The sequence below is a fragment of the Gorilla gorilla genome, chromosome 1 (genome assembly GCF_029281585.2).
Source record: "Gorilla gorilla gorilla isolate KB3781 chromosome 1, NHGRI_mGorGor1-v2.1_pri, whole genome shotgun sequence".
Lineage (NCBI taxonomy): Eukaryota > Metazoa > Chordata > Mammalia > Primates > Hominidae > Gorilla > Gorilla gorilla.
In genome coordinates, this window is record NC_073224.2 from 121399458 (window position 1) to 121456033 (window position 56576).

At 41.8% G+C, this 56576-nt stretch overlaps 1 protein-coding gene across 2 annotated transcripts; it reads left to right on the forward strand.

The window, feature by feature from the left end:
• The first annotated feature begins 2699 nt into the window (after positions 1-2699).
• CD101 (CD101 molecule) lies at positions 2700-37563 on the forward strand. Of its 2 annotated transcripts, none has more exons than XM_019020835.4 (10): positions 2700-2867; positions 10841-11221; positions 12541-12957; positions 14392-14778; positions 18006-18389; positions 19068-19472; positions 22479-22889; positions 26408-26803; positions 34656-34930; positions 36961-37563. In XM_019020835.4, the coding sequence occupies exons 1-9, from the start codon at positions 2780-2782 to the stop codon at positions 34895-34897; spliced, it is 3111 nt and encodes a 1036-aa protein (XP_018876380.2). In that variant the 5' UTR covers positions 2700-2779; the 3' UTR covers positions 34898-34930; positions 36961-37563. The 2 variants fall into 2 exon arrangements, with proteins under 2 accessions (XP_018876380.2, XP_004026471.2); XM_004026422.5 differs by having other exon boundaries at positions 36973-37563.
• Positions 37564-56576: the final 19013 nt, after the last annotated feature.

The window sequence follows — 56576 nt, forward strand, 5'->3', positions numbered from 1 at the left end:
TGCTTACTGCACAGGGAGTACTCAGTAACTGTTTGATTATTTTATCTATCCCACCTCTGTATTTATTTATTTATTTATTTATTTTGAGATGGAGTCTCGCCCTGTCGCCCAGGCTGGAGTGCAGTGGCATGATCTTGGCTCACTGCAAGCTCCGCCTCCTGGGTTCATGTCATTCTCCTGCCTCAGTCTCCCCAGTAGCTGGGACTACAGGCACCCACCACCACACCCAGCTAATTTTTTGTATTTTTAGTAGAGATGGGGCTTCACCGTGTTAGCCAGGATGGTCTCGATCTCCTGACCTCGTGATCCGCCCGCTTCTGCCACCCAAAGTGCTGGGATTACAGGCATGAGCCACTGCGCCCGGACTCTGTCTTTATTTTAAATGCCCTACTTCAGGCCCTTATTATTGCTCATAGAGACAACTACAAAAACCTTGTAACTGACCTTCTTGTTTCTAGCCTTGTCTCCCTTCTTCACCTTTCAACCTGTTAGCAATGCACACATACAGAATTCAACTTAAAAGGAAAAATGGAAAATCCAACCAGGCTATACTACCACTAAAAATCTTCATAGCTTCCCTCTTCTTTGAGGTATTAATAAAAGTCAAGCTCTTAGGCTTGGCACACGAAGCCCACTAAGATCTGCCCATCCTACCTGTATAGATCCTTCTTTCACAACAACCTCAAACTTCATTCCAACAAGATAGTACAGCCTGTGTGTTACTATTCATGCCACACGGTTTCTCCCCAACTGTACCTTGGCCCCCTGCCTCTCTAGATGACTCATTGACTCACCTGGCCCAGCCCAATCCATCTTGACCTTTCCTCCTGCCTACCAATTTTCCCCACCCCCTATAGGTGCCCCACTGATTGTTGAGACATTGCATTGTGATTATCTGATTTAAGTGGAAGCTTCCTGAGAACTCTAGCACTAGCGTAGTATTAAATTAGTCTAGGTTCAGGGCCAACTGTTGCATTTAGATACTCCTCTGCCATCCTTGATACCTGGGTTCACATCGGTGTAACTGCCCATTAGCGTAGCTGCCCAACGGGTTTCTCCTTGCCTGCTGCCCAGATAGAACAGATTTATCAAGACAGGAGAATTGCAATAGAGAAAGAGTTTAATTCACACAGAACCAGCTACATGGGAAACCAGAGTTTTATTACTCAAATCAATCTCCCCGAAAATTCAGAGACTGGAGTTAGTTAGGATAATTTGGCAGGCCAGGGAGTGGGGAGTGCTGATTGGTCAGGTAGGAGATGAAATCACAGGGGATCAAAGGGGGTTCTTGCAGTCTTCTGTTCCTAAGTGGGATCAAAGAACTGGTGGAGCCCGATCACCAGCCTGGATGGTGTCAGCTGGTGCATCAGGATGCAGGGTCTGAAAAATACCTTGAGCACCCATTTAGGTTTTACAATAGTGATGTTATCCCTAGGAACAGTTGGGGAGGTTGGAATTGTGTGGCCTCTGGCTGCATGACTCCTAAACCATAATTTCTAATGTTGTGGCTAATTTGTTAGTCTTACTAGGGAAGTCTGCTCCCCAGGCAAGAAGGGGGTTTGTTTCCAGAAAGGGCTGTTATCCTCTTTGTTTCAAAATTAAACTGTAAGCTAAATTCCTCCCAAAGTTAGTTTGGCCTACAACCAGGAATTAACAAGGGCAGCTTGGAAGTTAGAAGCAAGATGGAGATGGTTAGGTCAGATCCCTTTCACCGTCATAACTTTCTCACTGTTACAATTTTTGCAAAGGCAGCTTCACAGGGCAGATGAAGATTTACTTAAATGTCTCATGATGGTGATGATGGTAGCTAATATTCATTGAGCAGTTACTATGTACCAGATATTGTTCTAAGTGCTTTAAATAAATTAGCTTGAAACTATCATTCTCAGCAAACTATCTCAAGAACAAAAAACCAAACACTGCATGTTCTCACTCATAGGTGGGAATTGAACAGTGAGAACACTTGGACACAGGAAGGGGAACATCACACACCGGGGCCTGTCGTAGGGTGGGGGGAAGGGGGAGGGAAAGCATTAGGAGATATACCTAATGTAAATGATGAGTTAATGGGTGCAGCACACCAACATGGCACATGTATACATATGTAACAAATTTGCACGTTGTGCACATGTACCCTAGAACTTAAAGTATAATAATAATAAAAAACAGTAAAATACAAAAAAAAAGAAATAAAAAATAATAAAAAAATTAGCTTATTTGGCATTCACAGTAATCTTATAGGGTACCTACTATTAGTATCTTCATTTTAGCAATGAAGGTTAGTAAATGTTAATTAAGTTTTCTAAGATTGCACAGTTACTAAAACTAGAATCTGCATGCAAACCCAGGCAGCCTGACTCTAGAGCCTGTAACCTTCAGCACCACCTCATGTCGCCCCACGTTCATGTTTTTCAGGGGCCTTCTCCCATTTCTCAGTCATTTCCTCTCCCAAGAGAGGAGGAGAAGGAAGGGCCAAGAAGACAACATTGCTGGTGGCTTTTTTATTTATTCAGTTTACCTAAATTCTCTCATCATTACCAAATGACACATACTGTGACCCAGGTTGAGGCCCATCTTTTCTTAGTTTTATCGATATCTGTTTACTTAACCACAAGGATAACTTTTTTACTCCCAAATTTGAGTGATTAGTAAAGAGCTACATAATGTAACCAGTTTTGCTTTTCACAAGACATCTCTATTTCTCAGTGGGCTGAAAACCACACTTTTGCTTCCTCTTTACTTTGCAGTGAGAGCACAGCATTTGTCACTCAACCTCTGAATGTTAGTGACACTATTGGGACGAGAAAGGACTGTGCTGGCCCAAATGGCAGGCATCTCATATGTGGCATCTTTCTTTCTCTTTCTGAGTAAGTTTCATAATCCTTTATGTTTCTCTTGTCACAGGAGGTCATCAACTCAGGGTGCTGGGTGATGGAACAGGACAATTTGGTCTCTACAGGAACAACTATGCCATATATTTCTGATGTTAGCAATAATTTTTGACTTACTAATGACAGTTCTTGGCTTACCTAGACATCCTTGAGTTCCAGGGAGGCGCAATGCTTGGTTGAGTCCCATGCACATGATTCCATTGGTTTTTACATTTGTGTGTGTTGCCAGATCTGTCAGTTTTGCTTAGCCCTGGCTTTAACTCATCTTCCTGGGCCGATCATCCCAAGAGACAGTAAAAAAGTTTTGTGTCCCAAACAGAGGAGACCTTAAGGTTTGCCTGATATTAAGGCTTGATGGGAAAACTATGCCTTGCAGATATGACTGGATGGGAAAGAAAGGTTATGAAAGTACTTAGTAGTTTTAGACTGTGCTAAAAGAAGGTTCTAGATTTCACCTGTGAGTGGAAGTGGAAATTGACTACCGAGAGACTGAGAAATGAACAGGAAGATTCACTTGGCTCTGCTGAGGGCCATGCAGAGGGGCTTGCCTGATCTAGGGGCATTTATCTATGTTTGAATAGGATGGAAGAAGAGAAAATTTGGAGGTAGAAGGGAGAATCAGATGAGTTGAGCAGGTAATGGAATAGTTTCAAACCAGATAGCAGGTACTTTTTATGCTACAGTTTTCATTAACATCTGGTAAAGAGAATAGACTCCATCTCAGAATAATGTTTAAAATGCATAAAATAAAATGCATAGAATTATAGAGGAAATCAGTCACATTGAAATACAGGTATCAAAATATTTTAAATAAATTATAATGCAGTAATTTATTTGCTTCTTATTTATGCATTACATAACAAAATCTACAGGTAGGTCTTTTAACCACCAAACTTCAAAGTAATGATGAGTATAAATAACATTTCAATATATCTTAAGTAGTTGTAATGTGATATGAAGATATGTGTGGTTGTCTACATACATAACTGAAGAAAATACTAAATTTCCATTAGAGGCAAAAATGAAAATAAAGATGTAAGATTATTTTTCACCCTAGTTTATGGACCCTTTAATCCTACATGTGGAACCAGTTAAGAACTCTTGCTTTATAGCTGGGCATGGTGGCACATACCTGTGGCCCTAGCTGCTTGGGAGGCTGAGGTGGGAGAATCGCTTGAACCTGGGAGGTGGAGGTTGCAGTGAGCCAAGATTGAGCCACTGCACTCCAGCCTGGGTGACAGAGTGAGATTCCATCTAAACAAACAAACAAACAAACAAAACTCTTGCTTTAGAGAGACTGGATGGAGCCAGTGCAGGGACCCGAATGGCTGGGATGATTGGGGAACTAAACCAAGCTGTATTTGGTGTGACCAGGACTATGGCTGAAGAATTAAAAGAAAAGAATACAGCATTCAGCACAAAGAGGTTACTTAATAAACATTGATTGAGTTGAATTGTGCTCATGTCTCTAGGTACATATGATAGTGTGAGGTTAAGAGTCAGACCTAGGGCCTGCAGGGGAAGTTACTGGGACCACTTGCTGGGTGATGGATGCCTGCCAGACTGGCTTGGCGGGTGTTGATGGATAGGTGCACTGGTGGGATCCTTTGGGGGCTGGTGTGTTTCTGTTGTTTGGTTAAGTTGTCTGAGTGTGATTCTCAAGTGTATGTGCTTTGTGTATTTGAATTCTATGTTTGCTATGTATATAGGAGGAAACTGGGTTTACATTGTGCAATAATTCATAGAATTGCAAATTCTGTCTCTTTTTTTGGTAAGCAGGCTAGAAGCCCTGGGGGAAGGAAAGTAGTAATCAAGGCTCAAAAAGGGGAAGCTGGAAGCTTTTCCTTAACCCATTTAAACAATTACCTAAACTGGGTTATACATTTACTTCTTCTAAATTCTGACTCATCTGAAGTACTAATTTTGTGTAGAAGCACAGTTTTTATGTGAAGAATACATAAATCAGGAAGTTACTGGAAAAAGCTTTAGAAGTCTGCTGTTTGTCCTTACAAATATAGAGGGGAAATGAAATAAATTATTTAAATAATGATCTATTGATCAATTACATTGGTTAGCAAATGTATACTTTGTCCCAATTTTTTTTTCAATAAATATAAGGACTGAACAATCCTGATAGAAAATGGTGCCATATGAGATTAATGTCATGGGTAAATGAGTTCTCGGACTTAGCAGTTAGCTTTGTCTGCTTGATCTATTTCCCCCACCCAAACTAGCTGCCCTACAAATAATGGCCATTAATATGGCAGGGTTTGGGGGAAGGGCTATTGTCTGTCTTACTGAGTTTGCATTCATGAAAAATAAAAAAGATTCCACTTAGTATGGATGGAAGCTATCTCAGCCTCCAAGCATACAGGGTTTTTGAATGTGAAAAGAGAAAGAAGCTGCTTGTTATGTTGGCTATTCCTGAGGTAGGTTTTGTATAAGGTAGCATTATTTGAAACTGCTGTTTTTTTTGGTATAAAAAATGGTCAAGTATGGATCATTTTATACAGTTCAACCTAATCGTTTTCATTCAAATAATACTGCAGTGGTAAATTTGAAAATTCCAGTGATATTTTTAAAGAAAGTCAATACCATCGAGGAATTTTTGGTGTTTTGAAAGCATGATTCCAATGTTAGTATGTCAGTGCCAAGCTTTGTACTCATCAGCCAACAAGAATATGAGCTACTATTCAAAAGTAGCTAACCCTCTACCCATTAAAAGAGAGAGCAAGAGGGCAGTCCTCACAGGTGTTTTTCAGAGGGTGGATGATATGTACTTGAAAAAACCCAGAGAGAATATATTTATAGTAAGATGCTTAAGCTTATGGCCCCAGTGCATAGCCATTTGAGTTGATCTCTGCCAGTCATGCCTTCTACCTGAAAAATACCTTTGAAATCTCCACACTATTTCTTTCACCTTTCTCAGAAAGTAGTATGTCTTAGACTGTTTGGCGTGTTGTAGCAAAAGTACCATAAACTGGGGGGGCTTATAAACAACAGAAATTTAGTTTTGGAGGCTGGGAAGTCTAAGATCAAGGCACTGGCAGTTTGGTGTCAGTGAGGGCCTGTTCCTCATAGCACCTTCTAACTGTGTCCTCACGTGGCAGAAGGGGCTAGCGAGCTTCCTGGACTCTTTTACAAGGGCACTAATCCCATTCATGAGAGCACAGCCCTCATGACCTAATCGCTTCCTAAATGCCCCATCTCCTAATACCATCACCTTGGGAATTAGGTTTCTGCATGTGAGTTTTAGGAAGACACAGACATTGAGACTATAACACAGCACCCTCCCTGTCATCCCTCTACTAGGACATTACTTCATTCATCCTCCTTGCTGGCTTCACCCATTCTCCATCCCACCCCTTCCTACCGCTCCTCACCTAGCTACTCTTTCTAGCTGCCATCCTAATCTTCATTTTTCCTTCTCCATGAAACTCCCGGAAGTAGGTTACACTTCCTGCAGTCACTTCTTACCCTGAAAACTGCTGCTTCCACTCTATTGAAATCCCTTTTACAAAGATCTTCATGGACATCCTCCTCATCGAGCTAACAGGAGTCTCCTCTGCCTTCAGAGTCCCCAACCTCTAGGCAGCCTTTGGCAGTGCTGACAAGCCCTTTCCTCTTAGAATGTTCTTCCCTTGATTTCCAGCCGCTGTGTCCTAGTTGCCCTCCATCTAACTCTTCCCTCTGTAAGTTTTGTTCCTTATCCCATCCCCTAAAGAGAGAGATTCCCTAGTAATCTCTCCTTAGTCCTCTTCCTTCTGTTCCCCAATACTTCCCAACGCTTGTATGTAACTGACCTAATCTACATCTAACAGCTCAGAACTCTCCCTAGTTACAAACAGACATTTACAGGAGCCAACAAGAAATAATGGGGACAGCCATGGATTTGGCATTTGCAGATCTATTAATATGTTCAAGTCTGGCTCAAATCCTAGGAGTTTTTACATAACTAAGTATGGGAATATCACAGGGTTTTTGAAAGGATTCGATTACAAATATTTTCAAAGGGTTAAGGTCTATTTAACCCTTTGAACATATGTATAATTTATATGTAAATATAAATATCTATATTTAAATATTTCAAAATGTTTGCTGGATATCCTTCCTGTCTATTCCATGGTCTTCAAATTTAGTATTTCTAAAATTAAATGCATTATATTTTCACTCACCCTTATACACACAACAGTAACTCTTCCTGATATCTGTATTTCTAGTCAGAGAATCAATATTCTCCCAGACAGCCTTATCAAACCTATGATCTTTGATTTCTTCCTACCTCTCATCTCGCCATTTAACCCTGCTACTCCCAAGCATCCAACCCACTGAAAACTACAGATTTTGTCTCCACAGTAGCTCAGTTATAGTACCTTTATTTTTATCCCTATCGCTTTTGTCACCTCTGTCCTGAGCTCCTACAATTACCTGATGTCTATTTCTAACTTCCATCATCCTACACACAAACTGTGAGGTTCATTTTCCTAAAACCTCTTAAACACTTTCATGTGGATTCCCCATTGCCTAATGAATCAAGTCCAAACTTTTAAATGTGATAGTCAAGTCCTTTCTGCTCTGGACCCAAAAATTGCTGTCCAGTTTTACCTCTTTCTATTAATCTTCATGCAGCCCTCCCCCATCCAGTTGATTACTCTTTAATTTTGAGTAAGTCTTTTGATTCCTACTCAGAGTCTTGCCATGAAATCTCCTTCACCTAAAATGCTCTGTCTCCCCACTTACCTTGTCGTAATCTTCCCAATTCTCCAAAATCCATTTCTAATGCCATCTCTTATGCCATCTCCGTAAACCTATTTCCCTCCCCTCAAAATGTAGTCCCTCTTCAAAATTTTTGGAGCACTTTTATTATATGTTTTCCATAGAGAGGTGACTACTATCCACTTGATTGGATTATGAAATCCAGAAGTCAGAATCTAGCCTAAATTCATCTTCATATCTTAGTCCCTCAATCATGAGAAATACTATAAGTGGTTGAATAAATATTTATTGAATTGGCAAATAAAGCAGTAGAAAAAGAAGTGCGTGTTTTCACAATAAAAATTTTCAAACGTGGTACCCATCTTGCTGAGAAGTGATGGGAAATGTTGGAGAAGTGTTGCCTAGCCACTAAAAATAACATCGTTTGTAGAAACATGCCTTGATATATGTGGGTTAGTGGTATCTCAAAAGCCACATTAAGAAAACATTTTTATTGTGAAATACAACATAAGAAAATTTTTATTTGTTTAAAATAATTTTAAAATAAATTTAAAATTTGTTAAACAAATTTTCAGTTTAACAAATAAGCACAAAGTAAAATCTATATAATATCTACCCAGGTCAAGAAATAGAATATCGCCAAGACCCTAGAAGCACCCACCCAGCCCGCAGTGTGCCCCATCAGATCACAAACACCATGCAATCACTTTCCTGACTTTCATGATAACCACTTCCTAGTTTGCTTTTTTTTTTTCCTTTTGAGACGGAGTTGCCCGGGCTGGAGTACAGTGACGCAATCTCGGCTCACTGCAACCTCCGCCTCCTGAGTTCAAGCGATTCTCTTGCCTCAGCCTCTGGGATAGCTAGGATTACAGGCACCTGCCACCATGCCTGGCTAATTTTGTATTTTTAGTAGAGACAGGGTTTCACCATGTTGGCCAGGCTGGTCTTAAACTCCTGGCCTCAAGTGATCTGCCCACCTTGGCCTCCCAAAGTGCTGGGATTACAGGCATGAGCCACCTCGCCTGGTCGTTTCCTGCCTTTTTGCTAATGATTTCAGCCCTTTATGTATGCATCACTAAATAATACAGTGTGGTTTTACCTGTTTTTAAAGTTTATAAACAGTATGATCATTCTGTATATGGTCACAAGGATTCAGAAGTGTTTCTGTATCTTTCTTTGAACATAGTCATTCATGTTATTGCAAATAGTTGTAATTGTTGATTTTTGTTTCTATATAACATTCCACTTTATGACTGTACCACAGTTTATCCAGCCTACTGTTGATGGACATATGGGTTGTCTCTTGTTTGAAGCTTTAATGAGCAGTGTAGCTGTGCATATTCTTTCACACATAGCTTGGTGCACACATTTCTCTAAGACGGCATTGCTGAAAAGTGTCTTAAACTGCCACTGTAGTATAACTTGTTGGTAAGTAATAATTTACATTTTTCTAAGGTGGTCTAACTTCTATTCCTAGATTCTTATTACAAAAAAAGCATGATATAAATATGTCACATTAATTTGGACTTATGAATAAATTAGTGTATTCTAAATTATTACAGAGGCTGAGCGCAGTGGCTCACACCTGTAATTCCAGCACTTTGGGAGGCTGAGGCAAGCTGATCACTTGAGGTCAGGAGTTCGAGACCAGCCTGGCCAACATGGTGAAACCCCGTCTCTACTAAAAATACAAAACTTACCCAGGCATGGTGGCCCATGCCTGTAATCCTAGCTATTCAGGAGGCTGAGGAAAGAGAATCACTTGAACCTGGGAGGCAGAGGTTGCAGTGAGCCAAGATTGCACCACAACACTCCAGCCTGGGTGACAGAGCAAGACCGTGTTAAAAAAAAAAAAATATTACTAGAAATGTGTGTGGTTGGCTGACTAGTTGGTTGGGCATTGGTTGGTTTCCCAGTTTTAGACTGAACATACATATATGAAATATATGCACTTGACTGCATCAGGTGACTACTTACCTTTTCTGTGCTTTTGCCCTTTTTTTGTAGTTCCCTCCTATCCCTTAGAATTATTTTCATTTCATCCCAGATTCCTATACTCAGCCTTATCATGTTCTCTGTAATGTCCTTTTTCCTTTCCCTCACTTTTTTTTTCCACTCTGGTCTCGTTACTCTTTGTCCCTGTGGAGTCACAAAATGCAGCAGAGGCTCTGCTTCTTACTCATCTTCATATGAACTCTGTTCGGTTAACTCCATAAGGCCAGCAATCTCTCCCTGTCTGGCCCTTCTGGTGTCTTCCAACCCTGTCTTCCCTTTTACTGCACCCTGGGCCCCTAGTGGAAGAACTGACCACTCTTGTGGCATGTCTTTGTTCTTTCTGCAACACAAAATGAACTAGTCTTTAATATCAATCATAGTAAGTAAAGATATGCTTTTTGATTTCTGAAAAACGCTTGATTTAAAAAATTTGTCAACTGAAATATTACCATTTAATCATGCGTTTTCCTTTAGACCTAATACTTCAGATTTGTTCTAATAGAAAACATTCCCTAGTGGTCCCAATGGAAAACTTTTGGTAAGAAAAAAGCTAAAATAAATTCTAATCCCAGAACCTGCTGGATTTTCTAGCCGTCTATTAGGAGGTTTTTTAGTAAAGCTATAGTGGCTCTTTAAGAAATGACAAAACAAAACCAAAAAAACCTCCACAGAATAGAAAGGAAGTGCTGCTGCCTCGTCAGATGCTAATTTTGGCTAGTCTTGCAACAGACCTGGCTAGGAGCTACAAATAGTTCCAACCAACCAGCTAGAAAAATCATGGCACCAAGGGCAGAGCCCTAGACTTTGCGTCTCCAGCAACTACTTCTCTGGGAACTGCCCGATGGCAGGCACACTGGAATTTGAGGCTTGAGGAAGTATATGCCAAATTTTCTCAGAAAATAATGTAAAATTACCATACATTTATTTGCTTTAAAATAAGTACACTTCGATAAGCAGATGTTTTATAGAAGTGGTCATGTTACATTGATGAAGCTAAATTTTTTTAAGAGACTGAAGATTACTATGGAAGTTAAAGTTATAAAAGAACAATTAACTCATCAAGCAATTCCACTGCTGCTCAGCCTGAAGAAGATGTTGAACATTTGAGTTGATTATAGCTAATAACTTGCGATCTCATTTACCAGAATTGTAATACAGGGAAATACATAACGTGGTACACTGGGAACTGGAACACTAATCTCTTTTTATTCCCCTTTCTTTCTCCTACTTACAAGCTAAGCTCAGCATTGGCCAGAGAGAAGTAACAGTTCAGAAAGGACCACTGTTTAGAGCTGAAGGTTACCCAGTCAGCATTGGCTGCAATGTAACTGGCCACCAGGGACCTTCTGAGCAGCATTTCCAGTGGTCTGTTTACCTGCCGACAAACCCGACCCAGGAAGTCCAGATCATTAGCACCAAGGATGCTGCCTTCTCTTACGCAGTATATACGCAGCGGGTGCGAAGTGGAGACATCTACGTGGAGAGGGTCCAGGGCAACTCAGTCTTGTTGCACATCTCAAAACTCCAGATGAAGGATGCTGGCGAGTATGAGTGTCACACACCGAACACTGATGAGAAATACTATGGGAGTTACAGTGCAAAGACTAATCTAATTGGTAAGTTGCTTGTCCACTTCTGCTAGCCAGCCCCTGAAAAGCCAGAGTCTCCACCATGACAATATCTTGCAATATGACATGGCTTTATATTGTTCCATTTTCTTTGGGAAAAGAGCCCATGTACCCCTGTGGATATTTTGGAGATATGTCACAAGTGGGTACCTCATATTCTCTAAAATTATCTGTTTCTTTTTCTCAATTATCTTTGCCATAAAGATTTAGGTGGTGTGTGGTTTTCCCAAGGCCTTGTCCACAGCTATCCATAGGTTGCTAGTAGCAACAGCATTCAACAAAGCTATGAGAGTTCTCCCTGTGTTGTCTCTGCTTGCAGGCAGAACAGTAATTTGACAAGAAAGCTGGTACCATAGGTGATAAGTCATTAACTTAGAAATGATTATTCTCAAACTACCGTTCTCTAGCATATTTACACATTGGGAAAGGGTCATAGTCCTTGCAATTGTCACTTTGTCCCTTTGTCTGGAATATCTATCACCCCTTTTTCAGCTTAACAAACTCCTACATATACTTCAGGACCCAGTTTAGATATTACCTCTTCTGTGGAACTCATCTTGACTGCTTGGGCAGAATTCCCACTTTTGTTTCCTTTAGATTGTTCATACCACTACTATCAGCATGTATCCAGTTACATGGTAATTGGCTATTTGTATGCCTCTTTCCCACCACATCCTCAGCTTCTACTCAGTGGCTAGCACTGAGTAGATGCTCAGTCACATTCATTGATTAAATCTAAGTGTTGCTTTCATATAAGCTTATGCTGTGTGATTTCATTTTAGGAAAACAAGAATGGTAGGGTAGTAAGATGGTTACCAACACTTTAGTAAAGATTGCATTTGGGCTCTAAATGATACATTTTAACAGACATTATTACATTATTAGATTATTACACAGCCTTATAGAGGAGCAGGTTAAGGCCCAGGGAGGTGAAGTGACATGCCCAAGTCCATGTAGTAGGGATGGATTTAGGATCAGAATCTAAGGTTTCTCTGTCCCAGTGCTTTCTCCCTTTAAGTACATGCTTTGTGTCTGAGTAGCTAAATTGGTTATAGCCTATGCTAATAAAGCAAAGTGAGGGTCAACACATTGATGAGACATTTACTTTGCCCAGTTCTGTAGACTGTACCTAGATGCCAATGTTCCCATTGGCAATAGAGAAAGCATATGGTTAGGAAAGCATATAGCAAGTGGAAAACCAACTCAAAGTCTGTGTGCTTTACATAGGGTAGCTCGGGGCACCATCTAAGGAGGCCGACTGGACAAGCACTGGGCCAGTCACATTATTATCATTCCTTTGTTTCCAGTTATTCCAGATACCCTCTCTGCCACCATGAGTTCTCAGACTCTCGGTAAGGAGGAAGGTGAGCCATTAGCTCTCACCTGCGAGGCATCCAAAGCCACAGCCCAACATACTCACCTCTCTGTCACCTGGTACCTAACACAGGATGGAGGAGGAAGCCAAGCCACCGAGATTATTTCTCTCTCCAAAGATTTTATATTGGTCCCTGGGCCCTTGTACACAGAGCGTTTTGTAGCCAGTGATGTACAGCTCAACAAACTGGGGCCCACTACGTTCAGGCTGTCCATAGAGAGGCTCCAGTCCTCAGATCAGGGTCAGCTGTTCTGTGAGGCAACGGAATGGATTCAGGATCCAGATGAAACTTGGATGTTCATCACCAAAAAGCAGACCGATCAAACCACTCTGAGGATCCAGCCAGCAGGTAATTATCTTCCTACGAAATTCATTAATACACTAGTATTAGGTAGTGGGTATTTATGAGGTATGTTTTAATTTTTGTTCTAATCTTTTGTTGGCTCTAAAAAATTGGCTAGAAAGTTTGATTTAATTTTGTATTTTTGTCATCTGAGAAGCATAACTAAGAGGGAGGACATTCAGTTTTGGCTCTGCCCATGGATTCTTTATGGGATAAGGTCTACTGAGTGGCTAGATCGATTCCACAAGCCAGTCATGGAAGTAGTTTTGTTACCATTTTTGCCAGTCTCTGTTCACACATTATCTACATTATTTAATTTAGTCGTAACCACCACCCTATGAGGCAAGTAGTTGAGTCTCCATTTTAAAAATGAGGACTCCGAACTTCAGACATGCTAGATGCACTGCCTAAGCCCACCCAGCTGGTGAGAGTGGGGCTGGCATTCAAAGGGAGGCCTGTCTCTCTCCAAAGCCCACTCAGCACAGAGAGCTGGGCCTCAAAGTAGCTCCAGTTTCCAACATGAAGCCTTGTCTTCGTCAGTGCTGGGGTTTCCTTCCACCTGCCCCCTTTCCAACTTGGAATGCAGTGACTTTGCTTTTTTATTATTTTTTCAATTTTTAAATTTTTTTAAGGACAGGATCTTGCTATGTTCCCCAGGCTGGCCTTGAACTCCGGGGCTCAAGCAATCCTCCTGCCTTGGCCTCCCAAAGGGCTGGGATTTCAGGCATGAGCCATCACACCCAGCCTGCTGTTACTTTTCATAATCTTTTGGCATTTTTGTCAAAGCAAGTATAAAGGCCTTATCTGTGAGTCCTGGTCTCTATAGGCTTTTGTCCAACAGGAAGGGGTTGCTAAACCATATACTGTATACCCATTGCTAAAAGCAATGATCCAATAGTGGATCATTAAAGTTTTTTCTTTATTAAAAACAGTATTATTGTGTTCCACTAAAAATTGTCCTGTTGGCCTCAAGTATCCAAGTTACACTCATGAGTCCTATGGAGCAATATCACACGTGTTTTTTAACTTCAGAAAATTCTGCTGGATATTCTTAGCCAAAAAAGAGAGTAAGAAATCACAGTTTACAGCAATTTAGTGTAAAATATTTAATATATATTTAATTCAGTATGCAATATTTTATTTTTTAATTTAAAAAGCATACATTACTATATGTGTCATACATTTGTGCATACATCTTGCTTACTAAGAGTGCATTCAGAAAACCATGTGTACTGTCCTTTCTAGGTGATTTAAGGAAGAGTCATGAGCGTTTTTTACTCTAAGGATTTTTTTTGGGGGGGTTTACCTACCATATGGAATTGAACTCCCACATAAAATGTGATCCCTGTGGCATCCTTACAGAGGGTGTCATCTCTCTCTGGTACTGAAAGGACAGAGGCTGTGGGCTCTCTAAATATCTGCCTTGCTTTTGTTTCCCAGTGAAAGATTTTCAAGTCAACATTACAGCTGACAGCTTGTTTGCTGAAGGGAAACCCTTAGAACTGGTTTGCCTGGTTGTAGGCAGTAGCCGTGACCCACAGCTTCAAGGCATTTGGTTCTTCAATGGGACTGAAATTGCTCACATTGATGCTGGTGGAGTCCTGGGCCTGAAGAATGACTACAAAGAGAGAGCAAGTCAAGGAGAGCTCCAGGTTTCAAAGTTAGGCCCCAAGGCTTTCTCTCTCAAGATCTTCTCTCTGGGCCCAGAGGATGAAGGCGCCTACAGATGTGTGGTAGCAGAGGTCATGAAAACACGCACAGGTTCCTGGCAGGTGCTTCAGAGAAAGCAGTCACCAGACAGCCACGTGCACCTGAGGAAGCCAGCAGGTACGTAAAGTCAAGACCAGGCATGCGTTGGGCTGCTTTCAGATGCCCCCTTGTCAGTAGAAGACCCCTTCGTGGATACAGTGGGGATCTTCATGAAGAGCAGGTTTCAATCAGATCACATTGGAGGTGGAGTGGAGTGGAGTAAAGGAAGGCACCCAAACTAGCTGAAGACCCGAGTCCTATTCCTGAGTCATTAAGTAGGCTGTGACCATGAACACACCACTTTACGTCTCTAAGTCTCAGCTCCTTCATCTGTAAAATGATGGCACACAACTAGATGGTCTTTAAGTTCCTTCTTGCTATCTTAGAGTCTATTTATTTTGTTCTAATTTTTATGTATTAGATATTTCTTAAAGCAGAGAACATCTGTATTAATGAAGCCCTCTGCCTTTGTGTGTGTGTGTGTGTGTGTGATATGAATAGGTTACGAGTAAAAAGCTACACTTGGTCCTCCTTCCTGAGGAATGAACACCCGTGTTATCCTACCTTGAGACCCTGCTGGCATTTTTCAGTTGCCTTCTGTTAGTCTCCTACTATGTTGACCTGGTGTGGGAAATAGTACTTAGTCATAATTCTGACTCACAGTAAGAAATGAAGAGGTAATTGATAGTGGGCAGACTCCATCCTCTGCACTTTGCTGTGATGTGGTGAGATGTCGGTCCAAATGGTTCTGAATGTCTGCATGCACGGAACTGAGGAAGCCACTCAGCTCACCTTTACTTTATGAAGGTTGGGTGACCTTAAACATGTTTGAATAATCAGTGCCTTTTGTGAAGAAAAACAGACAAATCTACAACTAATATAAGGATTCACTAGGCTGGGTTTAAATTCAAAGTCCAGAAAGATTAATTGCCCAAAAAAAATTTTTTTAATGTTTTAAATTTTTAAAAACTGAGCTAAAAATAAAGGTGTCCTTGTTGCACTGGCTTATTGGAGACATCTCCAAAGATAGATAAATTTTCCTTTCATGTTCTCCAATATGCCATTTACTAGGAATGAAGATGCGCCGATTTGGCCTTGAGTGGCAGGCCAGGAAGTGTGTTGGTGTTCGTTTTCACACTAAACATTTGGTCTGACTTTCTAGAATTAAGGAAAAACAATATAGGTGAGTTTACATATTTATGCAGAGATAAGTTTCTGCTTTATGCATCTCAGCCTTCTCTGGAACATATCTGCAGGCTTTTGTAAACCTGGTATGTGGGAATTTCACCTGAAGGGGAACTTCAGGGTACACAGCTGATAATCCTATCAATAGGGTCATCTTCTAAAACTAAAAATAGTTCTTTGTATAGGCTGGAGTCTACACTGGCCTTACTATGTAGACACAGAAAAAGTTATTAGCAAATTTATTAAGGATCCTGTTTAGCATTCTGTTTTGAAAGTCAAACGTTACTTGAAGTATTAGCAACATTTTATCATTTATGAATATTTTAATCACTCATTACCATTGTGAATGTGTAACTTGCACACATTTCATAAGTTTATTACTTCTTACCAAAAGGCAGTAATGGCCACAATGAACTAAGGAAACATCATTTAAAAAAAAATCATTAGTTTAAACTAATCATCATGGTTATGTTAAAGCGGTGAGACTATGAGTAATAATTTCCCCTCCAATTTTGAAACTTCAGTTATGAGTCTATTTTTAACTTGAAAAAAACTAAATTTGAAAGCAGATTTGCTCTTTTTTAAAACATATTTATGGACATTAACCTTCATTCTCTCTTTGTTACTTATGTATATGTATGCATAAAACAGTCAAAGATTGAACTCCTTCCTCCGCAGGGAAGAACAATTTGCAAATTCATTTAGATCCTATTTAGATTTCTAATGCCAGTTCTATTTTATTTTCCTGTTTTGCTTTGAATTACCTCTGCTTTTGCCAGAGCCTATCATTAAATACTAATGCTAGCAGCTAACCTTTACTAAGTACTTTCCCTAGCCATCCAGGCTAAGCTCTTTGCATGTGCCATTTGTTCAGTCTTCTCAACAATGCAGCAAGGTGAGCACTATTATTATCTTCATTTTTACAGAAAAGAAAACTGTGGTCAGATATGTTGCCCAGGGCAATTCTGACTCCAGGAGCCGTGGCCTTAAATTAGTGTTGGGCTGCCTAGAATGTACAATCTCCTGCTGTATCTGTACATTGCTCACAAAGCAACCAGGAAAGACCTTGCAGAATTCATGTTTGTTGAATAAATGCATTTGTTGAATGATGACTTGAATTTCCCATCTGGGAGCCAGATTTACATTTATGGTTTTACACTGTAGTTTAGATATAAGAAGCCTCTCTGTTTACAACAACGTGTGTTGTAAACAGACACACATTTATATATATATATATATTTATATATATATAAAAAATGTATATGTATATATACACGTATTTTCCCACCAAGTAATTGTTTTTTATGGTAATATTGTGAACAGAGATATAATTAACAATGTTTCTTCCTCATTCAAAACACTTACTAAACCAATCAGATTGATTAGGGAAAGATAAGAAAGAGGAAGATCGTCTTGAACTCTGAAGGTCCGAATTCTAAAAAACTAAAAATTTAAATAAACACAGCTTTATTAGTTTCAGGCTCTTATATCTACCCTAATTAATATACTAAAACATTACCAGATGTTTTGCCAACTAGATATTCTTAAGGAAGAGTTGATTTAACAAACTAATAAGAAATATGTGCAAGTGATAAATTGTTTAAGTAAGCTGGGTGCAGTGGCTCATGCCTGTAATCCCAGCCCTTTGGGAGGCTGAGACAGGAGGATCGCTTGAGGCCAGAAGTTCAACACCAGCCTAGGTAACAAAGAGAGACCCTATCTCTACAAAAAATTTAAAAATTAGCCAGCATGTTGGCACGTGCCTGTAGTCCCAGCTACTGAGGCACGAGGCAGGAGAATCGCTTGAGCCAAGGAGTTTGAGGTTGCAGTGAGTTAAGATCACAGTGCTGTGTTCCAGCCTGCACAACAGAGCAAGACCCAGTCTTTAGAAATAAATAAATTGTTTAAGGGTAAATACATCCTCCGATATTCTTTCTGCTATCTTGTTTCCACTATTTAAGGTTTGGCAAATCTTTTGCCTGAGGGTGGTGCAAGAGGAAACAGCCCAATTTGACTTGTCACAAACTAGTCAAGTCCTAATTAATGAAATTTCACTGTATTTTAGAACATTTCTTATTTACCTAAAACAGTTTTGTTCTTCTATAATCTGTAACTCACAGCAAGAAGTGTGGTCGTGTCTACCAAGAACAAGCAGCAAGTTGTGTGGGAAGGAGAGACACTCGCCTTTCTCTGTAAGGCTGGTGGAGCTGAAAGTCCCCTGTCTGTGAGCTGGTGGCACATCCCACGGGACCAGACACAGCCCAAGTTTGTGGCTGGCATGGGGCAGGATGGCATTGTGCAGCTGGGTGCCTCCTATGGGGGACCCAGTTACCATGGCAACACAAGGCTGGAGAAAATGGACTGGGCCACCTTCCAGCTGGAGATCACCTTCACTGCCATCACAGACAGTGGCACATATGAGTGCAGAGTATCTGAGAAGTCCCGGAACCAGGCCAGAGATCTGAGCTGGACTCAGAAGATTTCAGTTACTGTAAAGTCTCTGGGTAAGTGTCAAAGGAAGTCCTTTTCTGCACCTGTATATCACTCAATTCATTCTGCAGTGGAATTGGATTGCGTGTTACCCTGAATCCCCCAGTGATGGTATGTGTACCCTAGGACACAGAGCTAGTCTCTGGCTACCCTCTCTATTAATCTTTAAAGTTTCTTCATTTTTGTAAAGATCATCTTTAGAGTACAACTTGTAAATTGTTGTTCAAGGTTAAAAACAAAACCCTATGAATCAGCTTATAGACGAGTATAGCTGAGCCTCCTACCTTCTGGCTTTTGACAGCTGTGGCCCTGGGATTGCAGAGCCCATTGGAGCATGTGCAAAAGGGTTCTGATACTGAACCCACGCATGGGGGTAAGGGAAGGAGGCCAGACGACTAGGGTGGGGAGTGCTCCACCCACTCAGCAGCAGCTGTCTAAGTAGCAGATTGGAGAAACACTGCCTATTTGTTGTGGCTGCTGGGAACAGTCTTAGAAAAGGATCAACTTTGTAAAATTGAGGTCACAGTTCAGGACAGACTGTACTGGGAATCAATTTCTACTCTATAAAATATGAAACTCCAAATGTACAAATGCATGGTCCTAGTCAAAGAGGTGGCAACTAGAAAAACTTGAAAGTGCTATATTTTAATCTGGTAAATATATTAGAAATTCTGTTTCATTTTTCTGTCTAGAGTCAAGTTTACAAGTTAGTCTGATGAGCCGTCAGCCGCAAGTGATGTTAACCAACACCTTTGACCTGTCCTGTGTCGTGAGGGCCGGTTACTCTGACCTCAAGGTGCCACTCACTGTGACGTGGCAGTTCCAGCCAGCTAGCTCTCACATCTTCCACCAGCTTATTCGAATCACCCACAATGGCACTATTGAATGGGGGAATTTCCTATCCCAGTTCCAAAAGAAGACGAAAGTGTCGCAGTCTTTATTTCGTTCACAACTCCTAGTCCATGATGCCACTGAGGAAGAGACAGGAGTGTATCAGTGTGAAGTAGAAGTTTATGACAGAAATTCCCTATACAACAACCGCCCCCCGAGGGCTTCTGCCATCTCTCACCCACTGAGGATAGCCGTCACTTTACCAGGTAAGTGTGACTTGAAATTAATCCCTGTTTTAAAAACAAACAAGTAGCAATCCTCCCATTTTGGGTAAGTTATAACAATAAAACATAAAATACTTTCTCCCATATTTGTTCTATCTAAGTAAGCACCACATGATGAATGATACCCAGGTTAACATTGAGTTAGTATGCATGGGTTGGCCATACTGGTTGTTAAAACATTGAAATACCTTCCTTGCTGGCTAATTGCTGCTCTCTACCCATTCCCCATTTTCCCCTAAGTTCCCACCACCCAGCAACTAAAGGGTACCACGTGGCACAGCAGGGGGCCTCTAGGATCTGGCTAGAGGGGAGAAGAAATGTTTTGGATTAGTCACTGTCCAGGCCTTACCAGTTAGTAAACATTTGCAGTGTCTCTGCTAGTGGTAGGGATAAGGTAAATTCCACTGGAATACATCCACCTACTTATTTGTAAGGTGTTAATGTATAAGAGTCAGAGAATTTATTATTACAATCAAATATAATCCATCTCATCAACTGATAATAGAGCATAGGAGTTAAAAGTGAGATACTACCTAGGCAAAGTTCTGCTGTGTCATGTATCTTCTCTCTTATAGTTTGCATTCTCTTAGGAAGAGTGATGGAGAGACATTGAAGTCATTTAGATCTGACAATCACTGGATAGCAGAACAGCTTTGGATGAGCCACTTAATCTGCTGAAGCCTTAGTTACCTGATCTGTAAATTGTTAATGTGCAATTTAAATATGGTGACATATATAACATGCCGAGTACCTGACACACCAAGATGATGCTCAAACGTGGTCACTGTCATTATTCTCTCTGCTGCTGTGCAACATTTTTGGTAGTAGTAATGATCCCCTTGTTCATGAATTCATGCTTAATTAATTTGTCCTCTCTGTGGTATTTGCAATTGCTGCCCCAATCTGTCTTCTTGAAACTTCTTTTTTCCTTGGCACCATGACACAAGATTTTCTCCTCCACTGATTTATTCTTTAAAGAAAACAGTTTCTCTGGATTTTATTCTTAGCTTTGTTCTCTTTTCATTCTATACACTCTCCTGCAGTGGACTCGTCCCTACCCATGGATACAAGCTGTATATTCACAACTCCCAAATTCATTATCTTGACCAATTTCTCTTCTGATCTCCAGACTCGTATATCCAGCTGTCTCCAAGACATGCCTGCACTCATTATGTCAAAACATAAACCCACCATTATCATCCAAAGCTCTTTCTTCTACATTGCCCCTTATGTCCCCACTCCCCACCAGTGACCCAAGTTGAAAACCTGAGTCATCACAACTCTTATGTTCACCTTGTATCTAAACTCCCATAGTGTGATATGCAAGGTCCTTTATCATCTGGTACATTTGTGTCTTTCCAGCATCATCTCCTTCAACTTTCCATTGTGAATTTGAGCTTCAGCCACACTGAATTACTGGCAACTCCTCAATAGTCCATGTTCCCTCTCACTTTCAAAGTCTTTGATCTAGTTATATCTTTTGTGTGGCAATTCTTAACCTCTTCTCCATCAGAATAATTCCTATAAACCCTTAAAACTCAGCTCAGAATTATCTCCTCCAGGAAGTCTCCCCTCACTCCTGTATTTGGGCTAGGAGACCCTGCTGTGTGCTCAGATAGGCACTTCTATATACCTCTGTCTTACATGAGGGACATGAGGAACAAAAATTTTACACTGAGGCCAGGCGTGGTGGCTCACGCCTGTAATCCCACATTTTGGGAGGCCAAGGCGGGCAGATCACCTGAAGTCAGGAGTTTGAGACCAGCCTGGCCAACATAGTGAAACCCCGTCTCTACTGAAAATGCACAGATTAGCCAGGCATGGTGGCGTGCACCTGTAGTCCCAGCTACTCAGGAGGCTGAGGCACAAGGATCGCTTGAGCACAGGAAGTGGAGGTTGCAGCGAGCCAAGATCATGCCACTGCACTCCAGCCTGGGCGACAGAGCAAGACTCCATCTCAAATGAAACAAAACAACCAAAAATCTCACACTTGAGAAAGGTTTCTCAAGAGTTATTTCAGCTGCACATTCTAAATGTGGAAGACAGTGATCAGGGCAAATATCACTGTGCTGTGGTAGAATGGCTCTTTGTCTACAAATGGCACTTGGCACCATCTCTAAGCCTCTGTCCCTGCACTTGTCTCCCTCTAGAGTGTGAGCCACTGAGGGAAGATATCCACAGGGCCTGGAATTGTCTGGCACATAATATAGTGTGTGCTTCATAAATATTTGTTGAAGGAAGAGTAAAGGGACCTATGGGCAACATCAATAAGCAGTTAAAAAAGTAGAGTGGGTGATGTGAGCAAGGCGCTAGAAGAAGATTTGGGAACAAGGATTGTCACTCATCTTTCTGACAAAGCAGAAAAGCTGCTGGGGTCAAAGATTAGTTGGCTCCATATCTATACAATGTTCCCACAGTTAAGTGACTGCAAAGACACACACAGTTTTAATCACTCATGTACAACTTCCTTTTGTTTACCCACGTTTGAAGGCAGATACAACTAGAGTTTGGAAACTGTGAATCCAGAAGTACTCTGCATAGTAAACACACAAACACAGCATTAATAGGGCCACTTTCTCCCAATGTGATACATGAAATATGACAGAAGAGATGCTTGTGCTTAAATACCGAAGCAGTATCATGTGGAAGAGAGATACTGGGCTTGTCTGTGTGACACTCCCTCTGCCACACCACTCCTACCAAGCACAGGTAGCACTAGGACTAGTGGATGGAAGTTATGAAGAGATAAAGTTCAACTTGATATCAGAAAGCATTCTGGAGGGGCAGAGCTGTCCAGAGATGAAATGGGCTGCCTTGTCAGCTAGTGATGCTGTTCAAAAGCTGGATGAGCAGTGAGTGGGGCTACTGTAGAGGGAGTTCACCCATATGATGGCGGGAGGATGCAGTGTCATACTTGACCTCTAATGTCTCTACTACCTTAACTTTCTATTTCATAGCAAAGTAACTGTTTCATTTTTTTAAATTTAGAGAGCAAGCTAAAAGTGAATTCAAGGAGTCAAGTCCAAGAGCTCTCCATCAACTCCAACACTGATATAGAATGTAGCATCTTGTCCCGGTCCAATGGAAACCTTCAGTTAGCCATTATTTGGTATTTTTCTCCTGTTTCCACTAATGCCTCCTGGCTAAAGATCCTGGAGATGGACCAAACCAATGTTATAAAAACTGGGGATGAGTTTCACACCCCACAGAGAAAACAAAAATTTCATACTGAGAAGATTTCCCAAGACTTATTTCAGCTGCACATTCTGAATGTGGAAGACAGCGATCGGGGCAAATATCACTGTGCTGTGGAGGAATGGCTCCTGTCTACAAATGGCACTTGGCACAAGCTTGGAGAAAAGAAGTCAGGACTAACAGAATTGAAACTCAAGCCCACAGGTAAACCTTGCAAGTGTATCCTCACAATGTCTGTCTGTCTGACGGCTGTTTTCTCTTGGGCAGCTGTTCTATGGAGTGATTATGTGGAAGTAAAAATATGACCTAAAGTCATAGGAACAGCATCTACCTACACATGACTGCAAGACCGGGCAGTCCACCAAAGGAGGGGAGGTCACTTAAGGCGATCCAATCTGAGGTTTTGGGGAGCTGAGTTAGGAGCAATATCCCTTTGATTGGTTTGCTTCTCAGCCTGGCAGCCTGGTCTGTGCAGCTACCCAGGGTATCGTATCTCCAGATCTCTATAATAACAAGCTGTGTCATTCCAGTGGGGCTCTACTGTAATTTGGCAGAGAAAGAGTAATACGAAGCATATTTCTCCCACTGTGAACAGAAACTGTACAACTCTATGGGGATGTGTGGAGAAATTGCTTCTCAACATTTAGCTGCCTAAACATAAGGCAAATAAGAGTAGTTAACTGTTGGAATGGCTTACTGAGGGAGTCTCCTCTTCCTCAGGAGATCTTTAAAAATGTAATGGAAGTTCCGCACTGGTCTAAGAGTGCCGCTGTCTAAATGTGGGCAGGGTTGATTAGGTCTCTCAGCATAAGTTAGGTCACCTCCAGTGTTGATTAAAATTAAATGAATGTCACAGCCAAGGTTCGGGAACTGGCCAAGATCCAACAGCACAATGCAGAGAAGTTGATCTAATTTGGTGCTTGAAATACTATTTTCAAGGTAACATTAAAAAAAATTAGATGATAATTGAGCATTACTATGTATTAGGCAATGGAATACAAAGATAAAGAAGGCACAGCCCTGGCCCTTAAGGAGCTCCTAGTCTAGTGGGACAACAAGGGCAAAACAGCAGCTTGGTTTGGGGTCTCTTCCTGCCCTCTGGCTTCCCTTCTGTATATTCTTCAAGCCCCTTCTTCTCCCTGCTAAATGTGTGTGTTCCTCAGGGATAGATCCTGGGCCTGTTTTGCTTCTTATTCTCTGCTTTCCTCAGAATTTCTTAAACACCGCCCTGGTTTCAGCTACCACCTTCTAGATGATAACTCTGAGATTTTGTGCTTAGCCCTGATCTCCTGAGCTCCAAGCCTTCATACCCAGCTGCCTGCTGTACATTTCTACTTGGATGCCCCCATACTCAGCATGCCCTAAATTGCACTTAGCATCTCTGCCATCTCACCATGCTCATTTGTACTTCTGCATTTCCCATCTGTGTGATTGGCATCCTGTCTCCCAGTCATCCACGCCAAACTCTTGACCACATGTGCATGGCCCTCTTCAGGAGGCAGCCACTGCTTAGCTCAAGTGCTTCCCATGTAGAAATGTGGGCTCCGTGTTGTCAGATCTTTTTGCATATCTAGAGATGCCTAAAATCTTTTTTGGTGACATCTCCCAGTTTGAGAATGTCCACAACTAATTCACTTCTTTTTTTTTTTTTTTTTTTTTAGACGGAGTCTTGCTCTGATGCTCAGGCTGGAGTCAGTGGTATGATCTTAGCTCACTGCAACCTCCTCCTCCTGGGTTCAAGCAATTCTCCTGCCTCAGCCTCCAGAGTAGCTGGGACTACAGGCATGTGCCACCATGCCTGGCTAATTTTTGTAATTTTAGTGGAGACAGAGTGTCACCATGTTGGCCAGGCTGGCCTCGAACTCCTGACCTCAGGTGATCCACCTGCCTTGACCTCCCAAAGTGTGGGATTACAGGCGTGAGCCACTGCGCCCAGCCCAGTTCTCTTAAAATACTGCAAGTGTCAAGCAGAACATACCTGTGGGCTTGGTGTGGCTGTGGACTTCCGGTTGTGCACGTCATTTAGGGAACAAGTTAACCAAGAGGCCCCAGAAAGATGCTGAGAATGACTGGTCAGAGTTGTAAGGGGAATATTTTCTCTGAGGTTGGAAGAAAAGAAGTCAATTTGAAGGAGAAATTGGACTCCAGTAACAAAAACCACATAGAGGACAGAAAAGGACTAGAGGGTCCCTTGAACTGGGAAATTGGGCCCTGGCCAAGTAAAGTGATGGGATTGGAAGCCAGATCACAATAAAGTAGGAAGTAATTTGAGGCAAGGAAACAGCAACAGTATTCCATGTGCTAATATTCCACGTGCTACTCCATGAAGGAAAGGGGAGAGTAAAAATGGTAACTAAGAAAGAGTCCAAGATCAGACAGAATTATTCTCTTAAAGACAGATTAATAAATGTGTTTGAGTCAGGCACAGTGCCTCATGCCTATAATCCCAGCACTTTGGGAGGCCAAGGCGGGCGGGTCACCTGAGGTCAGGAGTTCGAGACCAGCCTGGCCAACATGGTGAAACCCTGTCTCTACTAAAAATACAAAAATTAGCCAGGCATGGTGGCCCATGCCTGTAATCCCAACTGCTCGGGAGGCTGAGGCAGGATAAGCGCTTGAACCCGGGAGGCAGAGGTTGTGGTGAGCTGAGATCGTGCCACTGCACTCTAGCCTGGGTGACAGAGCGAGACTCTGTCTCAAAAAAAATAAATACATAAAATAAAAATAAATAAATAAATAAATGTGTTTGTAGTGGAATTGAAAATGTAATGCACACTATAATTTCTTTATTTTGTTTGTAACTACTTTGGCTGTCATTCTGAATCCTCACCTGCTGGTTAGCAAGGGGAAAAAAAGTGAATGTCAAAATCTCTTTAAAACTCAGTCTAATCCAATCATCTAATAGCTCCCACGGATGGCTTTCTAACACTTGCATCAAAACGTTCAGTCTCTTGGATGGCGTCCTCTCTCTCTGTGTTTACACCCAAGATAATATCTGGGTGTATGGGAGGAGAGTAATTTGCTAAGAATGAGGGGTACTGCTGGAATACATGGCTTGAGGGAGCTGCTAAAAGTTGTGAACGACCACTTTGGGAAGTAGAGGAGGAGCGAATGAAGGATAAGTAAAACTGGCAGGCAGAGGGCCCTGCAGAAGCTGTGTAGTTTTCAATGGCAGGGTCCAGCAGGCAAGCAGTTGGGCTAAAGAAGGAAAGAGGCTGGTTTGATTCCTGGCAGAGAATGTCCTGGCAAATGTGAGAGAAAAACAGGGACCGAGGACAAGAATTAAAATGAATGTGGCTGGACGTGGTGGCTCATGCCTGTAATCCCAACACTTTGGGAGGCTGAGGTGGGCAGATCGCTTGAAGCCAGGAGCTCAAGAGCAATCTGGCCAACATGGTGAAACCCTGTCTCTACTAAAAATACAAAAATCAGCTGGGCATGGTGGCACACGCCTGTAATCCCAGCCACTTGGGAGGCTGAGGCAGGAGAAGTGCTTGAACCCAGGAGGCAGTGGTTGCAGTGAGCTGAGATCATGCCACTGCACTCTGGCCTGGGTGACAGAGCAAGACTCTGTCTCAAAAAATAAAAATAATAAAAAAAATAAAATGAGTGCACTGATGTCTAAAGAATATAAGATCTTCCCAGTGAGAACTAGATTTTTCAGAGGTGGTATCCAATCTGAAAGTCTGCATTCTCTAATTTACTGCCATTTTATTTTCTAGGAAGTAAGGTACGTGTCTCCAAAGTGTACTGGACCGAAAATGTGACTGAGCACAGAGAAGTGGCCATCCGCTGCAGCCTGGAGAGTGTAGGCAGCTCAGCCACTCTGTACTCTGTGATGTGGTACTGGAACAGAGAAAACTCTGGAAGTAAATTGCTGGTGCACTTGCAACATGATGGCTTGCTGGAGTATGGGGAAGAGGGGCTCAGGAGGCACCTGCACTGTTACCGTTCATCCTCTACAGACTTTGTCCTGAAGCTTCATCAGGTGGAGATGGAGGATGCAGGAATGTACTGGTGTAGGGTGGCAGAGTGGCAGCTCCATGGACACCCAAGCAAGTGGATTAATCAAGCATCCGATGAGTCACAGCGGATGGCGCTCACGGTGCTGCCTTCAGGTAACCAGGGGTTTATCTACCGCGAGCTCATGGTCAGGAGAATACATGGCTCTCCTCTTATGCTCTCCCTCTCACCTATCTTTTGCTCCTTCTTCTGAAGACAATTTTCAGATTGAAGACAATTTTCAGGTTCCCTAAAGAAGATGACTTTGCTGTCTCTCTCAATAGTAACTCATTTGAACAAACAAGGTCCACATGAGATTTTGGCATAGACACTTAAATATCGGGAGCATCTGACAGGTCCATGTCTTTCTGCTGAGGTTCAGGCAGAAGGTGGGAGGTGAGCAATAAGCTAAGCTTACTGAGGGAAAGGGCCATTGGAGAAGTAGGGGTGTGGTCTTGGTGCCAGACACCAGGAAGCATAAAGGGAAAATCATCAATAAAGGTAAAAATCCTAAGAGACCAGCTAGCTTTAGTGACACTCCTTAGGAGGGACAGAATGCTGTTGAGAACATATGGGAACATCTAAGAAGTAGGGATAGGTGCATCCCAGCGCAGCAGGGCTTCCAGAGGGGAAGTCGAAGCTATCCGATTTGTTCCTTGAGGTGGTCCATCATTGTTTTTCCCTGTTCATTCCTCAGCAGAAGTTTTCTCCTGAGTGCCAGGCCAAAATGTTTTTTCTATCAGCCTTTTTCTTCTTTCCAACAATTACAGGAAGTCCCATACTCATGAGCACATTCCGTACACGTTTTCCCAGTGGAATTAATAGGCTCTGTAGAATCGGCAGTTTTTGCAGTAGAATAAATAGATAAGAACTGTAAAAAGTATACAGTCTGTGATGAAAAGCGTATCTTCTCTGAGGCAGATGGGATCCTTCATAGCATACATATTGTTAATCTTTGTGAGATCCTTGTAAAACAGGTATATGGTTTTTAAAAGATAAACCTGGAAAGAAAACATTAAAAATTGAGTGGCCTTGGTATTCTTCAGAAAACCTTTGTCATGACAAACTGAGGGTTTTGAGGGTAATTAATGTTGAGGATTTCCAAGGAAATCCCTGTAATGTACCATCTGGGCTCCTCCACCTGGCTGTTCCTTCCTGGTAGTCAGGGAGGCAGTGTAGGGTGATAAAAAATCCCAGGGGCTGGAATCACACCAGCCTAGGCTCAAATCACAGCTCTACTACCAATACCAGCTATGAAATCATACTCTGGTTACTTGCTGTGAGCCTCAGCTTTCTATAAAATGAAGATCACAATATAAATATGTATAAAGTATCCAGTACAGTGCCTGGCACATTGTCAGTGCTCAGCAAATGTAATCTCCTTTTCCCCTTATGCCTCCAAACCCGCTGCACATACATATACACACAGGTACACACATACCTACATGTGTACATCTATGTGACAAAATAATGACACTTGTTTAATAAATAACTATATCAGGTTCTGAGGCCACAAAAGTGTACATGACAGAGTCTGTTCCCACCGAGCTTGGAATCCAGTGGGAGAAATCAAGTCCAACATAACAGATGTCATCAAAGAAGTATTTCCAGTAGACTAGGGGAACAACAGAGGCAGGGCTGGGGTGAAGGGCTAGGTAGGGAGATGATCTGGGAAGGTTCCCCAGAGTCTGGGGCTCATGAAAAGGAAGAAACATATTTTAGGAACATGAAAGAGTATGCAAGATGATAATAAGATGTAAAATTTCATGTTATATTCGGGGGAACTCCTGGTCATTGAGAATGGCAGGAACTGCAGTCTCTATGGTACAGTGGCAAGAGATGAGACCAGTGAGGAGGGAAAGGAACAGATGATAGATCCCAAATGTGTCTAGAGTATGAAGCTAAGAAGGAAGAACTTTATCATGACAGTGATGGAGTGTCATTGAAAAAGTTTAAGCAGGGGAGTGACATGATCAGATTTTCCTTTTAGAAAGTTCCCACATTAAAATGAATTGGAGGTTGGGCACAGTGGCTCATGCCTGTAATCCCAGCACTTTGGGAGGCCAAGGCGGGCGGATCACCTGACGTTGGGAGTTTGAGACCAGCCTGACCAACATGGAGAAACCCTGTCTGTACTAAAAATCCAAAAAATTAGCCGGGCATGGTGGCCCATGCCTGTAATCCCAGCTACTCAGGAGGCTGAGGCAGGAGAATCACTTGAACCCAGGAGGGGAAGGTTGCGGTGAGCCGAGATCATTCCATTGCACTCCAGCCTTGGGCAACAAGAGCAAAACTCTGTCTCAAAATGAATAAATAAAATAAAATAAAATAAATGAATTGGAGGGGAGGTCCACAGTACAGTGCAGGTAGTATATGAAACTGTGGAAACCCAACTGGGGAAAGATGAAGGCCTGAGCTAAGGCAGTACCCATGACGACTAAGAAAAGAACAGGCATTAGGTATTAGGAGGTGTAATCTTCAGGATTTAGAGGCTGATTCATTGTATATAGAGGGCAAAGGAGCAGAAGGAGAGAATTAAGGATTAACATTTGGATTCTAGCTTAGATGGATAGTGGGGTCATTTACCAAGCAAGGTAATATATGAGAGGGGTTTGGAGGGGAAGATTAGTTCAGTTTTGAATAAGTTGGGCTGGAACTGAGTTCAGAGTAACTGTGAGTTATTGATAAAGATCTGTCCAATAGACATCAAGACTGCCAAATGGGATCTGCACCAGAGATGTAGATTAGAAGTCATCCATAGGTAGCCAATAATGATGCCCAAGGGTGGAGCTCTGGCATAAATTGCCATTTCTCAGGGAGTGGAGAGCCTGTGAAGGAGACTGATAGGAGTGATGGAGAGCTGGGAAGGGAATCAGGATTTGGTGGCACCACAGACACTAAAGGCAGAGAGGGCATCAAGAGGGTGAGGAGAGTCGACAGACTCAGCTCTTGCAAAGAGGTTGATTAAGATAACAGTGGGAAAGTATCCATTGGATTTGACATTATGGGACAATTACAGAAAAGTTATCAGGGAAGTCAGACTGCAGCAAGTTGAGGGGAGAGTGGGCACATCAATGCAGATTGCTCTTTCAAGAGCTTTGATGTCAAGGGGAAGAGAGAAGACAGTAAAATGGCAAAAGTTGTCAAAAAAAAGTGAAAGTATTTTAGTTTTGCTTTTTTGCTGTTTTGGTTTGAAGATGATACAGATTTGAGCACATTTATGTTTTAGAGGGGAGAAAGCCAGCAGAAAGAAAAGAAAGAAAGAGAGAGAGAGAAAGGAAGGAAGGTAGGTTAATAGAAGAGTAGATACAACTGACAGTCCAACATCAGAAAGAAAGAAAGGAAGAAAAAAAGAAAGAAGGAAAGAAAGAGTAGATACTACTGACAGTCCAACATCTGAAAGAAAGAAGAAAGAAAGAAGAAAAAAAGAAAGAAGGAAGGAAGGAAGAAAAAGATTAATAGAAGAGTAGATACGACTGTCAGTCCAACATCTCACCATGCATGCACCATCTCCTTCCTGGAATGCTACTCCATGCCATCTTTCCCTGGTCAACACTCTCATCCTTCATCCAGCAACTTAACTGCCACTGCCTCAGAGACTTCCCTTATTCTTTTAGCCCCCACACCTGCAGTTACCTGTTTAACATCTGTCACACTGCTAGACTATACTATAGGCAAAGATAATGAGTGTCTCATTAGTAGCACTAGCACAGTGCCTGGCACATAGGGGATGCTTAAATGTTTACTGAATCACTGTGTAATTGCACTCCTGTTAAGTACCAGGTCTATGTGTTATCAAGATCCAGTTCAAATATAATATGCTACCTATGGTCACTTAACAGATAGATGGTTTTCCATGCTCTCTATCTGGCTATCCCAGCTTGGGCTGGTTTTAGGGCCACACAATAGGACTGTAGAGCATGTGGCTCAAGTGAAGGCAGGAAAGTTAAGAGACATTTTCTCGGAGAATGGACCTTGCCTTTTCTTCTCTATCTTATTTCCTTACCAGTGACTAAGCTATGGCAGAGACAACAGCTTCCTCAGTCTTTTTACCTTACCCTTAGACCCTAGACATTAAATGTCTTATTCTAGGGAATTGTCTGTGATTAATTGATAGGCCAGGCTATAAGGCTTCCTGGGAACTGGATTATCTGTAGTAGTGTCGTACTTGTTACTATTTCCCAGCTTTTATTTGGGTAAAGGTCTATTTAGAAATTAGATCCTTGGGCCAGATGTGATGGCTCCCATCTGTAATCCCAGCACTTTGGGAGGCTGAGGTGGGAGGATTACTTGAGCCCAGGAGTTTGAGACCCCTGTCTCTACAAAAAATTTAAAAATTAGACACATGGTTGATGCACGCCTGTAGTACTTGCTACTCAAAAGGCTGAGATGGGAGGATTGCTTGAGTTTGGAGGTCAAGGCTGCAGTAAGCCATGATCATGCCACTTTGCTCCAGTCTGGATGACAGAGCAAGACACTGTCAAACAAACAAACAAACAAACAAAGAGAGAGAGAGAGATAGAGAGAGAGAAAGAGACAGAGAAAGAAAGAAAGAGAAAGAAAGAAAGAAAGAAAAAGAGAGAGAAAGAGAAAGAGAGAAAGGGAAAGGGGAGAAGGGAAGGTAAGGAAGTGGATTCTTGAAGGAGCTGTGTGTCTCTACCACACTGAAGTATTTGGAGATGCCAAGCTACTTACCTGTGCTTCCCAGTGCCTCCAGCAAGGCCTAGCACATGGCATTCAACAAATGCTTAATGAAAGAATGAGCAGGCAAGTCTTCAGTTGGGTTGAAACAGGATGCTGTCAGTGATTCACTTATTCTGGGATGCACTTGTTATCAGGTTACCTTACCCTACTTTTATTTCTTGGCAAGAGCCAACTCCCACATGGCTGCATGTTTGGGGTTGGGTAGTGGGGAAGAGTTGGCAGCCCCCTCTTTATCTCACACCTCTTTTCTTCTGAAGTCAGTGTCTCTGAGGAAATATCAAAAAGGAGTGCTCCTTTTGCTGTGCTTGGCTGTGGGTGGAAGCACGTTCTAAACTAAGCCTCATGATGAAGTGCTCTCATTACATTTTTGGCTTTGTTTCGAAGACCTTGTACTTTGAGCATTGGGCACTTACTTAGATTGATTCAAAATGCCAAACCTTAATGGTTTGAATGTCACTAATTCTAATCCAGATATGGGTGAGAGGCAGATGGTGGGAAATGGTGACTGTGGGATCCAGAGCAAACACTGGCCTCCCAGGAGAGGTGATTTAACAGTACAGGCACTAACAGTTGCTAGCTGTTCGCCACTTCAGCATGGTAAGGGGCACACCTTGCCATCCTTTGATGGCAGATTGCACTAAGGTGGGCAGCCTCTTCCCCACCAAGATAGCCAAGCCCTCTGGCTGTTCCTGCATGCTGAAAAGCAGAGTAGCAGATTTATTTCCACCTCCTGTGTAGTGGCCCCATCTCGCCATCATTACCCCACCATTCTAGCAACTGTAATACCTGGTGCTGTGGACTCTCACCTCACAATTCTCTGCCTCCCATGAGTAGAAAAGGAAGCCAGGGCCTCCTAAGTAATCATTTTAGTCTTTGCTGAATGTCACCCAGGTCTGAGGACAGGGGGACCAGAGATCTAAGGGAGAGAGAGCCTGTGGAGGAAGATGGCCAACCCTGGGGTCCCTATGTGAGAGATCTGTAGGCTCCAGCCCTGTTCTCTCTCTGTTCTCTTGGGAGAAGGTTTCCCGTGATTTTCTTAGCTTTCTCAGTAGCATTCTAGCTAATATTTATTGCTTGCTGACTCCACAAATGCTTTAGGCACTTCGTTAGATGCTTTATTATACATTATCTCATCACAACTCTAGAAATTGTTATCCCTATTTGGTTGATGAGGAAACTAATGATTAAGAGAGGATAAGTAACTTATCCAATGTCAGTAACAGCACATTGAAGATTGAGGATTTGAACTCAGCTCTCTTTGAAACACAGTAGGTGCTCATTCACTACTCTGCACAAATGCTCACAGCCAGTGCTTATAATACCTGGACTCCATGGCTCCATTCACTTGCATCATTGCAGTCTATGCTTCCTTCTAGCCACGGGCCTTCAAATGTACTCAGATAGGACCGGGGGAGAATAACTGTAGTCAAGCAGGGTCATTGGAAGAGGGGTCAGATAGGATGTGGAGCAGAGGGATGGTTAAGAATTCAAAACCTAACTTTATCATTGCTCACCATTTCAAAAAACAAAACTAAATTTAGGATGAAGGATACAAATGAGATCAGAGAAAATCCAGGCCATGAACCTCTGCTGCTCTTTGCCAGCCCCATTCAGCGCTGCCAGACTAATGTTCAGTGATGATCTGTGCTTTGTATAGCATGATGGCAGCCATCCCTGGGTTCCCATGTGTGGAATGTACTCATGCAATTGATTCATTCATCAGGCTCCACTGAGACCCTGTGAACAAAGAGTTGAGGAAGATAAAAAGACACACAAGACACAGGCCCTACCCTCAAGGAGCTCACAGTGCAGGAGGTGAGCGAATGTCTAGATTCTTTCTTGACTATCATCAAAGAGATGTTCTTTAACATGTAGGATTCATCGGCAATGCCAAAAATGGAATTCTTGCAGCAGGAGGTTGGTCAAAATGACCTCTAAACCTCTTTCATCTCTAAGCATCCATAATCCCATGAATCCTGTAGCTCAACCTCTGAAGAAGCAATTGCTTATGTCATTACAATTTTCCAGTAAAAGCACAGCTACTGTTATCATTGAATATTTCAGAACAGCCCTGATTTCAGATATCATGTCATAAATAAATGTAATTGGAAGACTACATTTAGTAATTGGTCTCTTTAAGCATGTGTCTTTCTGCTTCAATAGACTGTTTCCTGAAACCTGTGGTGTTTGCAGTCCTCTGGGCCTTTGCTTTCCTGGCTGTGTGGCCAGGAGCCACTTTGGGGCTGCTTGTGCGTGCTCTGCGTGTGTGTCTGCTGATAGTGCTTCCCGGCAGACTGCAGCTGCGGGATGATCATATGCTTCAGCATGCCTTTATATAGTATCTTTTGCCCATGTGGTTGCAGTCAATCCAATTTAATTCAGATCAGCAAAAGTTACTGAGCACATGTGCTAGGCACTGTAGGGGATATAGAAACAAATGGCACTATCAGACATACTCAAGTAACTATAGTGAACAAAGGAGACGAGTAAAAGGGAATTAAAGAGGCCTAAACAAAGGGCTGAGCGAGAACGGGATGGAAGAGAAGAACTGTGCCTGCAGCAAGGTAGGAAGAGCTGAGAGAGTAGGAAGTGTGATGGAGCTAGGCCAGAAGGACCTAGAGGCTCAGATGCATGGAGCATGTCAGATGGTGGCCACAGCCAGAGCAACACAGGAAAGGAGTGGGAGGGAGGGGGCCGGGGAAGGAGGAGACCCACAGGGAGGGCCAGGCTTGGGTCAGCAGGGGTAGGGGCTTCTCATTGTGGGTGTGATTGTTTTATAAGGACAGTGCAGAGTGCAGGGCAGAGTGTGTGTGTATGTGTGTATGTGTGTGTGAGAAAGAGTGTGTGCCTGTGTGTTGGAGGAGCAGCAGTGGGAATAACTCAGTTAAAAATTCAGGACTGGCAACACTGTTGAGAATGGGGGTTGAATTATAGATATCTTTTCTGAGGAAAGAAGATTAAAGGAGAGGTTTTCTTTTTTGTTTTGTTTTTCATTTTGGCTGTTAGTTTTAAGTAGGTCATTGGAACCTCCAGTGGTTGGAAATTGCAGGGCAAGCGGGTGTTGCATTAGAAGAGCCTGTTCCAGGGGCTCTCTTCCCCCAGTGCTCTGTCCTATGCTCCTCATGATTTCAGGGGCCCACTGCTATTTGGCCCCATTATTTTTACATATACTTGCCTATAACAATAAATCCCAGGAGTGTTTGTAATTGACTAGTACAAATAAGTTGGAGATGAATTACTCTCTTGTTTCTCCCTTCGTTGCAGAGCCCACACTTCCTTCCAGGATCTGCTCCTCGGCCCCTTTACTCTATTTCCTGTTCATCTGCCCCTTCGTCCTGCTCCTGCTTCTGCTCATCTCCCTCCTCTGCTTACACTGGAAGGCCAGGAAGTTGTCAACACTGCGTTCCAACACACGGAAAGAAAAGGCTCTCTGGGTGGACTTGAAAGAGGCTGGAGGTGTGACCGCAAATAGGAGGGAAGACGAGGAGGAAGATGAAGGCAACTGAATCCCAAGAGGCACCTGCAGCCAGGAAGGAAAGGTGGGGGCTTTTTAATTGGGCTAACCAGGGTGTGAATGAATCCTGGTTCTGTCCTCAACTATGTCTGCGGCCTTGGGCAAGTTACCTAGGAATCAGAGGGAGCATTCACTGAGTGCTTATTGGTTCTACGCACTGTTAGGTGTTCCTTTGTGTCTTACCTCATCCACCTCTTGCATCCCCCCTTGGAACAAGATAGCATCATTACCCTACATCTCTTGAAGATTCAGGTCCCTGGGCTGCAAGGAGATAAGAGGCTCCCTCACACAGCCTCTGGAGGGCTAAATGAGATCCTACAGCAATGCCCTGGTGGGGCTTCTCTCTCCCTCTTATGTCACTTGTCACACCTGCTCTAGGTAATCATTTTCCTCCAGATGAGAGGTGTAGGAAAGGGCCTGATGCCAGCAAGGAAAAAGGAATTGGGAACATGCTCTTTGTTTACCTAAAATCTGTCCCCGCAACAAGAATGTAACTTCCTTCAAGGCAGAAACTCAATTTTCTTCTCCCAGCCCACCTACAAAGGCCCACTCAAGAGCAAGTTCTGTGTAATAGGTGCTTAACTAATACAGGTTCTTTGACAAAATGATAAAACATTTGTAACCTGAGTTTGGGGCTTTTTGTTTATTGTTTGATAAGACTTTTTATTAAGTAATTGCTGAGCAAAACCTTTTTAAAAACTCATGTAACAGTACTCCAGTCAGCCCCCCAAGGCCTCGTACCCCTGTTTCCCCCTACACCTCCATATCCCCACCAAAAGGTCCATCTGGCTCCTGGTGCTCAGCCAGTGCCTTATTTTCTTTGACCTGACAGCACTGGGTGGTAGGGAAGGTATTGTCTGGAGGAGCAGGGTTGACAGTGCCACCGTTCCCTCATACGCCTGCAGGGCTGGGGTTTGGGGCAGCAGTAGGTCAAGTCTGGTTCCTCAAGGTCTCCTATTCTCAGTAGCAAAAAGCAGCCGGTGGGGGTGGGGTGTAATGGCTTAAAGCTTTCAACAGCTGTCCCCACTGGGCCTACAGTCCCCTCATCTTTGTTTCAAAAGCCGCTCAGGCCCTGTTGTAGCCAGAATTGGAAATCAATCAGTGCCACCTAACAGACTTGAGAAAACACATCTATTTATTATCTATGTGACCAACCGAGTTGCTTTAACACTCGTTAATTTGCATTTCCAAGGAGAGCAATTTAGTTTTAATTATTTGATCAGGCACACACGTCCTCTCCAAACATAATTAGTTCCTTCCTAAGGGGATTATTGGTGGCTATGAGCACTCCTACTATGGACCTACCAGTTCCTTAAACTCATGTCCCTTCATAGCCTGATTTAAAATACTCCAAATCTTTCCTTAAACATGTCAGCACATTTGTTTCTTGTCATCCAGGTAAGGGAGCATATTTTTACAAACAACAAAGCTGAAATGAAGACTTTTTTTTTTTTTTTTTTTTTTTTTTTGAGATGAAGTCTCGCTCTGTCGCCCAGGCTGGAGTGCAGTGGTGTGACCTGGGCTCACTGCAAGCTCCGCCTCCCGGGTTCATGCCATTCTCCTGCCTCAGCCTCCCAAGTAGCTGGGACTACAGGCACCCGCCACCATGCCTGGCTAATTTTTTTTTGTATTTTTAGTGGAGACGGGGTTTCACCATGTTAGCCAGGATGGTCTCGATCTCCTGACCTCATGATCCGCCCGCCTCGGCCTCCCAAAGTGTTGGGATTACAGGCGTGAGCCACCACGCCCGGCAGAAGACTTTTAGAAAGTGTGATGACCCCCTGCCCCTATTTTTTAGAAACCTGTATTTTAATTCAAAGGGAAAGAGCAGAAGTGAGCCTGGGCAGAGAATCTTGGATGGACTCTGCTGCAGCCCTCTGTGGGAGCACTCTTCACCCCATCCCTCCTCTCTCCTCACATGGACAACCTCCTTCAGCTTCTAGCTCAAACACCTCTTCCCGTTTTGAATCCAGCACAGAGATAGCACAGAGGAGATGTAAGCAGACAGGGAGGGTCTCCCGGGAAAGTAGACATTTAACCAACTTGAGCAATCAGCTTGTTTTACAGCTTCCTGCCTTGCTGCCTGTTTCTTCCCAAGCCCCGTGTGGAATGTGGTGACCTAGTCAGCTGGAACCAGCTCCTGACAGACCCCGGCAACTTCTAGATGAACCCAAGTGAACTTTCCTCATTACCATCCTGAAGTCACTACCCCAGGGGGAGCTATAGCTTCATGACCGTAACATGTGACCTGTGTGCTGGCAGGATGACTCACTGCGGCTGCGCCACTGGGACCCCTCGCCCACATGCACCAATGCACTCTCTCCCCTCTCCATCACCCCATAAAACCCTCCTGTCACTTTCCTTCAGAGACACCGCTTTGGAGAGTATTCCCAGCGCTCTCCTTGCTTGTGACAAGTAAAAAAAAAAAAAAAAAAACTCCTTTTGATCAAAACTCATGTTCTTGTGGAGAGTTATTTGTTACTCGCCAGGCAAACAAACCCTGGTTTTTTTCAGGGAACAGAGACCCTCAAATATGAAACTGTTCTGGCCAGAGCACAGCATGGGAAGTGTGAGTTCCCAGTGGGTACCTGCTGCATGTCAGGCCCTGTGCTAGGAGCAAGGGGTCCTGTGGTGACTTGGACACAGCCCCATGCCCCTGGGATGCTCACCTTGTTTGTCCTGGATGCTCTGCTTTCATTAATGGGACTTAGAGCACCTTTGATAGTCTAAGCAGCTACATGGCACTCTTTGTCCCATAGGCAACTAAAATCCTCCAAAACTAAAACACCCCCACAGTATTTTCTTCTTTTTAAACTTACAGAATAAAATTTGCCCTGATCCAGTTCAGCAGACATTTTATGTGAAACCTCTTCTCTCTCCAATTACATACTTGTTTACCTTTGGTTTTTGAAACTTAGTGGAGAGCTTTACTTTTACTCATTGATTTCAGCTTTTCCATTTCATGCCACCACCTGGTTTTACTTTTGGCTTTTTGTGTTATAAATCTTCCTTGGCAAAAGGACAAGCCTCTGTCTCAGGAGTTGACCAACCAGGGCCTATGGGCCAAATGCAGCCCACCATCTGTTTGTTTTTTAAAATACAATATATTGGAATATGGTCACTCCCATTTGCTTACATACTGTCTGTGGCTGCTTTCACGATAAAAATGGTAAAGTTGTGTAGTTGCCACAGAGACCATAGGACCTACATTGCCTAAAATGTTTATTATTCCGGCCCTTTACAGAAAACATTTGCCAGCCCCGCTGTCCTTTAATGTTCTGTCTCTCTTAGCCATGTATTATGTCGCTGGGAAACTGATTTGACCTCTTATATCTGAATCTCTTCTATATCTGATTAATCTAATAAATAATCTTAGGTTTTCAGGATTGGCATCTAGTCCCAGCCATTCTGAAGTTTGACTCCGCTGTACCAGCCTCACACTATAGATGGGAAGTTTATCACCCTGCAACGTTTCACACCATCATACTGAGTACCTACTCTGTGCAAGATAGGCTGACACAGGGATGATTAAGGCATGGTTGCTCTGCTAATTATTTTTATTGTATTGAGATGTATAGAAAAAACCAATTTATAGCAGAAGATGAATGCAATGGTATAAAGTCATGTGCCATAATAATTTCTTACAGTCGTACAGGATTTTTTCATTATCTCAGAATCTTACAGCATCTCTATACAAAAGGAATTGTTATTCCTGTCCTACAGGTAAGGAATTATAGCTCAGAGAGGTTGGGATTTATCCAGGATCACCCAGCCATATGCAGAAGAGTAAAAGCTCAAACTTAGGTCTGCTGACAAGTCCTGGACTCTTTCCACAATAAACACTCTTTCCACAATAAACACAAAAAATATGCTCAAATCCATTGCTATGGGGGAAAATCTGGATATAATAATAGCCACTTTGAGTGGTTGTTATGGTGATCAAATCAGACACATCAATGGAGATAAGTTTTAAAACCACATCAAGTCATAAATGAATGTCAGCATTAACCCAAGTTTTTCTAGGACTTAACCTGTCCATGTACATAAATAAAATGTAATCAATAGTAATAATCCAAATTCTACAGGCTTTCCCTCCCAGAATATTTACACAGGGTCTTGGCCATCTACAGTGTCCTTTAGATATTTCTGGGGGATTTCCCAAAACTAGAAATTTTTTTTAAAGAGATGAGGTCTCACTAGATTGCTCAAGCTGGCATTGAGCTCCTGAGCTCAAGTAATCCTCCTGCAAGAGCCTCCCAAGTAGCTGGGTCTACAAGTACACACCACCACATCTGGCCCGGATTCTGTGAATTCACATGAGCTCACAAGCAAGTCCATTCCCATGTGGTTCCCTGCAGCTCTGTTGGGCTCTGCGGGCTCCCACTGCAGCTGGCATGCCAGAGCACATGAGATGCCAAGCTGAGTCGTGTTCAGTGATAAGCAGTGAAAAGGGTCTCATTCTCTGTCTTTACATTACACTCTTCTGTAAGGATACAAATTCAAGATTGTTTGCACCTGTGTCTCTAAAGATTCTCTTGTGAAAACTGTTCCATTAGCATTTGCCCAGTATCTCCTTTCTCCAGAGTCCAGACACCAGCAAGTCTGCGGCCAGGCTGGGAGAGACTTCATGATATTCTCTCCATTTCCCATTGCCTGTTCCCAGCAGCCTCTGCACTAACCTCCTCATCACAGGTCCTCTTTTCCTCTAGCAGGAAGGTTATGCAATTGTGCTGTTGGGGAGCTCTACCACTTGGCAGACAGAGCCTGAGAAGTCTGCATTCCCTGTAGGCTCAGGTGGGAATTCTGTCAAACTGGCTATTAATTTTTACTCCTAATAAAGTGCTACAGGCATTTAGAAATCAGAGACAACTTCATAAAGAAGATGTAAGTTGAACTGGGCTTTAAAAATAAGAAAATATTTTGACAGGAGAAGGGTTAAGCAGAGGTCTGGACAGAGGAAGCCCCATGAAAAGTGCAGTGCATACAATAGCTTTGGGTTAAGTGTCAGATCTATGAAGGGGAGCAATGGGAGATAAATCTGGAAAAGTAGTTAGAGCAAAATTCTGGGGTTCGGGAAGGACAGAAGAACAGATCTTGGACATGGATAATATCTTGGACTTCATGTGGTGGACAATAGTGAGCCAGTGAATGTAATGTAGTAGGGAAGGAGAATTGAAAAGCAACAGCATAGATGATAGGTGGGGTTGGAGTGAGGATGGCAGTGGTACGAAGGTGAGGCAGGGAAGCCAGCTGGAAAACCATCTTCACTCTCTTAATTTGTGTAATGGCTATCACACCAATTTTGTGAGCATTTTGAGTATAGAAAAAAATTATCAGAAAGTTTCAAGTATCAAGCTCATAGAGGTAGCTCCTGTATGTTAAACACAATGACACATGATGAGACTCTTCTTGTGTCTAATAAATGCTCGTTAACCTAGTTTTCTACTGATAAGTTTAGAGATAAGAGACAGTTCCATCCATTTGTTATATTAACTGGCTTTCCATTTTTAAAAAAATTTATTCACCTTCACATTTAATTTACTTGTTAGAAATTTGGAGTTTCTACCATATTGTCTCTTAATCCAAGGCTCCTTCTGAACCAGCTCTGACTGCCAAATAGAGATGTTTTGAGTTGAAGCATAATTATCACATTAAACCATTTACCGAGACGAGAGACTATATTGGATGAGGACAGTGATTAAGAAGTTTCTATGGTATAAATAACCAGCATAGGAAAATCCAAATTTATTACTCCTATAAGGTCACATTGCCAAGGGAACCGAGAGGGTGTGTGCTTCCATTTTAAACTGGCTTTTCAACAATAGGATTCTTGGTGGACTTATCTCACCCTAGTCCCTTTCTGGGTACCTTGTGCTCCAGCCACACCAAATTACTTGCCAGGTAATTACTCCCCAGGTCTCTATGAAACATGCCCCTGATTTTGTGTCTTTCATTTGGAAAATTTCTCCTTTTTTGTGATCCTGTCCATCCCACTCAATGGACTTCAATATGTGTTTATTGCTAAGGGTGTCCACATAAGATACCAGGGAAAATCAATACTGTTTGTTCTTTCGTTTGCATCTTCTGGGCTGGATCATGTTCATATAGAGAGTTGTGATGCAAACCAAGATCTCAGAAAGCTCCCTACCCCATCTCATGCCCTTTGGTAATTATAAGATTTTGAGCTCCCATAATCTTATCTTGGGTCCTCTCTCCCAAAACCACACTCTGCTGGGAGGTGTTTCTTGGTGGCCTGATGTGCACACGTGGCACACAAATACATTGGAAAGACAAAGTAATATGGAAGCTACCCTATGCCACTGGTGCAAGTTTAAAGCCTGCTACCTTTTGCCTTTTATTATTTACATAGGTACTTCTTCAGTGTGAGGGGTTTTCAACATTTTCCTCATGATAACAGTCATTATTGAGAGGCTCAGGCCAATAAAACAAATACATACGATGACAATAGCAATAAATGTTCTTTGATGACACGCATATGTATATATGCAGTGAGTTTCTAATCAAAACATATATCAGTAATAGTTATTTGGGTACAATAATACTATAGACCAGGGATCATAAACTTAGATGTTTCAGCATCTAAGGTACGTAAATGAAGAGAAAGTATCGGTCTGGAGAAAATCCTTAGGGAGGGATGAAGATTAGAGCAATTGGAGCATGCATATCTATTGAAAGGCACTTAAGTTCAACATAAGATATAAGATATTGTGCAAGGTAATCAAAACACTTTCAGGGGTGGATTTCTGTTCCTTGTAATCCCTGCATCACATCCTAAAGCCATCAATAAATGCTAAAACTCTGCCACCAAAATAGCATCCGAAGGTTATGCCTATATCTTAAAATTGTGAGTTATTGGCCTATGGTTTCTTCTAAAAGCTTCATTGTCTTACCATTTAAAAATAGGTCTAAAATACATGTCAAATTGATTTTTATATAAAGTAATTTTTGTATAAAATGTGAGGTAGAATTCTCGTGCACTGCTGATGGGAATCATTCTGTTTTCCATAGCACTGGCAGAGCAGCTGCTATGGAAAACAGAATGGCACTTCCTCAAAAATTAAAAATAGAATTACCATATGAGCCAGAAATTTTACTTCTGGGTATATACCCAGAATAATTCAAAGTAGGGGCATGAAGAGATATTTGTATACCCCTGTTCATAGCAGCATTATTCACTAAAGCCAAAGGTGGGTGGAAGAAAGCCAGTGTGCATCAATGGATAAATGGATGGATAAAGAAAATATGGTACATGAAAAATAATACAATATTAGTCATCTTTAATAAGAAAATAAATTCTGACACATGCTATTGACATGGATGAACCTTGAAGATATTATGCTAAGTGAATGAGCCAGTCACAAAATAGCAAATGCTATATGATTCTACTCATATGAGGTACCTAAACCAGTCCAATTTATAGAGACAGAAACTAGAATAGTTGTTGCTGGGCCTGAGGGAGGGGTGATAGGGAATGATTGTTTAATGATTTACAGAGTTTTAATTTGGGAAGATGAAAAAACTTCTGGAGCTGGATTGTGGTGATGGCTGCACAGCAATGTGATTGAACTTAATACCACTGAGATGAGCATATAAAAATGGTTAAAATGGTAAATTTTATGTTATATATTTTACCACATTATAAAAGTGAGATAAAGATCACGGTTTAATTTGCTCCATATGATTATCCCATTGCTCCAGTACCATATTTTTAAAAAGAGCATTCTTTCCCCACTGTAGTGGTATCCATAACATAAATTAGGTGAATGTTATGTTTTTATGTATTGTTCAAGAAATCTTTGCCCATCCACAATAGTCTGCAGTAATACATTAAATCACAACCAATCATGATTTAATAACAATTTACTACTGAGCATGATTTCTTACAGGGAATGCAAGGTTGGTTTAACATTTAAAATTTAATCTATGTAAATCACTACATTAACACTTGATCATCTCAACAGATCAAGAAAAAAGAATTTAATAACATTCAACACTTCTGCTTTTTTTTTTTTTTTTTTTTTTTTTTTGAGACAGACTCTTGCTCTGTCACCCATCACCCAGGCTGGAGTGCAGTAGCATGATCTCGGCTCACTGCAACCTTTGCCTCCTGGGTTCAAGGGAGGATTCTTGTGCCTTAGCCACTCGAGTAGCTGGGATTACAGGTGTGTGTCACCACGCCTGGCTAACATTCATATTTTTAGTAGAGATGGGATTTTGCCATGTTGGCCAGGCTGGTCTCAAACTCCTAGCCTCAGGTGATCCACCTGTCTTGGCCTCCCAAAGTGTTGGGATTATAGGTGTGAGCCACCACACCCAGCTTTAACACTTATTCTTAATAATATTTCTCAGTAAACTAGTAACAGAGGAGACTTTTCTAAAATTGATAAAGTATATAATACTTAATGGTGGAATATTAAATTATTTCCCCCATAGTTAGGAATAAGATGATAACATCAACTATCACTGTCTGTTGAATATTATACTGGAGGTCGTAGCCAATGCAAAAAAACAAGACAAATAAATATAAGGTGAAAGGATTAGAACAGAAGTTAAACTCTTTATTTGCAGGTGACTTGATTATATTTGTAGGAAATCCAAAAGTGTCTCCAAACAGGGTTGCTGAATACATGATGAACATGTTGATCAAAAATGAGCAAAAATGCACTAATTTTTATATATTAAAAATCAAAAATTGAAAAATTAATTTGAAAATTACATTTAATAGAAAATATCAAATGCATTGGAATAAATTTAACAAAAGATGTGCAAAAACTCTACATTGAAAATTACAATACTCTGCTGAGATAAAGAAGACCTAACTAAATAAAGAGAGATTCCATTTTCATGGATTGGAAGGTTCAATATCATTAAGTTGTCAATTTTCTCCAAGTTGATCTATAGATTTGATGCAGTTGTTATCCATGGGGAGGGAGTGGCAATTTTGCTCCCAGAGGACATCTGGCAATTTGTGGAGACATTTTGGCATGTCTTTACAACTTGGGAAGTGCTACTGGCATCCAGTGAGTGAAGACCAGGTCTAGTACTGAACATCCTACAATAAACAGCACAGCGGCTCTCCCTAACAACAAAGAATTGTCTGGCCCCAAATTTCAATAGTGCCAGGTTGAGAAACTGTGGTTTAATGGAATCATAATGCAAATCTCAAGTGTTTTTTAGAAACTGACAAGCTCATTTAGTGTTAAATGGAAATACAAATTATCTAGAATCGACAAAACAATATTTAAGAATCACAACTTGGAGGAATTATATTCTCAGAGTCCAGAACATTCTACAAACTATAATAAGTAAGATCATGTGGAATAGGTGCACAAGTAAACAAGGAAACCTAAGAAGCAGAATAGAGTTTAGAAATACATATACACACACACATTTCCATTATAGGTGCTACTATAGTGGGGAAAGGATGCTCTTTCTAATATATGGTGCTAGAGTAATTGGATACTCATATAGGGGGAAAACAAAACTTGACATCTATCTCATGTAATAGGATAAGAGAAAAAAAATAGAAAAATTGGACATCATTAAAATTAAACTTTTTTGTTCATTAAAAGACAATATTAAGAAAGTGATGGCTGGACGTGGTGGCTCATGCTTGTAATCCCAGCACTGTGGGAGGCTAAGGTGGGAGGATCACTTGAGCCCAACAGTTCAAGACAAGCCTGGGTAACATAGTGAGACATCTTTTCTACCAAAAAAAAATTAAAAAATTTTAAAAGCCAGGCTTGGTAGTGTGTTCCAGCAGTCCAGCTCCTTGGGAGGCTGACATGGGAGGATTGCTTGAGCCCAGAAGGTAGAGGCTGCAGTGAGCTGTCACCATGCCACTGCATTCCAGTATGGGTGACAGAGTGAGACTCTGTCTCCAAAAATAGTAATTATATCACAGACTGGGAGAATGATATTCATAAAACATATCTGACAAAGGCTTATATCCAGAATATATACCAAACTTTTATAAATCAATTTTAAAAGAGGAGAAGCACATAACTCAGTTAAAAAAATGGCCAAAAGATTTAAATATGGTTTGAAAAAGACAGAAAAAAGACTTGAACATGGATCTCAGAATCGCCAATAAGCATACTGTTAGTTCAGGTGCTTTGAGAAGCACATGCCAAGATTAGACATGAAAGGGATCTACTGGGGGCAATGCCAGTGAAGAAAAAAGGGGATGGAGCAGAAGAGGGGAAGAGCCCTTGACTGTCCTGCAGGTCTGACTTCTGTGAAAGGAAACAGGGAAGGAAGGAGGATTTATATAAGAAGGTCTTCAGATTGCACAGCAGTTCTGAGATAATCTGGCTCAAGCTGATAAGGAGTCTCTGAGCAAAGGTTGCTTATTGAAGAAGTACTCCATGGGGCAGACATTGCCCAGCTCTAGTAGCTCTGCCATGCTTAGTCCTTGGCAGGGAGCAGCCCAAGGGAAATGTGGCCTTAGGGTAAATATTTGAAGATCTGGATGCTGGAGGTTGTCAATTAGCTATGCTCTTTGCAGCAGGCTCCCTTGAAAGGAGATATGAGTGGTACAGCTCCATGGCCACAGCATATGAAAGATGTTCAATGTTATTACTCATGAGAAAAATGCAAATTAAAACAGTGAGATAACTTTATTCATATACCAGGATAGAAAATATAAAAGACTGACAATAGCAAACACTGGTAAGAATATGGAGCAACTAGAAACCTAATGCATTGCAGGTGGGAGGGTAAATGTATTCAACTATTTTGTAAAATAGTTTGGTAGTTTCTAATAAAGCTAAACATATACCTACTTTATGACCTACAATTCCACTACTAGCATTTTCCCAAGAGAAATAAATGCTTATGTCCACCAAATGACATATACAAGAACATTCATAGCTTTATTCATCATTGCTAAAAACTAGAAACAATCCCCTTGTTTATCGATAGGTGAATGAATAAATTATAGTTTCTACATATCATAGAATACTACACAGTAATAAAAATGAACAAACTACTGACATACATGACAGCATGAATGAATCTCACAGCATTTGTTGAGTAAAAGAAGACAGACACAAAAAGGTACAAAATTCAAGAACCAGCAAAACTAATCTATGGTGACAGAAGTCAGAATAAGGATTTCACTGGCAGAGCAAGTATTAACTGAGAAGTAGCATGAAGGAACCTTCTGGGGTAATTGAAATGTTGTTTTTTTGACCTAGGTTGTGGTTTCATGGGTGTATACATATGTAAAAATTCATTGAGCTGTCTTTTTAAGATTTGAGCATTTTTTGTATGCAAATAACTTAATAACATATAACTTGTTAATAATAATACATAACTTTATGTAAATAATTTAAACCTGAGGGTTTTTTTAAAGCATTTTTCTTTCAAAAAGTAGTTGAGAACCAAACAGATGACCAATATAGAATGAGGAATTTTAATATAGATGGGAAATTGTAAGATTTATGTATTCAACAAGCATTTTTCTGGTACTTAGTATGTGCCAAAACATATGTTAGGAGGTAGGCAGGCAGAAATGACTGACATTGTTTCTTCCTTCAACAAAGAAAGGAGAAAGGAGTTAAGGTTTACTTTATTGAGCAGCCATCACGTGTTACAAGGATTGAATCCTTACAACAATATTGTCAAGAAGCCAAGATTAAACCATTGTATTCATCAGGGTTCTCCAGAGAAACAGAAACAATAGAATATTGTTAGGCTATGTATAGATATATAAGAGCAGATTTATTCTGGGAATTGTCTCACACAATTATGGAGGCCAAGAAGCCCCACGATATGCCATCTGCATGCTGGAGAACCAAGACAGCTGGTGGTGTAATTCAGTCTGTCTGAAGGCCTGAGAACCAGGCGAGCTGATGATGTAACTCCCAGTCTGAGGCAGAAAGTCTGAGAACTGAGTGGGGAGGGGATGTAAGTCCTGGAGCCTGAAGGTCCAAGAGCAAGGAGCTCCAAAGGCAGCAGAAAGAAGATGGATGTCCCAGAACAAGAACAAAGAGAGAATTTGCCCTTTCTCTATCTTTTTGTTCTATTTAGGCCCTCAACAAACTGGAGGATGTCGTCTCCACATCAGTGAGGTATCCTCACTGATATATCCAAAAATAATATTTTACCAGCTATCTGGGCATTCCCTAGCCCAGTCAAATTGACACATAAAGTCAGCCATCATAACCATAAATCAGGAAAAATCAGTTAAATATCATGATCATTAAGTGGCATTAAAGATCATGATCATTAAGCCCAGATGCTTTGATTCCAAAAGCAATGGTCTTTCTATCACAGTAGCCTCCTCAAGTCATAAAGATTCTACCGTTTCATTATGGGCAAAGATCTGTACACACAAGGTCATGAGAGGACCACTGGGACAGAAAACGATAATATGTGCTTGTGTTGTCACAGAGTCTCTAAGTTGCTAGCATGTTCTGAAAGGGGGAGATAAATTTGGACTTCAGGAGCAGGGACCCCTTTGCACTCTTTGCCCTGGTTCTGACAGATTTCCATTCAGCCCAACACATGTTGATTGAATGGCCACTCTGTGCTGCTTTCTGATGCTGTTCAAATAGACATATAAGAGCATGTTTTGTTATGGTCTCCCCTGACTGAAGGCAGATGCTACAAGTTCTTAAGTCTGTCTTTAGGGAATCTTTGTATTGTTTAATGGTCTGGCTGACAGCAGCTATTTGTACCACTCTGCTGGCAGCAGGAAATTGAGGGTTCTTCTGTTCTTAATGCCCACGATGTGACCAGCCCAATAAACAGGTGCTGATGGCAGAAGGGCCCGTATTCTCCAAGCACGGGCCAAATACCTTCTAGCCCTAAAATTGACAGATGGGGCTGCTGTGTGGAAAACAAAACAAAACAAACAAACGAAAAACATTGAAGCAAAACATTGAGTGGTGTTACAGGAGTCTAAAGTGGCTGGGCTTAGCTTCAATATCAAATAAAGGTTACGGGCTCAGCCCAACATCAGCTCCTAACACACACAGGTGTCCAAATATTTCCCTTGAAATTCTTTTATTGATTGAGGAAAGGCATTCAGTTAGGATTAAATGTGGATCATTCAAATGCAGTAAACCAGTAGATTTTCCACCTGGCAACAGAAGGCTCAATGGCAACTCCGTATTTAATAGTAGTCTTTCCATACAAAAGAAACAGTAAATATATGAGCCCTCATCTATCGACGAGATGAAATTGAAGCCACTAACTACTATCTCTTACATTCCTCTACTTAGATTTTTTTGCTTCTTTTAGATGGTGTGCCAAATGAATACATCCAAAAAATTAATACTCAGGAATGTGTGCTCTGGATTCAGACTGCCTGGGTTCAAGCTCTGACGATGTCACCCACCAGCTGTGTGATCTTTGCTGGTTAATCTTGCTTTGCCTCAATTTCCTCATCCATAAAATGGGGATAATACCCATTACTTCACAGAGTTGATTGTGAGGATTAAATGAGATATACATGTGAGGGAGTCAGAACTCATAAATGTTAGGTGTCATCATCATTCTTAACAAGCTAGCCATTCCTGAAAAGGAAACGAGATACTTGCATTTTACTTCTTAATTCTTAGCACACTAGTAGAACAGGATGTGGAAATAGAATGCAAGCATGGGTTTCGCCACGAAATAGGATCATTGCTTGGGTTCTCAGCTCAAAAGGATAATTTAAGGGATAGTTAAGTATAGAGTTTCAGAAGTCAGGATATCAAGGCAGTGTGAACAGAGGAGCATGTGGATAGAATTATCTGAGTGCTTTACAGTTAAATGCAAAGCCAGGGTAGTTTAACCCAAGAGTTCCAAGTAAAGATATATAATATATGGGAATTAATGAGAAATGGCATCACCAGAGACTCCTATTCTGAGGTACATTGTACCTATATTAATTACCTGTTTCAATTTACATGTAGATTTGAGTGCAAATGGCACATTTGGAAAACAACTATTATGGCAGATAGCAAATAATTAGTTTGGAATCTGTGTTAGTCTGCTTGGGCTGCCATAACAAAATACCACCGATGGGGTGGCTGAAATAACAGATATTCATTTTCTCACAGTTCTGTAGGCTGGAAGTCCCAGTCAAAGTGCCAGATGATGTGGATTTTGGTGAGGACTCTCTTTCTGGCTTGTAGACAAGCCACCTTCTCACTGTGTAGTCACATGGCATGGCAAAGAGGGCAAACTCTCTGGTCTCTTCTTAGAAGGGCACTCATACCATCATGATCCATCCTCATGACCTCATCTAAACCTAATTATCTCCCAAAGGCTCCATCTTCAAATACCATCACACTGGGGGCTGGGACTTCAATATGTGAATTGTGGGAAACATCATTCAGACTATAGCCACATTGACAGCATAATTAATGAACTGGACTGTGGTTTGTCCTGTACCTATCCAAGGTGTGCGCTCTTCATGTCCGTTAACATAGTTCAGATGGAGTAAGTTATCTGAGTGCTACAGGTTTGGTATTTTTTATTGTGCATGTGTACACTTGGGTAGGATTACAACTTAAGAGCAAAACCAGTCAAGTGAACTGAGTAGAATTTCCCCACCTGCCACTTAGCAATGCTCCAGCTCTTCCATCAGAAATAGGTGATCACTGAAGTGTCAGAAATAGTGTCATCATGAAACAGTGTAAAGATGGAAAGGGATTGCTTAAACATGCATGCGGAGCTCTGGGTGGGAATACAGAAACCCTTGACACCTCCTCCTCTGCAGCTGATCATTAATGCTGTTTCTGTCTGCCCTGAACTCAAGGAGAAATGTGGAGGGTCGAGCAGGGAGGATAGTGGGGAAAGCAGGAGAAGAAGAGAAACAGAGAGAAGAAACAGTTACAATTAGCACATAAGAGTGAGAAGGCAGAAATAAAAGCCAACAAACTACAGAGAAAAAAGAACTGACCAGCCTCTGCCCCACCCAGCTCTGCTCTGAGGCTCAAATGGGTCTCTCGGATCCACCGTGCCAGCAGTGCTCGCAGATCCCGAAGAAATGCTGACCCAGAGAAGGAAGAAGGCTGAGTGCTTGCAGGAAGAAACCCTTCAGACACCAGGGGAGGCAGCAAGCCCCACCACACTGAGGCAAGGCCTGTCTCTGTGGTACAGCAGACAGGAGAAGTCCTGTCTTACTGTGTGTGGAAACAGGTGTGTGGGCTTCCGCTTAGAGTTAGGTGGAAGTTCAGTCTGAAAGGGAGGGTGAGAAAGTACTAAAGAGGAACAGAAGAGCTGGGAAGAGCTAGATCTTTTGAAGGGGATGTCTGCTTCTGCACCATGTGACAGTGAAGGATGCCTTGGATCTTCATCAAAAGAGGTAACTTCCTCTTCTCCTTGAGAGACACAGCAAATCCCTCACTTACAACTTAGAACCTTCCTAGCCTTCATCCAAATGCATGTAAACCTTGAGAGAGCACCAAGAGGGAGAGAAAGGAGGCGACAGATTCTATAAGAAGTGAGACATGACAGTGTTGTGAGACAAATCGACGCAGGAGATAGTGGTGTGACTGAATGAATCACTAGCCTAGTGTGAGGCGAGGGCCTCTGTTCTGAAGAGCCACCCCACTGAGCCCTCTGGGCTGCTTCCTGTGCTGCTCACCAAGAAAATGCCATGCCATGCTAGGTGCGGTGGCTCACACCTGTAATCCCAGCACTTTGGGAGGCCAAGGCGGGCGAATCACCTGAGGTCAGGAGTTCGAGACCAGCCTGGCCAACACAGTGAAACCCCATCTCTACTAAAAATACAAAAATTGACCGGGAGTGGTGGCGCACGCTTGTAATCCCAGGTACTCAGGAGGCTGAGGCGGGAGAATCGCTTGAACCCAGGAGGCAGAGGTTGCACTGAGCCAAGATGGTGCCATTGCACTCCAGCCTGGGTGACAGAGCGAGATTCTGTCTCAAAAAAAAAAAAAAAAAAAAAGAAAAGAAAGAAAGAAAATGCCATGCCAAGTTAAACTCACTTCCTTTTCTGATGTGCTGCTTTCTGCTAGGCTGGTAAGTCATGGGACAGCTATAGATTCCACATGCATGAACTGCAGCAAGGCCTTTGAACAAGAGGAACAACATGGACACTATGTGACTCCATGCTTGGGTGAATGATCATACCCAAGGTGTAAAGACCATGGCAACGTGTTTACCTGTAGGAGATCTCTCCAGGTCTTGCTAAAGCACTCTGCCTTGTTGAGCATTTTTATTGGCAACTTGGATGAAGGGAAAGACAGCAGGCTTGTCAAGTGTTAAGTTGACACAGAATTAGGAGATGGCACTAATAAGTCAGTTGACAGGAACAAGATTCAAAGAGATCTGGATAACCTAGAATAATGAATCGAAATTAACATGAAATATAGAATCCATAGTTAAGTTTAGGCAATTAGATGCACCAGATAGGGGAGATGAGCTCATGCACGAAAAATGAAAACAGTGGTTTTGGTTGATTGCACACTTGATATATATTATTAGCATAACATACTTATTGAAAAAACAGAGAAAAAGATTTAGAGTTTTGCATTTCATATATAAAATGGTCATATCCAAAATAAAGGAGATAATTATCCCACGGCATTTTTCATATTGAATTTTCTTTGGGATGCCTCAAATTAAGCATACATTCATCAAAAAATACTGGTGAAACCCCATCTCTACTAAAAATACAAAAATTAGCCAGGTGTGGTGGCATGTGCCTGTAATTCCAGCTACTCGGGAGGCTGAGGCAGGAGAATCGCTTGAACCCAGGAGGCAGAGGTTGCAGTGAGCTGAGATCGTGCCACTGCACTCCAGCCTGGGCAAAAGAGTGAGACTCTGTCTCAAAAAAGAAAAAGCAAAATACTGGTGAGGGGGTGTTGGAGGGAGAAAAGTAATTGATGCAGTTGGACAAGTTTCTCTGGGCAAAGAGAATGCATGTGAAGTGCAGAGAGGATGAAATAGTCATATTCATATATTTTAAAGTGATGCAAAAATGGATCAGGTGTATTTTAATTCCACATGACAAGAAAGTGGAAGTTTCAGACAGAAAGATTTCTGCTCAATATGCATTAGAATTAACTAACATTTCGACACACCCAAACAGAACTTGCTATAACCAGAAGTTTCTATGCTGCATCCATTAGGGATGCTGTGGAAGGGATTTGGGAGGATGCATTAGGTGGCTTTAGGGTTCCTTCTACCCTATGATTTCATCCATTCCATTTAACAGATACTTATGGAATGTTTACATGCTGTGTATACAGTGATTAGTGAGCCAAACAGAAATAAGTCCCTGCTTTCTTGGCAATTACACATATAGTCCATGGGGAAGACAGATGATAAACAAGTCAACAGACAACTCTGAAATAAATGTTATGTGGAAAGCAAACCGGATACTGAGAGAGAACAAGGAAGAACCTTTGTAGATAAAGTAGTCAGGGCAAGTCTCACTGAGATGGTGCTTGCTGAGACCTACAGTATGAAGGGCTAAGTTTTTAAAGAACTGAGGAAAGCATTCCAGGCAGAAAGCACAATATAAATGCAGGCCTTAGGGTAATACAAAGCTTGGCACACTGAGGAACAGAAAACAGGTTAGGGCGGCTGCAATATAATGGGTGAGGAGTGGCATGGCTGTCTGTGAGAGTGAAAGCAGGAAGGGCCAAACCGTGCAGCGCCCATAGGAACCAAAAGGATGACTTAACCTTTTTCTCTAAGTTTAACAGAAAGTCACTGAAGAGTTATAGGCAAAGTAACAGAACCTGACTCATGTTTTAAAAGGTTGATGAGTTCTTTAAGGCTATTTTAGTACTAAAAAATAGCAGCAAAAACCAGAGGCTGCTCTGCTCTGGCTCCCAGGTTAACTCAGAAAGGAAAAGGAGGGAGAACCAGGAAGAACTCTGCCAGAGTTTTCTCAGCTACTAAGATCCCAGCATCCAAGGAGGCTCAAAAACTTCATGGCAAAAGTCTTCAGAGCATTGGGTAGTATTGTTTACACTCAGCTTGAGAACCTGGAATCCACCTTACTGCCATTTGTTGCTTTCCAGAAAAAATGCAACTCAGAAACAAAAAGAAAACAGAAAACAAAACAAACAAGAGGCCGGGTGCAGTGGCTCACGCCTGTAGTCCCAACACGCTGGGAGGCCAAGGTGGGCAATCACTTGAGGCCAGGAGTTCGAGACCAACCTAGCTAACATGTTGAAGCCCCGTCTCTACTAAAAATACAAAAATTAGCCAGGCATAGTGGCATGCGCCTGTAATCTCAGCTACTCGGGAGGCTGAGGCAGGAGAATTGCTTGAGCCCGGGAGGCGAAGACTGTAGTGAATCGAGATCATGTCACTGCACTCCAGCCTGGGCGACAGAGTGAGACTCTGTCTCAAAAAACCAGGAAAAAAAAAGAAATACAACTCAGGATGGCCACCAGAAAACAAGTACATAGCCACTGGAGGTCTTGAGGTTCTAGGTTATCTTGAATGTGTAAAGCAGTAAAGGTTTTAGGGAACAAATGAGCAGTGATGGTTGAGGAGAAGGTTAGAATTAAGCAGAATAACTGGTATAGGGTTAGGGGGAAGAGGGAAAAAACAGCTTGGTATAAAACTTGAATTAGATACCAAAAAAATGGGTAGGAGGACATGAATAAGAAAGGAAGGATTAATTAGAGGAAAGTTAGGATTGAATAGCTGAGAACTAGGCAAGTTTAAGAGGTGTTCTGATGAAGGTACAGAGACGTGGGGCCTATGACTGCTCTACTGCTGATAGTATAATAACATTATATGCCATATAAAACAATCGGAGAAAAAGAAGAAAAAAACACCAATAATCCTACCATCTTAAATAAGCATTGTTATTATTATTTTGGTACATCCTCTTTGTTATTGTTTTCCATGTGACTGCTTTCAATATCTTTATTGGATTTTAAAAATCGTAACAGAGCAATACATGCTAGTTGTAGAAAATAAAAACTGCACCAATCTCCTAACCCAACCTCCCAGAGGTATATAAATAGAATCATACAGCATATAGTCTTGAAAGTTAATAGTTTATTGTGACTAAAAATATTTTTGATGCCAGGTGTGATGGTGTACACATGATCCCAGCCCTTTGGGAGGCCAACGTGGCAGATTGCTTGAGCTCAGGAGTTTGAGACCAGCCTGGGCAACATGGTGAAACCCTGTCTCTACAAAAAAATACAAAAATTAGCCAGCTGTGGTGGTGTGCTCTGGTAGTCCCAGTTACTCGGGAGGCTGCAGTGGGAAGATCATTGGAGTCTGGGAGAACAAGGCTGCAGTGAGCTGAGATTGCACCACTTCCAGGCTGAGGGGCTGAGTGAGACCCTGTCTCCAAAAAAAAAAAAAAAAACAAATTGACATGACTATACTCATAGTACATAGTACATTGTATAATGTTTGTTACTTAACGTTATACAAATGATTACCATGTCTTTATATCTCTTTGTATTAATAACAATTAATGTCATTTTAACTTAGGTTTAAGTTCCATACAAACGTTAAAGGAAAAAGACTTTCAAGACCATTTAAAAAGAGGAAGATGATGGCTAAAAAGCACATGAAAAAGAGTGCCACATCAATAGAAAAATCAAAATTAAAACAAAAGTCAGATACCACTTCATACCTACTAAAAAAGGCACGCAATAACAAGCATTGTTGAGGACATGAAGAACTGGGAACCCTCATACGTTGCTGGTGGAAATATAAAATGGTATAGCCACTTTGGAAAGTGGTTTGGCAATTTCTTAAAAAGTTAAACAAACTAACCATATGACCTAGCAATTCCACTCACAGGTTATCTGCCCAAGAGAAAAGAGAACAAATGTTCATATAAAGACTTTAACGTTAGGCCGGGTGCGGTGGCTCATGCCTGTAATCCCAGTACTTAGGGAGGCTGAGGCAGATAGATTACCTGAGGTCAGGAGTTTGAGACCAGCTTGGCCAACATGGTGAAACCCCGTCCCTACTAAAAATATAAAAATTAGCTGGACATGGTGGCTCGAGCCTATAATCCCAGCTACTCGGGTGGCTGAGGCAGGAGAATCGCTTGAACCTGGGAGCTGGAGGTTGCAGTGAGCCAAGATCGTGCCACTGCACTCCAGCCTGGGTGACAGAGCAAGACTCCATCTCAAAAACAACAACAACAAAAAACAAAAAAACAAAAACAAAAACAATAAAACAGACTTTAACATTAATGTTCACAGCAATATTATTCCTAATAATTCCAAAGGGAAAATGATCCAAATGTCCACCAACTGGTGAATGAACACAATGGAATACTACTCAGCAATAAAAAGGAGTGAAATACTGATACATGTGCAACATGGGTAAACCTCACAAGCATTATGTAAGTGAAAGAAGAAGAGGCAAGAGACTACATATTACATGACTGCATTATATGTAATGTCCAGAAAAGGCAAACTTATAAAGACAGAAAGCATATCAGAGGTTGCCTTGGGACTAGCTGGGGGTGGCAGTTGGGATTGACTGCACACAGCTTTGAGGAAAGTTTTTGAGTGATAGAAATGTTTTAAAACTGGATTCTGGTGGTGTTGGCATAACTTTATAAATTTACTTAAACAATGAATTGTGGGCCAAGTGTGATGGCTCATGCCTATAATCCCAGCACTTTGGGAGGCCGAGGCGGGTGGATCACCTGAGTTCAGGAGTTCGAGACCAGCCTGGCCAACAGGGTGAAACCCCATCTCTACTAAAAATACAAAAATTGGCCAGGCGTGGTGGCGGGCACCTGTAATCCCAGCTACTCGGGAGGCTGAGGCAGGGGAATCACTTGAACCCAGGAGGCAGAGGTTACAGTGAGCCAAGATCATGCCACTGTACTCCAGCCTGGCAACAGAGCGAGACTCCGTCTCAAAAAAAAAAAAAAAAAAGAATTGTGGCCGGGCGCGACGGCTCAAGCCTGTAATCCCAGCACTTTGGGGGGGCCGAGGCGAGCGGATCACCTGAGTTTAGGAGTTCAAGACCAGCCTGGCCAACATGGTGAAACCCCATCTCTACTAAAAATACAAAAATTAGCTGAGTGTGGTGGCACAAGCCTATAATCCCAGCTACTCAGGAGGCTGAGGCAGGAGAATCACTTGAACCCAGGAGGCAGAGGTTGCAGTGAGCCAAGATCCTACCATTGCACTCCACTGCAGCCTGGGTAACAGACAAGACTCCATCTGGAAAAAAACCCTGTACATTTACAAAAAAAAAAAAAAAAAAAAAAAAAGAAGAAGAAGATAAAGAGCCTGCTTTGAACCACTTTTGGAATAATATTTTAAGAACAGTGAAATTTGGAATCTAGTACTGAAAAAATATTGGTATAACAAAATAATTTGTAAAGTCTCTTGGCTTTACAAATTATAACCACATTTGTTCTCACTATAGTATCATCCTGATTGAGCCTATGTCAAAGGACAAGTTGAAAACAGTCATATGTTTGAAAGGCACAATATGAAATGAAATGAAATTGAATTACCATTGCATATCTTCAAACAAAAAGAATGAAACAGAGGAGGGTGGGCCTCAGTTTGGTTTTTATGTTACTAGGCTGCCACCTAGTGGTCATTTATAAAATGGCAGGACTTGGGTTTTTGGTTTTTGTCTTGGATTTGTTGAGCCATGTCTCTACACCACAGTAAATACTAAACACTTACCGATGTGTGGGTTAAATATCTGAATGCATCGCTGAATAA

Bases quoted from the DNA above. Each gene is read 5' to 3' on its own strand.
- CD101 (XM_019020835.4), top strand. From the start codon at position 2,780: ATGTTAGTGACACTATTGGGACGAGAAAGGACTGTGCTGGCCCAAATG. The intron at 19,473-22,478 runs GTAAGTGTGACT...TTTTAAATTTAG, and splicing joins GATAGCCGTCACTTTACCAG to AGAGCAAGCTAAAAGTGAAT. The intron at 26,804-34,655 runs GTAACCAGGGGT...CCTTCGTTGCAG, and splicing joins GCTCACGGTGCTGCCTTCAG to AGCCCACACTTCCTTCCAGG.